Raw genomic sequence first — 71,746 nt, 5'->3', positions numbered from 1 at the left:
TTTTTTGTACTCTTCCATACAGTGTTATGACAAAGCAATGTGCAGTTTTCACGTAGAAAACTGTCTTCAGAAGTCATTTTCCAGTCATTCAAGGAAGTGACTGCTAATCAGTACAGATTAAAACCTGAACAATACATTGTAAACTATCTACACAACTATACCGGGACTGTTCATAAATCTTACAGCCATAACCACTATCTGCATCGGAGTTTCTGTTCTACAATATACAGGGAAACAGAGGGCTGGACAAAGCCTGGAAATATCCTAAACGACCTCATACAGAGTACATGCAGGATATTTACTGCCCATTTCTATGAGTGATTTACAGTCCTGTATAGATACCAGGACAATAAGCTATGATTGATCAGACTACATATACATAGAGAAATGTGATGCAATTCCATTGAAACCATTCAGGCTTTATCCCATCAAACTGTAGCCTACTGTACATTCAGCCCACAACACTCAATTAAATCATACACATTCATGAACAAACACATACACACTCTCCTGCCTCTCCTCTACCCCTCGGCTCTTTCTCTCCCCTCCTCTCCTCTGTATCTCTCTCTATCTTTCTCACAGATTTTTGAACACCCCTGTTCCAACATGAACATGAAACAGCATTTAAGACCTTAATTTGACCTGTACTTGTTGCTTGATCGGTGGTTAGGCTATTAGCTGGTCAAAATGAGGCTACATGAAAAGTGGAATACTGTTAATATAACCGTGTGTTAGTACGGGTTTTCAGTAATTGTATGTAAATCCTCAGCAACAAAAAAGTGATCCAATCAAGTTCGTACATCTGAATGCACACAACAGCAGAGAATGAAATCAACCTGTAGGAATGACAAAAACAAAATCCCTTTTCAGATCTATGCAAATAGAGCACACATGGGGAAGTCTAAAACGAAACGGTGATCCTGTATTGTAGTGGCCAAACAGTGAGCTGTGTCTGGAATTACAGAGCCAAGGATACCCCTCCCTCTCCTGCATGCTCCATATAGGACCCACTGGTGTTCACGTGCTGGTACTCTCCCTTACCTCCTAACTCCGTCTGCAAATCCCAACGTTACCTGCAAACCTCACAGCCCTGACATCTGACACAGACCATGTGACACATACACTCGCCTACATATTTATTTGGACAGAGAAGGTAAAACTTTTAATCTGGCACTATACTCCAGTATTTTGGATTTGAGATCAAATGTTTTATGAGGCAACAGTACAGAAAGTAACCTTTTATTTGAGGATATTTTCATACATATGTTTTACCATTTAGAAATGAATGCACTTTATGTATCTAGTCCCCCTATTTGAAGGTGTCATAAGTATTTGGACAAATGCACTTATAGTGTATTACATTTTGTCAAAAGTTTAGTATTTGGTACAATATATTCCATGCACACAATGACTACATTAAGCTTGTGACTCTACAAACTTGCTGGATGTATTTGCAGTTTGTTTTGGTTGTGTTTCAGATTATGTTTTTGCCCAATATAAATGAATGGTAAAGAATGTATTGTGTCATTTTGGAGTCATTTGTATTGCGAATAATAATATAATATGTTTATTAACACTTCTACATTCATGTGGATAATCATGAATGAATCGCAAATAATGTTGAGTGAGAAAGTTATATATACACAAAGATCATGGGGGTATGATATTTATGCTTCTGTAACTTTTTCACTCATCTTTATTCATGAGTCATTCATGATTACCTGTAATTATGGTAACATCTACATTACATTTTACATTTACATTTTAGTCATTTAGCAGACGCTCTTATCCAGAGCGACTTACAGTAGTGAGTGTAGACATTTCATGCATTTTTTTTTAAATATTTTTTTTTTGTACTGGCCCCCCGTGGGAATTGAACCCACAACCCGGGCGTTGCACACACCATGCTCTACCAACTGAGCCACAGGAAAGCCAAATGAGACAATATTTGGTGTCACTTGAAAGTCTTACAGAGCCTGAAGACAAAATTCCTAACAACAACCACAGTGACAACATAGTATATAGCCTGGCCTACTACTACTACTACTACAACAACAACAACAACAACAACAATACAATAGTCAAGTGTGACATTTTAGTTGATTCTCCAAGCTATGTCTTGGGAGTGAAAATGGTGTGCTCATTGTTTTGTTATTATTAGTAGTAGCCTAGGCTAACACGGCTAATACAATTAGCCAGTTAGTCAAATACCGACCCACCCTCTCAGAATGTCTGGGTCGAGAAAACAACATAACTATGTATTGCTCAATTGTCACCGTGCGTGGATTAGGAAAACGTCGATTAATTTAGGCAGACTGGTGAATTTCGAGTGAAAATAAAAATAAAGAGTTTTGCTGTCCTGTGTAACCTTACCATTTCAAATTGTAAGTGAACCTTTTGCTAGGGATGGAGTTTGGTGACACACCGTAATCATTTTACAAACTGCGAGAGAAAGACGTAGGTAATATAATCAGCAGCTGCACCTCACCATGTGGAAAGTTGAGTTGAACGGCTGCTGCGCTGACAAACTGCGCGAGACTGCCCTCTGGCGGGATTTTGTAACATTGTATTTTAGTTCAGCTCCTAACTTCATTTTAAAAGGAATTCAGAAAGATGAATTTGCTGGTGCAAAAAAAACGGCACAATATTATATTCATTATATAGAACTATAAACATAAAACGAATTGCATGTATACACATCTGAGAAAGCAGGATGAGAGTAGCCTTCAGTAGCTTAATGCCTTTTGAATGGGTGTCAATTTGTGGATAATAATACACTAGGCCTGGATACTGGAAAGGAGACTGTACTTGAAAAAGGGAGGAACCCGCCGTCTGCTCTTGGGGAACTGGAAGTAAACTGTTTGCTATTCTAATGACACAGTGTGTTTATAATTTGTTTGAAGCTTACAGTAGCTCAAAAACATAAATGGGAGACTTACTTTCCTGTGTAGGACACACTCTAAAAAATGCCTCTGTTAAAAAACAGAAGACACACCTAACTTATATCCACTATTAATGGAATACTGTGGAGAAACATAGAGGCACATTTTGATTTAATGAATTTGTTATATTTCAATTCCAATCCTTAAACTTGAATAATATAGAGGCACATTTTGATTTAATGAATTTGTTATATTTCAATTCCAATCCTTAAACTTGAATAATATAGTGGCACATTTTGATTTAATGAATTTGTTATATTTCAATTCCAACCCTTAAACTTGAATAATACTGTTATAAGTTATTATTAGTCAGACAGTCCTTGAACAATAATGCGTAACGGAGGTATTTAGCTACCAAGCATAAAAGTATAGGCCACCTACCTACGCCATAGATGTCAAAGTGAGAAAAGAATAATGGCAGCTAGGGACTATCTGTTGTTGCAGATGTACCAGTGTGGGTAAGTCATGTTACTGGCGTTCTCAGCACTTGGTGTGAGTCTAGTTCCTTTATGTTTATCCTACGACAGTGTTTTTAATATCGCACCTGAACTGACACACACACACACAACAAAGGGGGCTGACCTGGGTCATGACACTCTGACCTCTCTCACTCTATTTAGATTGTATTTTCATGTTTTTTTTGTAGTTCTTTTTTAGGAAATCCTACCGGTGATACCAAAATAGGAAGAGCGGTGTGAATTTTATAGAACAAGGTTTCCTCTCGGATGGAGGATGTTCCCAGCCTATCTTTCATGGATAGAGCAAACAGGAGTCATTGGGACGAGGAAGTGTGGACAGGTGCTCTCGGAAATATTCAAAGATCCACAGAAATAAAACACAATGGTCCACGTTAATCATATTATCACTGCCACTAAACACTATATCAAATTCATTTACATTTACATTTAAGTCATTTAGCAGACGCTCTTATCCAGAGCGACTTACAAAATGGAGCATTCACCTTATGATATCCAGTGGAACAACCACTTTACAATAGTGCATCTAAATCTTTTAAGGGGGGGGGGTTAGAAGGATTACTTTATCCTATCCTAGGTATTCCTTAAAGAGGTGGGGTTTCAGGTGTCTCCGGAAGGTGGTGATTGACTCCGCTGTCCTGGCGTCGTGAGGGAGCTTGTTCCACCATTGGGGTGCCAGAGCAGCGAACAGTTTTGACTGGGCTGAGCGGGAACTGTGCTTCCTCAGAGGTAGGGGGGCCAGCAGGCCAGTGGTGGATGAACGCAGTGCCCTTGTTTGGGTGTAGGGCCTGATCAGAGCCTGAAGGTATGAAGGTATAAATTCCACCAAATACGTTTTCAATTGACATTTTCTTTGCTGGATTTTTTTTTAATGTTCTGGTTTTATTAGTAGGCCTATTATCAAAAGAAATAAATATTATAAAACCTTATTTAATATCGATTAATATATTTTAAATATCAGTCACTTTCATTATACCTAGCTTCAAATTATTATAAAATTAAAACATTTTACGTATGTAATTATTTATTTAGAAATAAATGAATACTTTCAGTCGTTTGCAACTTGTCCTTTATGGGTGGTTCTATTCAAAGCACAATTGTTCATGAAATGAAATCACTGTATTTTATTCCTGGTTATGGTGAACCAGTGGAGGCTTCTCAGAGGGGGAAGAGGAGGACCATCCTCCTCAGTGAATTTCCTTTAAAAAAAAAATTGAAACTTTAAAAAATGTATGAATTTCAGATAAAACTATACTAAATACATTCACGTCGCCAAACAATTGATTAAAATACACTGTTTTGCAATGGTCTACATTAGCCTCAGCAGCACTCTGTAGGGTAGCACCATAGCGTAGCTGGAGGCAGCTAGCTTCTACCTCCTCTGGGTACATTGACTTAAATATAAAACCTAGGAGGCTCATGGTTCGCACCCCCTTCCAAAGACTTTCTACCAGCATGTCACAAGTGCAACCAGAGGGGGAAAAAACTCTAGACCAACTTTACTCCACACACAGAGACGCGTACAAAGCTCTCTCTCACCCTCCATTTGGCAATTCTGACCATAATTCTGTCCAGATTTGGGAGGGGTTGAAAAATATTACGGACCACAAAGGGAAACCCAGACGCGAGCTACCCAGTGACGTGAGCCTACCAGACGAGCTAAATGCCTTTTATGCTAGCTTTGAGGCAAGCAACACTGAAGCATGCATGAGAGAACCATCTGTTCTGGATGACTGTGTGAACACGCTCTCCTCAGCCGATATGAGCAAGACCTTTAATAAACAGGTCAACATTCACAAAGCCACGGGGCCAGATGGATTACCAGGTTTTGTACTCAAAGCATGCGCAGACAAACTGGCAAGTGTCTTCACTGACATTTTCAATCTCTCCCTGACCGAGTCTGTAATACCTATATGTTTCAAACAGAGCACCATAGTCCCTGTGCTCAAGAAAGCAAAGGTAACCTGCCTAAATTATTACCACCACGTAGCACTCACGTCGCTATCCATGAAGTGCTTTGAAGGGCTGGTATTAGATCACATCAACACCATCATGCCGGAAATCCTAGCCTAGACCCACTCCAATTCGTATACCGCCCCAACAGATCCACAGATAACGCAATCTCAATCGCACTCCACACTGCCCTTTCCCACCTGGACAAAAGGAAGAATCCTGTTCATTGACTACAGCTCAGCATTCAACAACATAGTGCCCACAAAGCTCATCACTAAGCTAAAGTCCCTGGGACTAAACACCTCCGTCTGCAACTGGATCCTGGACTTCCTGACGGGCCGCCCTCAGGTGGTAAGGGTAGGCAACAACACATCTTCCACGCTGATCCTCAACACTGGGGCCCCTCAGGGGTGCGTGCTTAGTCCCTGCACGACTCGAACACAATCATTAAGTTTGCTGACGACACAACAGTGGTACAGTGAGGGAAAAAAGTATTTGATCCCCTGCTGATTTTGTATGTTTGCCCACTGACAAAGAAATGATCAGTCTATAATTTTGATGGTAGGTTTATTTGAACAGTGAGAGACAGAATAACAACAAAAAAATCCAGAAAAACGCATGTCAAAAATGTTATAAATTGATTTGCATTTTAATGAGGGAAATAAGTATTTGACCCCCTCTCAATCAGAAAGATTTCTGGCTCCCAGGTGTCTTTTATACAGGTAACGAGCTGAGATTAGGAGCAGACACTTAAAGGGAGTGCTCCTAATCTCAGCTTGTTACCTGTATAAAAGACACCTGTCCACAGAAGCAATCAATCAATCAGATTCCAAACTCTCCACCATGGCCAAGACCAAAGAGCTCTCCAAGAATGTCAGGGACAAGATTGTAGACCTACACAAGGCTGGAATGGGCTACAAGACCATCGCCAAGCAGCTTGGTGAGAAGGTGACAACGGTGCGATTATTCGCAAATGGAAGAAACATAAAAGAACTGTCAATCTCCCTCGGCCTGGGGCTCCATGCAAGATCTCACCTCGTGGAGTTGCAATGATCATGAGAACGGTGAGGAATCAGCCCAGAACTACACGGGAGGATCTTGTCAATGATCTCAAGGCAGCTAGGACCATAGTCACCAAGAAAACAATTGGTAACACACTACGCCGTGAAGGACTGAAATCCTGCGGTGCCCGCAAGGTCCCCCTGCTCAAGAAAGCACATATACATGCCCGTCTGAAGTTTGCCAATGAACATCTGAATGATTCAGAGGACAACTGGGTGAAACTAAGGTAAAACATTTTTTAATACAAAGTAACACAAGAAAATTACAATGTGTTTTTCTGCTAAGGGGACAGGACAACTTCACCACATCAAAGGGACGATGGACGGGGCCATGTAACGTCAAATCTTGGGTGAGAACCTCCTTCCCTCAGCCAGGGCATTGAAAATGGGTTGTGGATGGGTATTCCAGCATGACAATGACCCAAAACACACGGCCAAGGCAACAAAGGAGTGGCTCAGGAAGAAGCACATTAAGGTCCTGGATTGACCTAGCCAGTCTACAGACCGAACAGGTCCCCTTTAACACCGACGGGGCTGAAGTGAAGCGTGTCGAGAGTTTCAAGTTTCTTGGTGTCCACATCACCAACAAACTACCATGGCCCAAACACACCAAGAAAATTGTGAAGAGGGCACGACAACACCTTTTCCCCCTCAGGAGACTGAAAAGATTTGCCATGGGTCCCCAGATCCACAAAAGGTTCTGCAGCTGCACCATCGAGAGCATCCAGACTGGTTGCATCACCGCCTGTTATGGCATCCGACTATAAGGCGCTACAGAGGGTAGTGCGTATGGCCCAGTACGTCACTGGGGCCATGCTTCCTGGCATCCAGGACTTATATACTAGGCAGTGTCATAGGAAGGCCCAAAAAATTGTCAAAAACTCAGTCACCCAAGTCATAGACTGTTCTCTCTGACACTGCCTAGAATATAGGTCCTGTCCTGGATGTCAGGAAGCTTGGCCCCAGTGATGTACCAGAACGCCAAGCCTGTTAGACTAATGGTCGCACCCTAGATCAGCTAGATGCAGGCAAGAGTGTGCAATGCGGTATTGAATGTGTCACTGCCTGTCACCTTGATTACTCAAACTTCTCTCGACCTGTGCACCTACGTTGTAAACTTTCATTCATAGGCTAAGTTGTAGCAACCTCATAATGGGTACAGGGTAAATTCGAGTATCATGTAGTAGCCTAACCCTATCAATGTTACATTGAGCTGGGTGAATGGAATATAAATGACAGTCATCCAATATGCTGTAATAGAAATAAGGCCATGTTCATTAAAAAAGAATCACCCTCCCTCATCTAAAACGGCACCAACCGCCACTGTGCTGAACCCATCATATTACTGGTAAAAGTTAGTCACTGTTTGTCAATATAATGTCTGTTGACTGACATGCACAGAGGTACAAAATTGATCTCTGAAACTATTTCCTGAGGTTTTCCTTAAGTGTTTGAGGTCTTGACGTACAGTGGGTAGCTGTGAAGAAAAGATACTGGGCACAAACATCAACACTACCCCCAGTTATTTGTGGGCTCTACCACAGCCTCGCCTCCCCAGACCCCCACCTATCGACCCTCCATAGCAAAACACAACGGCGTGGAAACTGACTTCTGATGTTGTCATCTTCTAATCACTACACGACTGGACACAAGCTAAAAAAATGCCTGGAGATGCCATAAGGAAATTGGAACAAGAGTACAAAGAGCTGATCGGAACAGACCTCAAGTTTACTCACCTTTCTAACTCAATCTCTTTATTTTCCTATGGCAAATAAGCCAAGAGCTAAATGTTTAATGTACAGTATATACATTCACAGTGTGTGCTCTGCTGTTAACATTATATTCATTTTAGAGGTAGTATTTACTGGTTTGATCATGTTTACCTTTCCCCTTTTCCTTCAGGCAGAAATTAGTGCATTCATATAGCATAAATCTATAAAAGTTGTATAGAAAATATTGTATAAAAGTCAATTGGAAGGCTACTCTTAATGTCTCCGAAAATGGTGCTATAGAACCACTCAGAGAATCACTGATATAGTAACTGAGGTCATGTCAAAAGGAGAGGGACCCACATTATGTTTCTTCACCACCCTGTGAGAGCTATTTATAATCATATGAGACAAGGCAAGCGGCAGAATCAGAAGAAAAATAAACGATTGAATCACTGCATGGAACAGAGGTTGACTTGATGTGGACTATATTTAGGGGCAACACAACTGGACCCTGGTCGTTCTGACAGGCAGGGGCTATGAAACCGATCAGGCCCCGAGAAGGAGGGCATTTGCCTGGGATTATAGAACTACCCTCCACCCCAAACCCTGGTTTAGACAGGGAACAGACACACCCTCCTCTGTGTCTGCAGCTGTCTCACATTCTGTATACGCAATCCACTATTATTGACTTCATCGGCAGCCAGGGCTGCTTACTATCAGTTTTACTGTCCTTTCTATCTCTTACTTACCTTTTTTTTATGTGTTTTAATTGCACAACCTAAATATTCCAACTGTTCATTACCGAGAATAGTTTGCAAGGAACTGCTTTGATTTTGCTCTTGCATGTTCTCTGTCTTCCTGGGTGCCAGTTATGACTGAAGTGTGCAGGTTTTGCTTTGATTGTTGTTCTGATTAATAGATTGTATCTCATTAGTTTGTTTTGTGTGTTTGTGTTGTCATAGTAACCCTTAACAAATACTCAATTGTAGACTTAGGGTAAAGCCAGATTTTTAAGGCAAATGTTATTCATAAGACATAGCATGGGTCTCTTCTGTCTGTTATAATACAGAGACAGGGGGTTTTCAACAGTGTTAAGTTGTGTCAGATATTGGGGTATCTATTTCTTTATGTTCTGTACTGGTTAAAGCTGTTTGTGACTTTTTCTGGGAGTGGATGAAACTTGTTTTACCATGTTTGTGGTAAATAAAGCCATATTTCCCAAGTTTTTTTGTGTTTGAATAAAGCTGTAATTGTGAAAGGCAGCTAGCTACCTGAGGTAAGATTAGTGCGTTGCTGTGATTAAGTGCTCCTGTGTTAAAGTAGGGAGCCGCCCGGCCGAGCCTAGAGGTAATCTCCCTGACTACTCCCCTCCCTCCCCTCCCCTTCCCGGCCACTCGCTGCCAGACAGACAGGCCTCAGGAGACTTCACCACCTCTCCCAGTACACAGGAGCACCACATAAAGCCACTCTTTCTTAGACTGTAGGGTACGTCTATTAGTGTGTTCTCTCTCTGTCTGTCTTGCTCTCTCTCTCTTTCTCTCTCTCTCTCTCTCTCTCTCTCTCTCTCTGTTTTTTCTTATCCATTTTCCTGCCCTGTTCATGCCCATTTTCCTGCTCCCCCCCAAACCATCCCACTCCCAGTCTGTACAGGTGACCCCCCCCCACCCACTCTATTGATCTTGCTGTGGGGATAATGGTCTGAGCCGGTCGGTTATGCCATTAGCTATCCCAACAGCGCTAAACCCAGCTGCAGACTGAATTTACACAGATTCACACCAATTAGACTGGATTCTCCAGTCTAGCCCAAGGGGAAGTGTGTCACCTATTATAAAGGGGGGTGGGGTGCAAATGTTTCACGTGTAGGGCGGAACATTTGCCTATCTGTGTTTTGTGTGTGTGTGTTTGGGGTAGTACTTATGTATTACAGTATAAAGAGAAAATGTCAGTCATATGCAGCGCTGGATTAATGACCAATGCGTAACAAATTAAATGAATAAAATAGGACCGGGACAGAGCAAGTCACCCACACTGGGATATGGTTTATCCATATATTTAAAACGAGCCTTTTATTGTTCTTGAAGATTTAAAATCTCTAAAATGACAGCATCATGAGTGTGGGAAGTACAGGGAATAACCTTGAGCTACAACCTCTGCTTGTGTTACATGGGAGAGATTTCAAAACATTGGGCATGAACAAAGTGGAGGAATATACGGCTTTGGAACATGCTTCCTCTAGAGTACTGAAAATGTATTCTGGGGTCAGGGGGATTGACCCCTTTAGAGAAGAACCTCTTCCTTTCAAAAGGAACATCTTTATTTATAAAACGGTACCCAGTTGTTCAACTATAAATACATCTGAATTGTTGTCTTGATGCACTTCATAATGCCTTCCTCATCCTTTCAACATCAAATGTCCATATCCTTTATCTGTTTTCTGAATTAATCCATGCTATAGATATAATACCTGTTGAAAAACTTAAACATATACCTTTTATTTGGCTATCAAAATATATTTGTATAAAAATGTTTAGTAATGTATGACTGTCCATTGTCTAGCATGGGTGTAGTAAATATACTCAAATTTAATGGCCTCTGCCATTAATCAGAGGAGACTAAATCACTTAGAAACAGGATGTCCGGGACATAAACTCTATTCCCATACTGTGAAAACAAGGCGCCATGTGTAAGTCAGACCCTGAGATCACCTCTATTCTAAACGGGGCAGGAAGCCGGTCCAGAGCCTTCCACTGTGGATGAACTTAGTTGCCAGGTGATCTGTTCCACAACATTCCACAATGATACCATCAAGAAAAAAAAGATGTATATTTGTTAGATTTTTTTTTACATTGTTGTGAAATGAATCTAGGCTACCACTAATGTCTACACAGTATACAAATAAGTTACCTATCTTATGGCTAAAAAACTGTTTCAACAAATTTGATTATTACTAACTTTAAACACATGGTCCATAACCTCTACAGACGAAGTAAATGTTGCGATATATAAACAATGAAAATATTGCACTAATAACTAAATATAGCTACCTAGGTGCTTGAATATACTGTAAGAATCTATGTGGTACAGTATTTCAACAATGAAAAGACAAAGTAATGTAATTAAAAACCAAAAAACAGAGAAGGGAACATCTATTTTGGTTCAAAACTTTATTTTTTAAAAGTGCAAAAGTATAAAACAGCTATACATAAAACCTTCAAATAGTAACTGTACATTTATTACCACAAAATGTATTTATATTCCTGCTCAGGAGCTTTCCCCTTTGCACAGTGTGTGAACTATCATCATCCCAATTCAAATGTCCTATAGCTTCTCAGCTCATAAAGTGACACAAATTGAACGTCCTTCACACAATAAGAAAATAACATACTGCATTTAAAACCTCAAATTAAAGAGTTCCCACTGTTCCCACTTGCCTTTAATGGTAACAGAATGAAAGAGAAAGACAGAGCTAGACAGGGAGGGAGGGAGAGAGAGAGAGAGAGAGCGACAGAAAGAGACAGAGAGAGAGAGAAGATAGAAATAGAGAGAGGAAACAGAGAGAGACATTTGAGGTCAGGTTATGTACTGTAATAGCTGCAGTAGTAGAGACGTGATTGACAGACAGGGCGGACCAGGAGGTTAGGAGTTGTTGTAGTTACAGTAGTACACTGTGCTGGCGTCAGAGAGCACAGAGGATATCAGGCTCTCAGGTCCCTGCATGTTGGCCTCATGCACCCCATAAGACAGGCCTGTCATGTCTCCGGGTCTGGAGGAGCTCAGGTACTGCTCAAACTCACTGCGGTCCACCTCCCCTATCAGCTCTGAGGGGTGCATCTGCTCCACCTGGTCTGCTGGGTGGGGTTGGGAGTCTGGGGGAGGGGAGAGCTGTCCTGCCCCATGGCCTGGGTGTCGCTTGGGGTGGCTGGGGCTGCAGTGCTGGCTGTAGTACATGGCCAGTTGGTTGAAGGTGGGGCCAGCCTGGGAGGCTTGCTGCTGCTCTGTGGGGGAGGAGTGGTGTCTGTGGAGCATGGGGTTGGCGTGGTGGTTGGAGTGAGGGTCCTGAGGTGGGTACTCTGCCCCCTGGGAGTGGTAGGCATACACGGGCATCATGTGGCACTCCTCCTGAGAGTGGCTGTGGAAGAACATGGAGTCTGTCTCCACGGCGTCCAGCGGGGATGTGTCGGGGGTGGGCAGGCAGTAGGATTCGTAGGAAGCCCCTCCGAGGGCCTGGGCTTCGCGGTAGTGGCTGAGGGATTGAGGAGACACTTGGTAACCATGCTCATGGTGGTAACCCATGCTCTCCATACACACCCTACCGTCCCCACCCAGGGAGGTGCTCTGCTGGTCGGACATGCTGTGGACCAGGAACCCGGAGTCCAGGCGTTTAATCCTCTTCGCCTGCTTCCTCCTCCGGGGTCGGTACTTGTAGTTGGGGTGGTCCTGCATGTGCTGCACCCGAAGCCTCTCAGCCTCCTCTACAAACGGCCGCTTCTCCGATACAGGAAGGGCTTTCCACGACTTCCCTACAGATCAACAACAAAGTCCACGTCAGTTATAGCGGCATCAGGCATGCAGTCTGGTGACGCGCTCCAAAATAGCTCATCGTCAATTTAGTAACAGCAGAACTTTCATTTCGAAATAACATTAGTGTTTGATTCATTTGAGTTACATAGACTATATTTCAATGGCCAGAATAAGGGCAGGGCGTTAGCATCATGTGATTTTTCAAGAGAATTATGCTTTTTCAAGATAATTTGGCCCTATGCAAATAGCCTACTACAAACCAAAATCATCGAAGTATAGGGATAAAATAATATTTATAATATTGCTGCTCGAATAAATGCAGTATGCTTCCACGTGGTAACACACTGCTTAAAATTATACAAATTCCCTAGCATTTGATCACTTACGAAATATTATTGAAATACTTGCTAAGCAAGAAATTCCCATTGGTCTTTATACATATCACGTCAGTAACAGGCCTAATCAATCAATTGCTATTTAATTTCCTTACCCAACATTTTGCTCAACTCCGCATTGTGCAGGTCTGGATTTTGTTGTGCCAGCCGCTTGCGCTCATCCTTCGCCCACACCATGAACGCATTCATGGGTCTCCGGATCCGCGGCTCATTCTTCCCACGGTTCTGGTTCCCGGAGCTGGACTCGCTCTTCTCTTTGGTGTCCCCGAGAGGGCTCAGGGGGTCTGCCCACTGACAGTGTCCCATTCCAGGCATCATGATTGAGATCGCGCACCTAGCCTGGTTCTGATCGTCACTGGCGTAACCCGCATCGGGACTACTCATCGCTGTCCACCTTCGGGCTGTCGACACCAACCGGGCAGCAACTCGCGTAAAGAAAATGAGAAAATAAGTGTCACTTGCTGTGTAGGTATATAAAATGAAAGTTTTAATAACGCAAGTAAGAGTAACGATACAAAACTGAGTGGAAAATATCCGTCACTGTTAGATAATCGCTTAGAGCTGACTAAACTAGAACTGACTATCTTACTGTGAGGTTGGGGATACTATAAGCGCATAGGCAACCAATCACAATAGGGTGGGAGTGCCCAGTACCCCTGAGGTGTAACAAGTTTGAAGTAAGCTGCCTTCCAGTCTTGTTGGGAGCGGGATACCACACATTGTCCTCTATGTGTAATGTGAGGTGCCCACTGTTAGAGAATGGATTAAACATTTCATTTTCATTTAAATGTATATTCGTTGTTTGTTTTTTCATGTGATACAAGACTGTGGGCGTAGGCTTTGTGTTACTGTGCGTTTTGCAGTTATGAATCGAATAGAACGTATTGCATTCGTGACATAAACTCCACAAAATAAATTAGGATACATCAACCTATAGGGCTATAGGGGAAAAATAATGCCAAATTGAGCAAATATTAAATAATGAATAGTCTACAAAGTCATTTATTACAGAAACATTTGAATTAAATCCATGTGCTGCTGTTCTGCGAGACGTGTTCTCAATTGCTCATCTCATGCCATCCCTTTCAAATATTTTTTAAACGTTTTTTTGTCATGTTTATATAACTTATATCACTTTATACCACCTGTAAGTTTAAACTCTCCAAAAGTCGATACTATTCAGACATAGGTCTAATACACACGCACTCTCTTTCATCTGTGTATTGAGATGCAGGGTTTGGTAACTGGAAGTTCAGGTTTACGCAGGAAATAATGATATTTCTAAAGCGCAGATTTTCGCATCATTTTAGACAGTCGGCCAGGGTTCACAGCCATTGACTGAGGCTGGATGTAGATTATGTTGATACAAAGAAGCGTTAATTAGGGGTTAGAAATTCTTACAGGAGATGCTGGTGATTACACCACATTTGCAAACAGTCGAGATAGATTAAATAAACACCCATCTATCTCCCTTTGTTGTCTGTGAAGTGCAGGACTTGGGACCACAGTTAGGGGACACAAGGGCCATACTCAGTGGTGATTATTGGGCCGTATTCTTCAAGGCCGAACATGACATGGTTGTCTCTGACAACAAAGCTAGGGTAGGTCTCCAAGCCTAGGCAGTTGAGGTCTACAAATCGGTTTCTCTCACCCTAGCAGAAGTTCTTTTTTTAAATGTAACCTTTATTTAACTAGGCAAGTCAGTTAAGAACAACGTCTTATTTACAATGACGGCCTACGGGGAACAGTGGGTTAACTGTCTTGTTCAGGGGCATGACAACAGATTTTTTTACCTTGTCAGCTCGGGGATTCAACCCAGCAACCTTTCAGTTACTGGCACAACGCTCCAACCACTAGGCTACCTGTGTTATAGCCCTGTCGTTTTCATTTGAAACTGTCAAAACATGTCATTAAATTAGGTTTAGGTCCAAACTGTCATTCCTGGTTGTACAATACATCACTTACTGGCACAAGTACCATTGGGGGGGGGGGATGACTCACTAATATATCACTAAAGTATGTTGCAGGTGACCTTGGTCCTAAACCCTACACACACTACTCTCCTCCACACATTGGCAGGAGCTCACCGGAGCTGAGTACTGGCTTCTCAAATGTTCTACTTCTTGAGCTCCTGTTCCTCTTATAGAATACTAGCTCAAGAGTATTGTGGAGCTCCTGCACCTACACATAAACAATACCGGTATCCAAAATGAGCACTAGTACCTTTTTCAGTCAAAGTCAAGCACTGGTGGTGGATGAATGAGTGTGTAATTGTGTATACTTTGTAAAGTAATTCATCAGTGCTTAAAATTAGGAATAAAAGAAGTCCAGCAGCCTGAAAAAGCAATATATAGGAAGTATTTAAAACTTCAGAAAAATCACTTCTTCTTTTCATCTGCCACAGATATGACCACTGCTCACAGAAATGTTGTTATAAAACCATGGCTGATCCCTTGTCTATCACCTACAATCCTGTAGAAAGTCGCCAATCACCACGCAGCCTACATGAGACAGGAGAGAACGAGGTGAGGTGAGAGAGCTGCCGTTGATTGAATCAGCTGCAGCCAGAATATCAGTCCACCCACACACCTAACGCTATTTGAATGTTCTAATAAGCATGTCGAGAACCAAGCCGTGTCCATAGTGGTCAGGAATCAAAACAACAGTCAGAGACTGCAGGCGTCCTTATCAGTATCGGCAGGGCTTAACCTGCCGGCTCCTTCTTTTCTTCACCTGTCCTCGAGCCGTTCCCATCATGCCATGTAAATACAGTTAGATACAGCATGTCAGACTGGAGCCTTTCCTCTCTCAGGTCAAAGAGGGCTGACAGAAATATGAGAGATGCTTCTACAACCCCATCGTGCCCCATCTCGGTACTAGCAGGGCATCCAGAGTATACTGGCTGGGGGTGGTGTCTGGCGCTGGGACAGGATCTGGTGCTATAATATTGGCATCGTCTATTTTACCACTGATGACCTGATACGGTTTTCCCCCGTGGTCTCATGAGACTGCACTGAAACCTCACGAGTTTGAAAATGTGTGTGTGCATGTTTATATATGTCTATGTGGGTGTGTGCATGTGTGAGCGCGAGCAGCCATGATGCATGTGTGCGCGCGCGCGTGTGTGTGTGTGTGTGTGTGTGTGTGTGTGTGTGTGTGTGTGTGTGTGTGTGTGTGCATGCCTTGGCTGTCTCCTGGTGTGTGGGAGAGAAGAAAAATACTATCTTTTTGAAGGGAGAAGTCATAAAGCCACATTTCCTATACAAGGTGAGGTTCAGAGTCCCCCCAGAGGAGGGGAGTAGGGCAATAAGGGGAGGCGACATGCCCCGCGGCCATCCCCCGTCCTCCCGTGTCTCCCACCCCGTGCCTGGGGAGTCTGGGGCTGGGTGGGGGCCAGGGCTCTCGACGCCAGCCTCTGGGCTCCACGCTCAGGGAGAGGTCACTTGGCTTGCTTACACAATGGCATTATCTCAGTTCCAGCCTCGGCTACTGCAGCGGTGAGCACTTCCTGTCCCTCCGCGAGCACTTCCTGTCCTTGGCGTAGCAGCACAAACTGTCCGCCTTCCAAGTGAGTTCTGACACACTGTCGAGCTGCTGGTCGCCAGACTCGCTGTATAAATGTCTGTGGGCGGCTTTCTGGGGAATTGCACAATGCGATTGCCGAGTCCTTTGTGTTGAGTTGCGAGGCAGCCGTGTTTAGTTTAAATCACTGGTACGGAAGGCGTATATATGTTAGCACTCTACTCAGATCCCCAGACACTCTCAGGCTATAAGAGCCTGAGCTTGGTCAAAGCCATAGAAAGGCAAAGGTTTACCAATGGACCTACTACTCAAGTTCAAACGTTATGGTTCATTCATTGGAAGAAATAGTATCGTGGATATTCATTTATGCTATTTTGAAACATCAAATCTTCCAATTTCAAGGCCCTCCAAAAGTGACACACAAAAAAACACATGAAAACACAAATGAACAAACGAATGAATAAATGAAGGCTAAAACACACACAGTGCAATTACTGACCAATAGGGCCTATAGGAAGTGAATAGAATAAATGTGTGTGATAATCTGCGATTCTATGAGTGCTTAGACTAGCTCTGAAGATGACTACCTCTATCACCTGCCTGGGGGGGGGGGGGGGGGGGGGAGATGGAGGCGAGGTGTTTGCAGGAAGGGGAACGGGGAGGATTTAAGAGGAGGTTAAAGAGGGTCGAATGGAATGTAACAGGTGTTCTCAGTCATACACCATACTCCTCTCTCCCTCTTCCATCCCCAGTATGTAAATAGAAATCACACATTTCATCCCTAAGATGATTCAAGTCACTTCATAGTTGCTAATGAAATGCCATCAGACGCTCAGCCACCACTAAGGCTGAGTTGTGAAGCAACATGTAGTTAAGATGACATGCTGTATCTATTGTTTTGCGAAGCCCCATATACCGTAGAAACACAGCTCTCTGAAGCTGTAATAACCCGGCTATTCAGTATCACTACCTTCCATTGTGCAATCAATTCGGTGAATGTAGGTTTGACTATGATATTTAGACTTTTTATGTTTGTTTTTTTCATTTTTTTTAATTATCTCATTACTAATCTGCTCCATGAAACAGATATAAGATATGAAAGCTTGTGCTCAGGTCAGGTGACGTTCAGATGGCTGATGGGAAAGGTTGTGTGGTGGTTGAGTTTGGTCCTGTTCCTTTCTTACTTCCCTGTGTTAAAGCCTGTGACCTCGCTGTTTGTACTCCACAATCCCACCATACCTCAGTGTGAAGCAGTTCAGAAAATTGACAAGAGAAAGATCTTACTTTCTTTCTGTCCTCAACCTGCCAGTCGATGTTGTTATTGTAAAAGATCATGTGTTTTCAATGACTTGCCTTGTTAAATAAAGGGAAATAATAATGTCACTGAATACAGTGCATTCGAAAAGTATTCAGACCCCTTGACTTTTTCCACATTTTGTTATCTCACAGCCTTATTCTAAAATTGATCAAATATTTTTTTCCCTCATCAATCTACACACCATACCCCATAATGACAAAGTGTAAACAGGTTTTTAGAAATTGTTGCAAATTTACTAAAAATCAAAAGCAGAAAAACCTTATTTACATAAGCATTCAGACCCTTTGCTATGAGACTCAAAATTTAGCTCAGGTGCATCCTGTTTCCATTGATCATCCTTGAGATGTTTCTAAAACTTGATTGGAGTCCACCTGTGGAAAATTCAATTGATTGGACATGATTTGGAAAGGCACACAACTGTCTATATTAAGGTCCCAGAGTTGACAAGGCAGGGCAGAGCAAAAACCAAGCCAATTGTCCGTAGAGCTCCGAGACAGGATTGTGTCGAGGGCACAGATCTGGTGAAGGGTACCAAAACATTTCTGCAGCATTGAAGGTCCCCAAGAACACAGTGGCCTTAAATGGAAGAAGTTTGGAACCACCAAGACTCTTCCTAGAGCTGGCCACCTGGCCAAACTGAGCAATCAAGGGGAGAAGGGCCTTAGTCAGGGAGGTTACCAAGAACCCAATGGTCACTCTGACAGAGCTCCAAAGTTCCTCTGTGGAGATGGGAGAAACTTGCAGAAGGACAATCATCTCTGCAGCACTCCACCAATCAGGCCTTTATGGTAGAGTGGCCAGATGGAAGCCACGCCTCAGTAAAAGACACATGACAGTCTGCTTGGATTTTGGAAAAAGGCCCCTAAAGACTCTCAGACCATGAGAAACAAGATTTTGTGGTCTGATGAAACCAAGATTGAACTCTTTGGCCTGAATGCCAGGCTTAACGTCTGGAGGAAACCTGGCACTGTCCCTACGGGGAAGCATGGTGGTGACAGCATCATGCTGTGGGGATGTTTTTCAGTGGCAAGGACTGAGAGACTAGTCAGGATCGAGGGAAAGATGAACAGAGCAAAGTACAGAGAGATCCTTGATTAAAACCTACTCCAGAGCTCTCAGGACCTCAGACTGAGGTGAAGGTTCACCTTCCAATAGGACAATGAGAGAAAATAGCTGTGCAGCGATGCTCCCAATCCAACTTGACAGAGCTTGAGAGGATCTGCAGTGATGAATGGGAGAAACTCCCCAAATACAGGAGTGCCAAGCTTGTAGCGTCATACCCAAGAATACCCGAGGCTGTAGTCGCTGCGACAGGTGCTTCAACAAAGTACTGAGTAAAGGGATTGAATCCTTATGTAAATGTCATCATTCCGTTTTTTTTTATTTTTATACATTTGCAAAAAATTCTAAAAACGTTTTTTTGCAAATGTTATTATGGGTATTGTGTGTAGACTGATGAGGGAAATAAACGACAATCAATTTTAGAATTTGGCTGTATCGTAACAAAATGTGGATAAAGTCAAGGGTTTTGAATGCTTTCAGAAAGCACTGTACACCCCCCCCCTCTTAGCCAAAAGGGTGTGTGTGTGTGTGTGTGTGTGTGTGTGTGTGTGTGTGTGTGTGTGTGTGTGTGTGTGTGTGTGTGTGTGTGTGTGTGTGCGTGCGTGTGTGCGTGTGTGTGTGTGGGTGAGTGTTGTGGGCTATAGATCCCCCTCCTCAGGGGAATGCTGGGAACATGAGGTCATGAGGTAAGGGGTGCAGGGGTGGATGGGTGCGCCTCAGACAAGCACAACACAGAGTAAACCCTCTCCACTCTCTTTTCATTGTTCTGAAGGCGTTAATCTGTCAGGGATCTGCTGGGAATCAGGTGGCAATCTCCTTGGGCATATTGTCATCGTTACCGGTCTGGGCTCATTCTGGTACCCTCTAGTCTCTTTCTACCACCCCAACACACACACTCATGCATGCTCGCACACACACACACGCACGCACACACGCACACACACACCCATCGCTCTGGGCTGATGTAGTTGTGATTAAACCATTTCTTGTTTATCTCCACAGGTCAGTTTAGAGATGAGCATATCCGCCTCATCACCCGCCTCGCCTTCACTCTCTGTCTGTTTGATCAATCCCAGTCCTGGATCCAAGACACGTTTTCAAACCTCCTTTAGTCATGCTAACAGGAGGATGTTTGAAAACTTTCCACCTAAAGTTGTGGTAACCTCTGGTTTTGTGGACTTCCAGGGGGTCGAGCAACAATAAGACGGAAACGCAAAGTAAAATAATCAAAGTCACTTTCCTGAGTACATGACATCTATGGTGGGGTTTCTTCACTTATGTAGCGTATGGCTTCATAGGATATAAAACCATTCCTCTTCAGTTTACAGTAATGTACTGTTAAACCAAAGTTTCTTTGGAATTTATGGTAACATACTGCACATTTCTTTCACAGTAACTTACAGGTAACTGGCTGCCAGTAATTTACCGTAAAAAACACAGGATTGTTTTTACTGTGCATATACAGAAATAATAACGGCAAGGAACAAACACTTAAAATGTTGAAATGCCAAATCACCAGGTATATACGGACTAAAATTAAGATAAGATTATAGGATGAGTCCCTTTAGGTGCCTACTGCAGTCTGTAGAGTGATTGGGGACGTGTGTGTCTGAGTCCAAATGAATCCAGACTTAAATGAAGGTACAGTCTGATTAAAGTGACCCCTTCCTGTCTATTCCAGTAACTTTACCTGTGATTGATAAGTCATTGTGTCATCATCACCATTTTAGGATAAAAAGGATAAAAGTCTCACTCACTCATGAATCACATTTCAAAATAGAAGCACAAGGGTGACTATTAGTTAACCGGGGAAAGGGAAAACCCATGTTTCCTTACTCAAATGAACAGAGAGGTCAGTCCTTAAAGGGAGGACAATGGCTGCATCCCAAATGGCGCCCCATTCCCTATATAGTGTACTACTTTTGACCCAAGCCCTATGGGCCCGGGTCAAAAGTAGTGAACTATATAGAGAATAGGGCAGCATTTGGGACATAACCGATCTCTTTCATCTTGATCACTTTTACTGCCCTGACCTGCATAACTCTCCACCAATGACCACTGCATTGTCTTGGCCCACGTGCTAATTGTGTCTTGTGCTTATCATTTTTATGACTTTATCCGTGAAGACAGAGGTATGGCTGGCTTCCTGACACTCCAGGCTTCTTTTTAACCAATCACATTATTAGGGTCAACATTGGACACCCCGTCTTCAAACTGTATTGTTTTCGGCAGTGCAATAATGTTCCCTAACTGATAAGACCCTATCTATTTTGAGTTTTGCGCAGAGAGGGATTTGTCCCTGATACATGATTTCTGTGTTCCAGGGAAGAAGTTATTTTAAGAGTTAAGTTTCAGGGACAGCGTAAACTGTGTGATAAATGGGGGAATACAGTAAAATCTGAAAAATATCTCTAAGATCTGTGTTGTGATATGATCAGGATGACTCGTGGTGAGAAAAATGTGTAACCTTTATTTAACTAGGCAAGTCAGTTAAGAACAAATTCTTATTTACAATGATTGCCTACCGGGGAACAGTGGGTTAACTGCCTTGTTCAGGAGCAGAACAACAGATTTTTACCTTGTCGGCTCAGGGATTCGATCCAGCAACCTTTCGGTTACTGACCCAACACTCTAACCACTAGGCTGTAGATTGTCTTTAAAGGGGTCGTCAGCAGTTAAGACATCTATTTATGGACTTAAAAATTAATGCCATGTACCCATTGATTAGAATATAACTTAGAAATGCCTCATGAGCTTAGCTCAATTGTCGTACCCAATCGGAACTCAACATACTGTGTGTGCTTGTTTACCTCCAATGTTTGTATACAAAGTAAAAACTATCATTTTGATATACCATCTCTCAGATTTTTACCGCTTTGTTATTGTTTCTACTGTTGATTGCCCGTTTAAGCAGCGGTATTGTTTTTCTGACAACTAGCTACCACATAAATAGTACTCTCCACGTCTTGGCATGCATTTGAACCCTCCTCCCTGAAAAGAAGGCCCTCAATTCATCTCATCTGTCACACATACAGGCGACGCATAATAGCACCTTCCTATTTCCATTCCTACAGTTCAACACATGTAGATGCCTATGCATCCATGTTTGTGTGCCTTTTAACTTACTGGTGAGTGCTGAATATGAGTTAATTCCTAATCTGGGCACCATGGCCCATGACTTTGAATGGGATGAGAGGGACAGTGGGGCCTTTGTATGTGACAATCAGGGTGTGAATCGATTCCTCAGGCGGTCAAACACTCCTCACTCTTTCATGTGTGGCCTTTGCCTGGTTGAGGTGCTAAAGCGTCACCGCAGAACAAAACGCTGATACCCCCAAGGGTGCTAACTGAACACCATGTTGGCGCGAGGGGCGACCAAGGCGACCAATAGCGATCAATAGTGTGTGATCAGTGGTCTACCCCCCCCCCCCTCTCTCTCTCTCTATCCAGGCACAGACAGGGAATCTCTGGATCAATATGGCGAAGCACGAGAGCTGGAGAGGAGGAATTATCTCTTAGACTGAAGATAAGAGAGACACCATTGCATTTAGCCACAGCATAAACATCTGCATCACTGGTCTGGCTTGACTGGACTTCTACTTATTCAACACAGTGCCTTATGAAGAAACTCAATGCTACTGCATTGATATAAGTTTATGAGACGGTCATGTGTGGTTTGTTAATTAGTTGACTAATTGATCATTGTTTATTGCCGTGATTTAATGTCATACATTTGTCGTAAAGAGATTGCAATTACGATTTTTTTGGACACCATTGTTCATTTTCGGAACTTCCTCACAAACGTAGTGACTTCTCCTTTGATGGTTTGTGACGACACGCTCTTCACAACGTTCATATCCCCTTCATATAAGGAGATCACTGCACCGTCACAATGATGCTGACATAATACACATACAGTGTATTCGGAAAGTATTCAGACCCCTTGACTTTTTCCACATTTTGTTAAGTTACAGCCTCATTCTAAAATTGATCTTTGCACAATAGCCCATAATGACAAAGCAAAAGCTGGTTTTTAGAAATGTTTGCGAATTTATTAAAAATAAAAAACTGAAATGTCACATTTACATAAGTATTCAGGCCCTTTACTCAGTACTTTGTTGAAGCACCTTTGGCAGCGATTACAGCCTCGAGTCTTCTTGGGTATGATTGGCACACCTGTATTTGGGGAGTTTCTCCCATTCTTCTCTGCAGATCCTCTCAAGCTCTGTCAGGTTGGATGAGGAGGGTCGCTGCATAGCTATTTTCAGGTCTCTCCAGAGATGTTCGATCGGTTTCAAGTCCGGGCTCTGGCTGGTCCACTCAAGGACATTCAGAGACTTGTCCCGAAGCCACTCCTGCATTGTCTTGACTGTGTGCTTAGGGTCGTTGTCGTGTTGGAAAGTTAACCTTCGCCTCAATCGGAGGTCCTGAGAGCTCTGGAGCAGGTTTTCATCAAGGATCTCTCTGTACTTTGCTCCGTTCATCTTTCCCTCGATCCTGTCTAGTCTCCCAGTCCCTGCCGCTGAAAAACATCCCCACAGCATGATGCTGCCACCACCATGCTTCACTGTAGGAATGGTGCCAGGTTTCCTCCAGATGTGACACTTGGCATTCAGGCCAAAGAGTTCAATCTTGGTTTCATCAGACTACAGAATCTTGTTTCTCATGGTCTGAGAGTCTTTAGGCGCCTTTTAGAAAACTCTAAGCGGGCTGTCATGTGCCTTTTACTGAGGAGTGGCTTCCATCTGGCCACTCTACCATAAAGGCCTGATTGGTGGAGTGCTGCAGAGCTGGTTGTCCTTTTGGAAGGTTCTCCCATCTCCACAGAGGAACTCTGGAGCTCTGTCAGAGTGACCATCGGGTTCTTGGTAACCTCCCTGACTAAGGCCCTTCTCCCCCCCCGATTGCTCCGTTTGGCTGGGTGGCCAGCTCTAGGAAGAGTCTTGGTGGTTCCAAACTTCTTCCATTTAAGAATGATGGAGGCCACTGTGTTCTTGGGGACCTTCAATGCTCAACTGTGGGACCTTATATAGACAGGTGTGTGCCTTACCAAATCATGTCCAATCAATTGAATTTACCACAGTTGTAGAAACATCTCAAGGACGTTCAATGGAAACAGGATGCACCTGAGCTAAATTTCGAGTTTCATAACAAAGGGTCTGAATACTTATGTAAATAAGATAGTTCTGTTTTCTGTGGAAAAAGTCAAAGGGTCTGAATACTTTCCGAATGCACTGTATCAACCCTTACAAAAATGTCCATTCAATATAATCCACATAAGAATTCACATTTTCTGTTGCATTAGGATTATTTTTCTGCTGTAGCAAACTGGCTTAAACTAAGATCCTACAACTGTATAATGCCCATAAAGGAAACACGGGACATTACACACAAAATGGGCTTGTCCATAAAGGACCCACACAGCCATATCCATTAAAATATTCATAACAGTTCAAAATAATAAACTTGTAGTTGTGTTCATTAAATAACTTTCTCCAGCTATCCCATGTGCCTACATGTTTTACAATACAATATAAAAACACCTTCAATTATGGGTATTCTTTAATTTATTGTGTTTCATATGTAGGCCTAACTTTCCAAATACAGTCTAATCAACTTTCAGATTTGTTCCACTTAAAACAATGGCTACTGCACATGCAGCTTCTCTTCCTACTCCCATGCATCTAAGGTTGAAGTCGGAAGTTTACATATACTTAGGTTGGAGTCATTAAAACTTGTGTCACGTCCTGACCAGTATAAGGGGTATTTGTTATTGTAGTTTGGTCAGGACGTGGCAGAGGATATTTTGTTTATGTGGTTCGGGGTGGTGTTTTATGTAGTAGGGTGTTTGATTTATTATTTCCGGGTTTATGTTCTAGGTTTGTATTTCTATGTGGTCTCTAGTCTTTTGTATTTCTATGTCTAGTTTATTGGGGTTGGACTCTCAATTGGAGGCAGGTGTTTTCTCGTTGCCTCTGATTGAGAGTCCTATATATGGGTATGTGTTTGGTTTAGTGTTTGTGGGAGATTGTTTCTTGTTTTGCATGTGTGAGCGTGACAAGACTGTTTTGTTGTTTGTGCGTTCTTCGTTTTGTTGTTTTTGGTGTTCTCTTTATTTAAAATAAATTCAAGATGAGCATCCACATTCCTGCTGCGTTTCGGTCCTCCATTCCCGACGACAACCGTTACAACTTGTTTTTCAACCACTCCACAAATTTCTTGTTAACAAACTATAGTTTTGGCAAGTTCGTTAGGACATCTACTTTGTGCATGACAAGTAATTTTTCCAATAAATGTTTACAGACAGATTATTTCACTTATAATTCACGGTATCACAATTCCAGGGGCTCAGAAGCTTACATACACTAAGTTGACTGTGCCTTTAAACAGCTTGGAAAATTCCAGAAAATTATGTCATGGCTTTAGAAGCTTCTGATTAGGCTAACTGATATCATTTGAGTCAATTGGAGGTGTACCTGTGGATGTATTTCAAGGCCTACCTTCAAACACAGTGCCTCTTTGCTTGACATCGTGGGGAAATCAAAATAAATCAGTCAAGACCTTAGAAAATAATTGAAGATCTCCACAAGTCTGGTTCATCCTTGGGAGCAATTTCCAAACGCCTGAAGGTACCACGTTCATCTGTACAAACAATAGTACGCAAGTATAAACACCATGGGACCACCAGCCGTAATACCGCTAAGGGCCTTGTGAAGATGCTGGAGGAAACAGGTACAAAATTATCTATATCCACAGTAAAACGAGTCCTATATCGATATAACCTGAAAAGCCGCTCAGCAAGGAAGAAGCCATTGCTCCAAAACCGCCATAAAAAAGCCAGACTACGGTTTGCAACTGCACATGGGGACAAAGATCATTATTTTTGGAGAAATGTCCTCTGGTTTGATTAAACAAAAATAGAACTGTTTGGCCATAATGACCATCATTATGTTTGGAGGAAAAAGGGGGAGGCTTGCAAGCCAAAGAACACCATCCCAACCGTGAAGCACGGGGGTGGCAGCATCATGTTGTGGGGGTGCTTTGCTGCAGGAGGGACTGGTGCACTTCACAAAATAGATGGCATCATGAGGCAGGAAAATGATGTGGATATATTGAAGCAACATCTCAAGACATCAGTCGGGAAGTTAAAGCTTGGTCGCAAATGGGTCATCCAAATGGACAATGACCTCAAGCATACTTCCAAAGTTGTGGCAAAATGGCTTAAGGACAACAAAGTCAAGGTATTGGAGTGGCCATCACAAAGCCCTGACCTCAATCCTATAGAGAATTTGTGGGTAGAACTGAAAAAGTGTGTGCGAGCAAGGAGGCCTACAAACCTGACTCAGTTACACCAGCTCTGTCAGGAGGAATGGGCCAAAATTCACCCAATTTATTGTGGGATGCTTGTGGAAGGCTGCCTAAAACATTTGACCCAAGTGAAATAATTTAAAGGCAATGCTACCAAATACTAATTGAGTGTATGTAAACTTCTGAACCACTGGGAATGTGATGAAAGAAATAAAAGCTGAAATAAATCATTCTCTCTACTATTATTCTGACATTTCACATTCTTAAAATAAAGTGGTGATCCTAACTGACCTGAGACAGGGAAATTTTACTAGGACTAAATGTCAGGAATTGTGAAAAACAGAGTTTATATGTATTTGGCAAAGGTGTATGTAAACTTCCGGACTTCAACTGTACACGTAGGCCTACCCTGGCATTATATTGTCCTCTATGGTGCTTAAATAACAGAAAAGGTAGAGGAATGTGCAGTGTGTTGTTATCACACAGCTGTGGTTTTATGGAGGAAATGCACTGTGTGTGAGTGCTTCCTCCCTGAGCTCTTCCCTTTACACTAACGGTGTATAGAAACAGTACTATTGACAGGAAGATCCTACTTTAATGTTTATACCACATGTTAATTAGCCTCACATTTTAATTACACTCCCATGCATGTTCTCATCACTCACAATGTAAGGAGGCCGTACCATTCACTTAACGCTCACATGTAGCGTCCATGAAATTAATACTCGAAAATATGCCTGTCCGTGCAGTCATATATCAAGACAGATGGTTTGTGACACTAATAATGCTGAACAAATGACTTGGGAAAATTGTATTTATTTTCCTCATTTGATGACAGCTTTTTGTGGATATTATTTTACATTTCAGCGCAGGAATTTAATTGAATGCAGATAATTGATCTAAAAATATGACAGTCAAATGAAGGTATCCAGATGTCTACATTACATACATTTTCTAAACTTTACTCAGCGACATGCACACAGAGGAATCGTTTTATCAATACTTACGGTTGGATGTGTTTTCGACATCAAGGGGCCTTTTTTTTTGCTCCGGACAACCTCTCACTGTCTGAGTTCCTGATGTTAAAACCGAGATAATCTCCTGACAGGTCATTTACACACAATGGTGTGGAGCATCAGTATCAACTCAGTCACAACTCAGTACCCTCACCAAGTCAATGTGCTTTCAAAGTCGACCTCAATCTAAATATAAAGAACAACATTTTCCTCCATTGGAACCCTAAACTTATTTCCCAAAAGCCTTTCAAAGCTAACACAAACAGATAAATGAGTCATGTAATTAATAGTCTAATTCCATCGATTACGGAAGGTAGAATGTTTTACAAGGATCAATAGTGTAGTGTGTTGATTACTACGATGATCAGTGTGAGGACAGTGTCTGGATCTAAGCATTACACTTAGCCTCACACTTAACTTTTGACCTTTCAACCTAACCTCAATGACCAGTGTCAGCTGACCAACTTCCCCCTGTGATATTCTCACAAGATAAGAGGGGAAACTCTCAGACATACCCAGGGTCAGAGACTCTGAATACTATCCACTGCCATCAGTATACACAAATGCACAATACAACATTCATACACTTACATGGTCGGCATCCCAAATGGCACCCTATTCCCTAGTTAGTGCACTACTTTTGACCAGGGCCCATAGGACTCTGGTGAAAAGTAAGGCGTTGTATAGGGAATAAGACCCACAGGCATATATTGAGACCTAAGAGAAACTTGACCACGTCTGAATGTAAAACATATCTTTCTGACATTGTGGTCCGTGCACAGCAAGTGGACCTTGAACTTTGTAGTGATTGCTGCGTTTGCGCAGCAGGTTATAAGGCTTTCTGGCTCGATACCATCAAAAACATTTTCTTATTGCTGGGGGCTGTGGAGTATTTGGGACCTTATCAGATGGCCTTGTGGCTTTACAATAACACTGGCTCTATCAGGGCCGGGCAGACCCCTATCTGGCAGCACTGGCCTACAACAACTATAAATACAACATGCAAACTACGCACTCACACACACACACACTCAAGACGCTCCCAACCTGGGGTGTGTGTGCATTCACTAAAACATGGGATTTATAACGGACTGACCATGACACCGCTGGGCAGTAAGCGTATTATTCTAGCACCATACATGCCAAGCGTTTAGAGTAGGAGTGCTGATCTAGGATCAGTTTTGCCTTTTAGATCACAATGATTAACACTCCCATTCTGAGTCTCTTGGCCGATGATGAGAACAACCCTATTCCACCCGAGGAGGAACTTCATTTGAATTATGTAGAGACAACGTTTGACGTTGAATCGCTGAAAGCAAATGTCATGTTTCATAACCTGCTGCCACGTGTATGACCACTTTAATGTAATTCAAGGCCCTAGGCCTATTACAGTTTTGGAATCACCAGTGTGGTGCAATCAAATACATTTCCACAGAATTCTGATATCTGAGGCCACAATATTGTACGGCGATGCACAGTATGAATTTCCCTTTATAAGGTAGGAGGTCAAGCACAGATTTGATGGGCCGTTTCTTATGAGGTGCAGATCTACTCCCATTGTGTGATGAAGCACAGATTTGCTGAGAAAATCAAAGCTGCTGATTTCCTGCACTGAGGAAACCCCCTTTACGGAGAATGGCTTGATAATGCCCCAGAGCGCCCCAAGCATCCGTTAAGATAAATAAATGCATAAATAAAAACACGTCCGACTACTTTAAATGTATTGTTCCTCTTTCAGGCTATGAAGTAGGAACCATATTGTTTATAATAAATAAGTGTATTAGCAGTTTTGGGCCAGGTGGGTGACAGGGTCCGGGATATCCCCCTACGGCCCCCGCCGCTCGCACCCCTAGGCACCTACGTGCCCAGGGCAGAACGCTTCCATTTAAGGCGGTGGTGGCCTAGGAAATGGGGTGCTGGGTAGTGGCAGGCTGACTAGGCTGAGCCCCTGTCACGTTTTCTCTTGTGATAAGAGCAGGAGCAGGAAGCCATGTGAGGGCAGGAAGGAAGAGTGCTTAAAGCTGCCTGGAAGGAGTGAGAGAGGGAGAGAGAGGGGAGCAGTGGGGAGGGAGACTGAGGGTAGAGAGAGAAATACATCAACGTATATACGGGGAGTGAATGATAGTAGCAAGAGGAGAGCGGGAGTGAGAGGCGAAAAGAGAAAAGCAAGCTGTGTGGGTACTTCCCCAATGGCACTATGGGCCCTGGTCAAAAGTAGTGCACTACATAGGGAATATGGTGCGACTTGGGACGTTTCCTGTACTCCAGTCCAATGACCTTAGTGGAGTCTCTCTGTCTGTCTGATGAAACCACAGGCTTAGACAGGTGGGAAGGCTACAGCCCTCTGGCTACAGTGGACTGAGTTCTCTGTTGGGAAGCCCAGAGGGAAATAGGGAACCTGAAGTCCAGGGGGGAAGTGGGTGGACGACTACATTTGGTTGGAGAGGCCAGGAAACACTGCTACATGCATCCACAGCTCCAACAGACCACACAATAACTAAGAAATGATATGTATGGAAATTAGTAATCATAATGCCATATTGTGGTAGTAGTAGTAGAGATAAAATCTGCTAAAATGATAAATGTGAATGACATAAAACCCACAAAAAACATATACAGCTAATTATAAGTAAAATAATACATTCAACAACCCTATGTTAAAAGTGGAAATAAATATGCACTATGAATATAAAGACTGACACCCCTTGACACACCTGAACTATTTGGGTCGTCATAGTCACAGGTGAGAATGTCAGAATCTCAGCTCCACCACTCAACTCTCTGTTTTTCTCAATTCCCTCTTTTTAATCAGTCTGTTCATCTAAAAAGGATTTCTCTATTTTGAGATTTTAATCCAGGGTCTGTGTTAATCTCTGGAACTCAGAGATTGGAAGAGAGTATGGATGGGGCATCAAATTAATTTCATGGGGCTCAGTGTGAACTGGGTATGGCCATGAAGGTCAAATAGTCGCTGCCGCTTTTGTTTTTTTTCCAGTCATATGAAAACATGTTTGGAAACTTGAAGACAGGAATTCATGTTAGCCAAAGGGTGGAAATATAACTAAATTAAATGTTATGTGAACTAGGACTGACTATATAAAGAGCAGTCGTCGGAGCAATATAGTCTTGCAGGCCTATGGATGGGGAAAAATACAGGTCAAAGATGGCTGTGATTCGGATTGATTCCACAGCAAACGTAGGCGTTGCAGGCTAGAGTGAGCCCTCCCCTGGAGCTAACTGGGATTGCACCATTCTTCCAGGGAACTCAGAGTTTACTGCACTCCATGGATGCGTCCCAAATGGCACCCAATCTCCAATAGTGCACAAATTTTGTCCAAAGGGCTCTGGTCAAAAACAGTGCACTATATATATATATATATATATATATATATATATATATATATATATATATATATATATATATATACAGTTGAAGTCAGAAGTTTACATACACATTTGCCAAATAAATTTAAACTCAGTTTTTCACAATTCCTGACATCTAATTGAAGTAAATATTCCCTGTTTTAGGTCAGATAGGATCACCACTTTAATTTAAGACTGTGAAATGTCAGAATGATAGTAGAGAGAATTATTTATTTCAGCTTTTATTTCTTTCATTACATTCCCAGTGGGTCAGAAGTTTACATACACTCAATTAGTATTTGATAGCATTGCCGTTAAATAGTTTAACTTGGGTCAAATGTTTTGTGTAGCCTTCCACAAGATTCCCAGAATATGTTGGGTGAATTTTGGCCCATTCCTTTTGACAGTGCTGGTGTAACTGAGTCAGGTTTGTAGGCCTCCTTGCTCACACACGCTTTTTCAGTTCTGCCCACAAATGCTCCATAGGATTGAGGTCAGGGCTTTGTGATGGCCACTCCAATACCTTGACTTTGTTGTCCTTAAACCATTTTGCCACTATTTTGGAAGTTTGCTTGAGGTCATTGTCCATTTGGAAGACCCATTTGCGACCAAGCTTTAACTTCCTGACTGATGACTTGAGATGGTGCTTCAATATATCCACATAATTTTCCTGCCTCATGATGCCATCTATTTTGTGAAGTGCACCAGTCCCTCCTGCAGCAAAGCACCCCCACAACATGATGCTGCCACCCCTGTGCTTCACGGTTGGGATGGTGTTCTTCGGCTTGCAAGCCTCCCCCTTTATCCTCCAAACATAACTATGGTCATTATGGCAAAATAATTATATATTTTTTTCATCAGACCAGAGGACATTTCTCCAAAAAGAACGATCTTTGTCCCCATGTGCAGTTGCAAACCGTAGTCTGTCTTTTTTATGGCGGTTTTGGAACAGTGGCTTCTTCCTTGCTGAGCGGCCTTTCAGATTATGTCTATATAGGACTTGTTTTATTGTGGATATAGATACTTATGTACCTGTATCCTCCAGTATCTTCACAAGGTCCTTTGCTGTTATTCTGGGATTGATTTGCACTTTTCGCACCAAGGTACTTTCATCTCTAGGAGACAGAACGCGACTCCTTCCTGAGCGGTATGACGGCTGCGTGGTCCCATGGTGTTTATACTTCAGAAGCTTCTAAAGCCATTATATTGTTTTCTGTAATTTTCCAAGCTGTTTAAAGGCACAGTCAACTTAGTGTATGTAAACTTCTGACCCACTGGAATTGTGATACAGTGAATTATAAGTGAAATAATCTGTCTGTAAACAATTGTTGGAAAATGACTTGTGTCATGCACAAAGTAGATGTCCTAACCGACTTGCCAAAACTATAGTTTGTTAATTAACAAGAAATTTGTGGAGTGGTTGAAAAACGAGTTTTAATGACTCGTTTTTATATATATATATATAGATTGTACCAGTCAAAAGTTTGGACACACCTACTCATTCAAAGATTTTTATTTTTACTAGAATAATAGTGAAGACATCAAAACTATGAAATAACACATATGGAATCATGTAGTTACCAAAAAAGCGTTAAACAAATCAAAGTATTTTTTATTTGAGATTCTTCAATGTAGCCACCCTTTGCCATGATGACAGCTTTGCACACTCTTGGCATTCTCTCAACCAGCTTCATGAGTTAGTCACCTGGAGTGCATTAAAAAATAACAGGTGAGCCTTGTTTAAAGTTAATTTGTAGAATTTCTTTCCTTCCTAAATATTTGAGCCAATCAGTTGTGTTGTGACAAGGTAGGGTTGGTATACAGAAGATAGCCCTATTTGGTAAAAAACCATGTCCATATATATCATCCCATCTGGTTTGCGCTTAGTGGGACTATCATTTGTTTTTCAACAGGACAATGACCCAACACTCCGCCAGGCTATGTAAGGGCTATTTAGCCAAGAAGGAGAGTGATGGAGTGCTGCATCAGATGACCTGGCCTCCACAATCACCCGACCTCAACCCAATTGAGAGGGTTTGGGATGAGTTGGACCGCAGAGTGAAGGAAAAGCAGCCAACAAGTGCTCAGCATTTATGGAAACTCCTTCAAGACTGTTGCAAAAGCATTCCAGATGAAACTGGTTGAGAGAATGCCAAGAGTGTGCAAAGATATCATCAAGGCAAAGTGTGGCTACTTTGTATAATTTTTTTGAAGAACACTTTTTTGGTTACTACATTATTCCATATGTGTTATTTCATAGTTTTGATGTCTTCACTATTATTCTACAATGTAGAAAGTAGTACAAATTAATAAAAACCCTTGAATAAGTAGGTGCGTCCAAAATTTGCACTGGTACTGTATATATTTCTATTTTTCTTAAGTGTAGTTTTGTCATTCAATTAAAACAAGCAGACAACACAAAAAATTGCAGGTAACATTTTTGCAGTAAGACAATGGAGTAACCTAGGTAGCCACAGGTTGTTTTCCCCAAAGGCGGGCAGGGCTGCGATGTTCTATCTAATACCAACTGGGACTATAGGGTTCTATTTGAGACGCAGCCTAGTAATATGTTTTAATTGGGTGTAGTATCCTACTTAGTGGGGGTTTCTCCCTTGCTGTAAACTCTATCAGGTACAGGGGCCTCCCCGGCTGCCACTAAGCAGTAAATAAATATGAGACTATTGTTTTCCTGCAGCCTAACTGTCCTTGCTCTCCCGTGCTGAGTAAATGCACACATACAATGGGAGGCCGGGCCGCAGTGTCAGTCGTCATCCCCCTGGATCCCAGCTCCAGCTCTCCTCACCATGGGAAAGTGGCTGCAGAGGAAAGGAGAGGCTGACAATGAGGTAAGTTGCAACCGATGCTTTTCCCAAATGAGGTTTTATATGGAGTCAGCCTGCATACGTTCGACAAAACATCCAGCTCACAATTTTTATAGCTTCCACAGCGACATTACAGTAAATATGAACGGGTCTCAGATCCCAACAAATCAAATCTAATCAAGTTTTATTTGTTACAGGCGCCGAATACAACAGGTGTAGACCTCACAGTGAAATGCTTACTTACAAGCCCTTAACCAACAATGCTTTAAGTTTTAAGAAAAATAAGTGTTGAGTAAAAAATAGATAAGTAAAAAATAGAAAATAAAAGTAACACATAATTAAACTGCAGCAGTAAAAAAAACTATAGCGAGGCTATATACAGGGGGTACCGGTACAGAGTCAATGTGAGGGGGGGGGGGCACCGGTTAGTCGAGGTAATTGAAGTAATATGTACATGTAGGTAGAGTTAAAGTGACTATGCATAGATAATAAACAGAGAGTAGCAGCAGTGTAAAAGAGGGGTCTGGGTAGCCCTTTGATTAGCTGTTCAGGAGTCTTATGGCTTGGGGGTAGCAGCTGTTAAGAAGTATTTTGGACATAGACTTGGCGCTCTAGTACCGCTTGCCGTGCGGTAGCAGAGAGAACAGTCTATGACTTGGGTGGCTGAGTCTTTGACAATTTTTAGGGCCTTCCTATGACACCACCTGGTATAGAGGTCCTGGATGGCAGGAAGCTTGGCCCCAGTGATGCACTGGGCCATACGCACCACCCTCTGTAGTGCCTTGCGGTCGGAGGCCGAGCAGTTGCCATACTAGGCAGTGATGCAATCAGTCAGGATGCTCTCGATGGTGCAGCTGTAGAAACTTTTGAGAATCTGAGGACCCATGCCAAACCTTTTCAGTCTCCTGAGGGGGAATAGGCTTTGTCATGCCCTCTTCACGACTGTCTTAGTGTGTTTGGACCATGATAGTTTGTTGGTGATGTGGACACCAAGGAACTTGAAGCTCTCAACCTGCTCCACTACAGCCCTGTCAATGAGAATGGTGGCATGCTGTCTTCCTTTTCCTGTAGTCCACAATTGCCTCTATTACAACAGGGTTACATTATTGTTGATATCATTTTTTGTTATCTTATATGGCACTCTTTAGGTGACATTTTATTAACCTTCGAGAGGAGAAAACAACTGTAGCATTCGGCGTGTTGTTTTGTCCTTCCTGAAGGGTGTGCTACTGCTGGGAAGATAAACCCCATTAAAGACTGAAAGTTGTGAGGCTTAGTGGCCACCTCAGGGTGGGTGGCTTCCTCTGCTGTTTCTCCACAGGAAAAAGACGGACAGCCATAGTACTGTAGTCTCCGAGAATGCCTTCCTTGGAAGAATGAGCTAGGAGGCCTTGAGCTATAGGCTGTGGCGATTTTAGCATGTAATCTTGGTGGGGCAACCTCACCCCAATTTGTTTTTAAGCTTGCCAGCAAAGCCACTACAAAACACAACACTAAACAATTCATAAATTGGACTATAACGGTGATGAACAGTGCCCACAAACCAAACGATACCCACAAACCTTTAGAGCCTACATAAAGCTGTCCCAACAGCAGAGGCCCAACAGCAGTCCCAACACCTTACCACTGCTACACCTAGCTATCAGCGGAGCCTTGTCTGGCAGCAAAGCAGTTCATTCAGCCTAATTTACTGCCTTTTAAACAACATAGCTGATATGGGTGACTTGCTTAAACAAAAGTGGTTTCTACTGACAATTGGGATGTACAAACCATGGCATAAGGGGAGGACAAGCGGATAAGAGGCTGTAAGGTTCTGTATTTATTTTCTTAGTCAACCTTGTGTTCTGTTTCGTTGTGTTCTTGAACGTAGCCCTGTCTTTCCTTTTTGTTCATTGATTTCCCCTGTGTTAGTTACTTACCTGGTCTCCTCAGCTCCTTATTCAGTTCAGTTCATTCTGTTTATGCCTTTGTGGTATTGTTCGTTTTGACTCTACTAAGCCTTTTCCTAGCTCGTTTGTGAGAACCAGTTATAGCCTTCAGTCCTAGTTTGGATTCACCTGCCTGTTTGCCTACCTGTGTATGACCATTGCCTGTGACCAAGATTCCTGCCTTCTGCAAAGGCAAAATAAACACCTGCCGCGCTCTGCGTGTGACTCTACACCTTTTTCTCTGAGTATTCATTAGAGGCAATTCGTAATCCGTAAAGACATTAATGAGCACGCTAGGACGGAAGTAGTCAATACAACTATTTGTTCAGCACTTTTGAAATGTACAGCAACAGAATTCAGAACATGGGCCGTTCTTACAGCATTCTCCCTGTACACCAAGTCATAACTCTAGGATAAATAAAAGGGACATATAAGCATACAATGAAAGTTCTTGCAGTATTCAATGATGACATTACTCTAAAAATGGTTAATGGCTACATGGGCACCACCAAGTCAGAACAGTAGTCAAAGTTATGATGGGGAAAAGGGACCAAATTATTAGGGTGAGGCACATGGGCTACTAACAGCTTACCACACAACATACACTTAGTACTTTCTTAGCTACAATATACATATTTCCTTTGCATATTACAAGACCTTTTTAGACTCACCTTGCTGTGCTTACTTCAACTGGAGGTGGTGCGACGGTCCTTCGTGTGCAAATTTTGTCATCAGTCTGGCATTCTTTGGATTTATGGTGCTTTCAAGACAACGGGGAACTTGATCTTTAGGTCGGAGCGCTGAAAAGAGGCTTGAGTTCCCGACTTGGAATTCCGAGTTTAATCCCAGTCGGTGCTCATTTTTTTTTCCAGAGTTCCCAGTTGTCTTGAACTCACTGAAGTCTGAGATTTTCCAGTTCTGAGTTTCCAGTTTTGAAAGCAGCAGAAGTCATGCTGGATTGACAGCATTGCCAATACTGAATGTTTGTCCTTTTAAGCTTGGAAAAGAGACCCTTAAACCCAGAATTGGACCACACATCCACTACACTGAATAGCAGGCCAGTGATTGCTTTGCAATGCTTGCAGTGAGCCACTGATTCCTTTCTAAACACTCATTGTTAAATTTTCATTTTCCAACTTCTTGTGTAATGTTTATGGCCAACGAGCACCAATATGTTTTATCTATAATTTATCTTCATCATTTCTCTTCATATGACAAGGATTTGGCAGTGAATTGTCGACTTGATTCATGATGACTGCTAGCTAAGATTTTGAAAGTATGTTGATTTGATCAGTCCAATCAAAGCGTGTGTGTGTGTGTGTGTGTGTGTGTGTGTGTGTGTGTGTGTGTGTGTGTGTGTGTGTGTGTGTGTGTGTGTGTGTGTATCGTGATTTGACATCATTTTATCTGTGGCCAAGGACCTTGAGCCTTCTTGGATGGGCACTTCCAATGTAACTATGGCAGCACCCAAGGCAGGGGCGGAATTCCCGGGGGGGACGGGGGACACACGACCCCCCCATCCTGGGAAAAATATGATTTGTCCCCCCCAATATATCACTGAAACATAACTATGTAATTTAAATAATATTAATAATACGCAATGAAAGCAATTGTGCTGATTATAGACACTTAATAGCGCGTTTTTAAGTTTCAAAAGATTGCAACCCCCCCACCCTTTGCCTCACAATGGTTTGATCCACTGCCAGTTCCTTAGCTTGCTACGTAACTGACGTGAGGTTAATCCAGTCAATCGCGCACACACACTAGCTGAATATGCAGAGCTAGCGCGCAAATATTAACTATTAAGCTAGCTAGTACCTATTCCATTTATGTGGCGTCGTCAAAGATGGAATCAGCATGCAGATGATGTAAGTTAGTGCTTCAAAGTCCCTGTGATAAGGTTAGCGATAAACTGAAATCCAAACTGAACAGAACTACACTCTCTTCTACCATTGTCTTAAATATATTTAATGGTCTCGTTGCAAAAGCTAAATTGTCGCAAGTGAACTTTTATTTATTTATTTTATTTCACCTTTATTTAACCCGGGTAGCAAAGATTATAGCAAACACCACTGAAACTGAATTGGTGCTCGCTAGCTTTGCAAATTCAGCTATTGTTGGAAGCCAGCCAATATGAAACAAACTATTAAAATTACAAAAGGTTGCAGCATATGTTGTGTAAATGGTGAACTCATACAGCTGTCAACTCTTGTCATTTTAATCCGTTTCACATTTGCTAGCTACCTTTTAGATCGAAGCCCAAATAGAATGATTGAAGATGATAGAAGCCCATCTCCTACTGTAAATAACCTAGCTAGCCAGCCCGCCAGGTAGAAAAATGGCAGAAAAATAAAAGACAGACATCAGAGTATTTTTCAATACACCAAAACGCATAGTAAGAACCCTAGTAGCCTAATATCTCAAAGACTAGTTGATAAAATGTTCATAAGAAAGAAATGAAATTCTAATGGAAATGTTTCACAATGATGTCATTAGGCAGAGCAGGGAACAGATGGCACACAGACAGCAGAGTTGGGGACAGATATGCAGGGACAGACTGGCAGAGACAGGGAGTCTCAGGTCAGTTTGTTGAGTCTTTGTTTGGCAACATTATGAAAGGTTCTCCATTTTTTTTACTTGTAAAATAGGAACATAATTGGAAAATGCCATGGATACCCTCACTCTCAACTTAAACTGGTGACTGAACTAAGATTTGTTAAAGGCAATGGTATTGCTGTTGTTATTAGTTGTGTAGTTTTGGGTACCGGTAGTTAGGAGTACGGCAAACACCTTATTTCTTTGGTTACTCAATATACATTTACCATATTAAACGTAGGCTATGTGTTACAGCACTACTTTTGGTGTCCCCCTCAGGAATTGCTCTTGAGAAAATTTCATATAATTGTCCCCTCCAAAGTTGATATCAGATTTTCGCCAATGACCCAAGGGGCTAGAATTTTCGGGCTCTCCCAGTAGATTTTGCGATGATGTAGTGCCCCCATGAGTGAGCGAACACTGAGCCAACCACAGCACAACTAGAGAACATTACCAACCCCTACGCTCCATATTTTCCGCTGGCTGCCCAATGACCACAGAAAGCACTGAGCTAGGTTGAAACACCTGCATTTTGGAGCTGCCTCCCTCAAGAACGCAAAGAAGAGACCATGTTTGTATGCGGCTTTATTAACTCAAAGATTTTTTTATTTCTTTTTTACATTGTTTGCAAAATAACATGCAAAACATGCACAAAAAAGCATGACACCTTTTATTTTTGGGGGGCTAAACATGTGGGTCTCAGAACGGGTAGCTACTGGCTATAGGTACCCAGACCCAGAGAGGCACCAAGAGGAGGCACATAACTCAGGCTTGTCCCTACCCTAAGCGAGCTCAAGTTGCCCAGGCCTGCCTATGCCCGGCACAGGCGGCGGACACTGCAGCTCCGTCGCATAATCACCGATGACATACATGGAGTAGTTTTCCAGATTGGTTTTCCTGTTTCTCCAGCTGCGAGTCGGCAAACAGTACAGGAAGAATAACAGAGGTTGCAGCCAGGCTCCCAGAAAGTGGCATTTATAAACAGAGCACAAATAAAAGTTGAAAGGCGCACTGCTCTACTCCTGAGAGCCTAAGAGAGAGGGGGAAGTCAGGCCACGTCCTCCCTTTTAACACCCACTGCCTCAAAACAGCAGGCAGCCTAGCGCTTAAGCGCGTTTGCCCAGTGACCGAAAAGTTGCTGGTTTGAATCCCTGAGCTAACCAGGTGAAGAAAAACAATTCTGTCAATATGCCCTTGAGCAGGGCACTTGTTCAAAATTGCTCCTGTCAGTCTGGATAAGAGCGTCTGCTAAATGACACAAATGTGAAAACCCTGCTCACTTTGCTATACCACCTTCAAATGCTTCCAAAAACATTCTGCGACCACCCCCCCCCCCACCCCCCAATTTGCCTCCAGGTGACATTTTTATAATTACAGTAAAAGGCACGTCAATCCACACACCTTACAATAAGATACCACAAATCAACATATAGGCTATGTGAAATAACAACATCAATCTCATGGGTGTGTACTCAGGTGCCAGTGAGTTTTATGTGGTGGCCCTCTTTGCTCTGTCAGGTCAGGTGGCTATCCTGTAGGTAGAAGATATGGGCCATTGTCATACAGTGGTGCTCCGGTCAGCATTGTGACTGCAGCTGAGAACTAGCTACCCTGCTGAGAGGCTGGGGCTGTATCACTCGGGCTTACCCTGCTAAGCCAATTACTACAGGTGTTAAAGTCCTCATGTCAATACAAGCTAACAGGTGCCCACCATTGAGGGGAAACAGCAGGATGGAGAGCGTGTGAGGACGAAGGTGTGAGGGGACGGACAGATTGTGCCCCCCCATGAGACATGCTGTTGGAATTGCTACTGGAATTCTCATCGTACGGAGATGTCAGGCAGTGACACACACGGACGCACGTCGGACGCACGCACGCACGCACGCACACACACAGGTATTGTTCACGTCCCTGACCTACACACATTGCTAACAGATTCCTTTACCTTCGAGAATAGGTCGTCCAGAGAAGGCCCATTCCACAGACACATCAAAGAGCGTTGAAGAAGAACTGTGAACGACACATCTTAAATTGTATAGGAGCTTGTTATTGGGATTTAGAGTTTAAACTGTAGAGGAAGGCTGTGCTTTGTTTTAGGGTCCACTATTGACCTGATATTTATTCACATACAACATAATAACAGCGTCATTATTATTACCTAATCAATACCTCCTTTGGGATTCTATGCCACCTAGGGCGGCAGGTAGCCTAGTGGTTAAAGCGTTGGACTAACAACCGCAAGGTTGCAAGATCGATTCCCTGAGCTGACAAGGTAAAAATCTGTTGTTCTGCCCCTGAACAAGGCAGTTAACCCACTGTTCCTAGGCTGTCATTGAAAATAAGAATTTGTTCTTAACTGACTTGCCTAGTTAAATGAAGGGAAAAAAATAGGTAGCACTAAGCACATTTTAGTAAATATCAAATCATTACCAATTGTTAAATACATATGAATAACATTCATGAATCATTATAATGCATTACAGTTGTAATATATTGAAGTTATAACCTGATAGTGACGTAGAATTATTTTGCTTATGAAGGGATGTCCCAGGTGCATTGAGGTATGGAGAAAGCACAGGGAATCTTTTCCTGTGACGTGTGGACACGGCAACACGCCATCAGGAAGGCACATGGAATCAGTCTCATCAAATGATCAAAACACAACTGCACAAACAGTCAGACCCTCACATGCATACTCCTGCTCTGAGTCATAGTGCACTGTGAGACGTTCAGGAAACGCTCTGACGTCATTTCCAGAGGACGTAGTGCACTAGTGTGCGGTAGTGGGCTTGGTGCTAAATGAACAAACTCCAGAAGATCACTGTGAGGGTAGCTCCTGTGAGTTACTCATCATTAGTTACTCATCGACCTTACAGTGATCCAAGTGTCCAGGGCCCCAGTTTAAAAAAATGATCTATCCTGATTTTTAAACTGTCAGATTGGATTAAATAGAATAAATAGAACAGGAGTCCCCATTCAAGTCAAGGATTCGTCTGTTCTATTCAATCTATTGCTATGCATTTAATCCTAAGGCAAAATCCAAACAGATAACTTTTGAAAAACTAGGCCCAAGTGATCATTTTCAAAAGTATAACTCAAAAGATTATTTTGGGGTCAAGCACAAGCACACACGCACGTACGCTTGCACACACAGTACATACGACTACGCATACATTGAGGGTTGTGTGTGTAATCAGTTCCTTTGTGTGTTTGTTGACAGTCTCTGGGCTCAGGGGCCTCTAATAGAGTATTGTATCTTCCCAGCAGGTCACAGGGGCCACACCCAGATGCCCCATTCTATTCAGTCTATCTGTCAGACTAAAACCCTATTACTGTAATCAGCTGTCTGGTTCTGTGGTGGTGTCTCCCAGTTCCCAGGTCTCTGTCTGGGTCCCTGAGTCCAGAGGCACTTACTCCACTCCACAGAAGGACCCCCACTGTGTTCCCCCGTGGAGACCAAAGGTCCCCATCACCTCTTCCTTTTCCTCTCTCTCTTCTCCCACCTCTCTTCTCCTCTCTCCCTTCTCTTCTCCCACCTCTCCTCTCCTCTCTCCCTTCTCTTCTCCCACCTGCCTTCTCCTCTCTCCATTCTTCCCCTCTCATCTCTACCTTCTCCTCATCCCTCTCCATTGTCCCCAGAGACAGGGGCCAATGCCAGGTTCCTACCCAAACCAGTCAATTATAGCCTGTGTCTGTGTAAAGACCTGTGAGATTAACAGGTGAAATCCCTTTAAAACTGTGGGACTGAGACTGCCCTGATGAGGTTATTGTAATCTGATTGGCCCAATCAGAGCTTGATTGGGGTCGCCCCAGATAGACTCATAATTAACTGTTCTGCCATCAGATTTTTATCAGAGACAGATCTTTTAATTTTTATCAGAGACAGATCTTTGAATTTGAATTTGAATGAATTGGTTTTAAAAGGTGGTGGTTTTATAGGTTTTCATCTCAAGCACGCTGTACACCTACAGCGGATGGTGGCCATTTTAAGCTGGAGTCAGACACACATTCCCCTGCCTATTTATTTTGATTAATTATTGAATGCATTTAATAATTTTCCAGGCTCTTTATGTGGTCCATTCCAGTGGCACGTCTATCAAACAGACTTTCTATTACATTATATACAGAAACACAGTCAGTTTCTAGTTAAGAAGCCATTGAGTGTCTTACTTCATACTGTTTCCTGTTTGAGTTTCCTTCTCGTCCACAGACAGAGGAGACATTCCTGAAGGAGAATTCACGGATGAGCACTATCAGTAGAGAGCAGCCCTGGATTTACCCCAAATGCACCCTGTGCCTAGAACAGGAAATCATTGATGACCTTCATGTTTGAGTTTAAAGAAGAACATCTCCAATTATAGCTTTTAAAATCTGAAGAATGCCCTCTGTAAGCAAATACCAACCTATTTTTAGGTTGAATGTAAACCCAAGCTATTTATAAGATCAATATTCTACATACCAAATTCTAATATTTATAGATGTAATCTCTAACTACGAAACTGTTTTAGTCCTAGGAATGTTTCCTTAGGGCCTATAACATAGTTGACATATCAGTCTCCAGATTCCATAAATTCTTCCCAACAGATAACTGAATGGATTTCTAAGACATTCCACCTTGAAAGTATACACATTTCCTGAGTATAATGTAAATATGCAATATTATGCTAAACTAAATTTAGATCACTTCAATTTATATTTATCCCCTGTCTCGGCACAATAGTGCAAAAAGATGGATAATTCACGTACAATTTCTACTTCACAAGTAGATTCACTCATTATAAATCTAAGGAATTAAATTCATTGTTTCCACTTGCCTTACTGGTGTCCTCTGCTGTTTACTGTTGATCATAGGAATCCTTTCACTGCTATTGTTGACACTGTCTTTGTTTGTCCTTCAGGAAATCCCTGAAACTGAATATTAATTGTTGCTAAGAGACCGAATTACAACAGAAAACACACTTGAGGAAATTATTATGAGTTTAGAGAGAGAGAGAGAGAGAGAGAGAGAGAGAGAGAGCGAGAGAGAGAGAGAGAGAGAGAGAGAGAGAGAGAGCGAGAGAGAGCGAGAGAGAGAGAGAGAGCGAGAGAGAGAGAGAGAGAGAGAGAGAGAGAGAGAGAGAGAGAGAGAGAGAGAGAGAGAGAGAGATATAAGAGTAGTTGTTGTAAACTACATGACCAAAAGTATGTGGACACCTGCTCATTGAACATTTAATTCCAAAATGATGGGCATTAATATGGAGTTGGTCCCCCCTTTACTGCTATAACAGCCTAGCTCTTCTGGGAAGGCTTTCCACTAGATGTTGGAACATTGCTGCAGGGACTTCCCTTCATTGGAAGATTTCCCTTCACTGGAACTGAGGGGCCTAGGCCGAACAATGAAAAACAGCCCCAGACCGTTATTCCTCCTCCACCAAACTTTACAGTTGGCGCTATGCATTTGGGCAAGTAGCGTTCTCCTGGCATCAACCAAACCAAGATTTGTCCGTCGGACTGATAGATGGTAAAGCGTGATTCATCACTTCAGAGAACGTATTTTCACTGCTCCAGAGTCCAATGGTGGCAAGCTTTACACCACTCCAGCTGACACTTGGCATTGTGCATGGTGATCTTAGGCTTGTGTGCTGCTGCTCAGCCATGGAAACCCATTTCATGAAGCTCCCGATGAACAGTTCTTGAGCTGTCGTTGGAACTCGGTAGTGAGTTTTGAAATTGAGGACAGATTTTTTTCTTTCAGCACTTGGCGGTCCATGTGAGCTTGTGTGTCATACAACGTTGCGGCTGAGCCGTTGTTGCTCCTAGATGTTTCCACTTCACAATAACACCACTTGCCAAGGCCAAGACCAAGGCAGCTCTAGCTACTCCTACTGCTCTCTCCTCGTCTGCCCACGTGTTCTCGCATACCCCGAGAGCATCTGGCCAGCGGGGTGGTGGCACTGGAATCCTCATCTCCCCCAAGTGGACATTCTCTCTCTCTCCCCTGACCCATCTGTCTATCTCCTCATTTGAATTCCATGCTGTCACAGTTACCAGCCCTTTCAAGCTTAACATCCTTATCATTTATCGCCCTCCAGGTTCCCTTGGAGAGTTCATCAATGAGCTTGACGTCTTGATAAGTTCCTTTCCTGAGGATGGCTCACCTCTCACAGTTCTGGGTGACTTTAACCTCCCCACGTCTACCTTTGACTCATTCCTCTCTGCCTCCTTCTTTCCACTCCTCTCCTCTTTTGACCTCACCCTCTCACCTTCCCCCCCCTACTCACAAGGCAGGCAATACGCTTGACCTCATCTTTACTAGATGCTGTTCGTCCACTAATCTCATTGCAACTCCCCTCCAAGTCTCCGACCACTACCTTGTATCCTTTTCCCTCTCGCTCTCATCCAACACTTCTCACTCTGCCCCTACTCGGATGGTATTGCGCCGTCCCAACCTTCGCTCTCTCTCTCTCCTGCTACTCTCTCCTTTTCCATCCTATCATCTCTTCCCTCTGCTCAAACCTTCTCCAACCTATCCCCTGATTCTGCCTCCTCAACCCTCCTCTCCTCCCTTTCTGCATCCTTTGATTCTCTATGTCCCCTATCCTCCAGGCCGGCTCGGTCCTCCCCTCCTGCTCCGTGGCTCGACGACTCATTGCGAGCTCACAGAACAGGGCTCCGGGCAGCCGAGCGGAAATGGAGGAAAACTCGCCTCCCTGCGGACCTGGCATCCTTTCACTCCCTCCTCTCTACATTTTCCTCTTCTGTCTCTGCTGCTAAAGCCACTTTCTACCACTCTAAATTCCAAGCATCTGCCTCTAACCCTAGGAAGCTCTTTGACACCTTCTCCTCCCTCCTGAATCCTCCTCCCCCTCCCCCCCCTCCTCCCTCTCTGCGGATGACTTCGTCAACCATTTTGAAAAGAAGTTCGACGACATCCGATCCTCGTTTGCTAAGTCAAACGACACCGCTGGTCCTGCTCACACTGCCCTACCCTGTGCTTTGACCTCTTTCTCCCCTCTCTCCAGATGAAATCTCGCGTCTTGTGATGGCCGGCCGCCCAACAACCTGCCCGCTTGACCCTATCCCCTCCTCTCTTCTCCAGACCATTTCCGGAGACCTTCTCCCTTACCTCACCTCGCTCATCAACTCATCCTTGACCGCTGGCTACGTCCCTTCCGTCTTCAAGAGAGCGAGAGTTGCACCCCTTCTGAAAAAACCTACACTCGATCCCTCCGAAGTCAACAACTACAGACCAGTATCCCTTCTTTCTTTTCTCTCCAAAACTCTTGAGCGTGCCGTCCTTGGCCAGCTCTCCTGCTATCTCTCTCAGAATGACCTTCTTGATCCAAATCAGTCAGGTTTCAAGACTGGTCATTCAACTGAGACTGCTCTTCTCTGTATCACGGAGGCTCTCCGCACTGCTAAAGCTAACTCTCTCTCCTCTGCTCTCATCCTCCTAGACCTATCTGCTGCCTTTGATACGGTGAACCATCAGATCCTGCTCTCCACCCTCTCCGAGTTGGGCATCTCCGGTGCGGCCCACGCTTGGATTGCGTCCTACCTGACAGGTCGCTCCTACCAGGTGGCGTGGCGAGAATCTGTCTCCGCACCACGTGCTCTCACCACTGGTGTCCCCCAGGGCTCTGTTCTAGGCCCTCTCCTATTCTCGCTATACACCAAGTCACTTGGCTCTGTCATATCCTCACATGGTCTCTCCTATCATTGCTATGCAGACGACACACAATTAATCTTCTCCTTTCCCCCTTCTGATAACCAGGTGGCGAATCGCATCTCTGCATGTCTGGCAGACATATCAGTGTGGATGACGGATCACCACCTCAAGCTGAACCTCGGCAAGACAGAGCTGCTCTTCCTCCCGGGGAAGGACTGCCCGTTCCATGATCTCGCCATCACGGTTGACAACTCCATTGTGTCCTCCTCCCAGAGTGCTAAGAACCTTGGCGTGACCCTGGACAACACCCTGTCGTTCTCTACTAACATCAAGGCGGTGACCCGATCCTGTAGGTTCATGCTCCACAACATTCGCAGAGTATGACCCTGCCTCACACAGGAAGCGGCGCAGGTCCTAATCCAGGCACTTGTCATCTCCCGTCTGGATTACTGCAACTCGCTGTTGGCTGGGCTCCCTGCCTGTGCCATTAAACCCCTACAACTCATCCAGAACGCCGCAGCCCGTCTGGTGTTCAACCTTCCCAAGTTCTCTCACGTCACCCCGCTCCTCCGCTCTCTCCACTGGCTTCCTGTTGAAGCTCGCATCCGCTACAAGACCATGGTGCTTGCCTACGGAGCTGTGAGGGGAACGGCACCTCTGTACCTTCAGGCTCTGATCAGGCCCTACACCCAAACAAGGGCACTGCGTTCATCCACCTCTGGCCTGCTCGCCTCCCTACCTCTGAGGAAGCACAGTTCCCGCTCAGCCCAGTCAAAACTGTTCGCTGCTCTGGCACCCCAATGGTGGAACAAGCTCCCTCACGACGCCAGGACAGCGGAGTCAATCACCACCTTCCGGAGACACCTGAAACCCCACCTCTTTAAGGAATACCTAGGATAGGATAAAGTAATCCTTCTAACCCCCCCCTTAAAATATTTAGATGCACTATTGTAAAGTGGTTGTTCCACTGGATATCATAAGGTGAATCCACCAATTTGTAAGTCGCTCTGGATAAGAGCGTCTGCTAAATGACTTAAATGTAAATGTAGCAGGATAGAAATTTGACGAACTGACTTGTTCAAAAGGTGGCATCCTACAGTGTGACGGTGCCACGTTTGAAGTCACTGAGCTCTTCAGTAAGGCCATTCTACTGCCAATGTTTGTCTATGGAGATTGGATGACAGTGTGCTAGATTTTATACACCTGTCAGCAACGGGTGTGGCTGAAATAGCCGAATCCACTCATTTGTATATATTTGTATATTAGCGTATTTATGTGTGAGAGAGAGTCTCTCAGCCACACATAAACACAGTGTCTGAGCGGTTTTACATGGGTATCATGGGAATGGATCTGACGTCAAATGTCTTCCGTTCATTCAGGTGGCTGTCGGTTGGTGCCTGGAAGTGCTGAGGAGAGCAGCTCTTCGGGCCCCTAATCAGCCCTCTCTCCCTGGGCAGGTCTCTCCCTTGGTCTCCATCCTGCACTTCCCCCTTCCCCACAATAATAACCGTCCCTGTCATTATTCAACGTTTCCTCATGTGAACCCACTTAAAGGATGCTTTTGAAAATATGTGTTGGTGAATCTGAGCGGGGTTGGTGGGAAGTGGGGACTTGTGATGTGTTTTATTTGAGCATGGAGCTCTGCCTGTCTGGCCCTATGCCCTGCCACAATGCTTGACGAGTCAATAGTTTGCACTGGGTTAGCCCAGTCAGGTTGGGGCAGAGTGGGATAAACATTTTCATAAATGGATAAACATTTGGCAGCCAGAGGCATACAATTTGGGAGATGTGTAATATTTTTGGCATATTTTTAGAGCCTTTGTGAGATGTTTTAAAATGAAACAGGAAGTTTGGAAGTTTATGCCCCTGGCGCCATTTCCCTCCCAACGCCCGGGGACGAGAAATACACAGGGCTAGAGATAAAACAGTATGTCAACAGCCTGGCTTCTGCCAACGGCGGGACAAGCAATAACCCTGACAGCATCTCAGTCCACTCCAGTTTGTTGATATAACTAATAAATATTCCAGATCAATTGTAGCCAGTCATCCATCGTAATAGAAATTCAAAATAAACTTCGTTCTTTATAAATCAATCTGTTGAAATGTTGTATCATTTGGTGCACCACACACTGTTAAACGCAGCGTACACATTAGAGTATTTTCTGTTAATAACTACGACAACAACGAAAACGTAAAGGTTCTTTTCAATTTATTTATAAGACATATTTGGTTGGGAAACACTCTTTTATCAATAAGAGTACATTTTGACAAAAACAAAACAAACAATATAAATAATAATGCTAAACACGTCATGTTTAAAACGTGTAACGTAATTTCCATACATCTAAATAGTAACAATAGGTTAGGGGGAAAATATATAATTTCAATAAATACATTTGGGAGTTGACATGCTGTGCACGCTAACGACTCTCAAATGTTCAGGACCCCCATAGGCTAGCCCACTGGTGATCATTTTACTCCAGTGGCTCAGGCTGGCATGTGGACGGGCCAAAGTACTGTTCGAACTCACTGGGGTCCAGATCATAGAGCATGTCCAGCTGAACCTGCTCCAGATAGAACTCCAGAGAGGGGCCAGTGGGGGGGCACAGCTGGGGGCCTGAGGCCCTGAAGTCCCCCTGCTCCCTGTGAGACATAGCACAGGCTGGGTTGGGGGGCCCACACTGCTGCAGCCCATGCTGGGTAGAGTAGTACGGATGAGGCTCTGCTGGGTATGCCGCAGTGTTAGAGTACATTAGAGGCTTGTTAGAGAATGTTGCTTCTGGATTTGTGTAAATTAACCTGTCTGGGAAGGTCTCCCTGGGAAGATGGGAAAAGTATGCCTGGGAGGATGGGTAGGTGGTTGGATTTGGGTAGGCTTGCTGCTGATGGGACTGGTTCTGGATGAGGTAGTTGAGGTCATAAGGCATGGCAAAATCTTTACTGCAGCGGGTGGAGAGAGGGACAGTGGCCTCCACAGGCAGGGGCCCTTTGGGGCCCTTCTTCAGCTGCTTCTTCCTGCGAGGCCGGTACTTGTAGTTGGGATGGTCAATGGTGTGCTGTACTCTCAGGCGCTCAGCCTCCTGCATGTAGGGTCGCTTCTCTGCCAGAGACATGGCCTTCCAGGTCTTACCTGCAGCAAAACAATCATGTTAGTTATCCATATATAATTGTTGACATATGAATAGTCCCGTCATAGTTTTAATTCAAATGGGAATTATTTGAATGAAACTTACCGAGAATTTTGCTGAGGTCGGTATTCTCCAGGTCAGGGTTGAGTTGGGCCAAGCGTCTGCGCTCCTCCTTGGTCCAGATAATAAAGGCGTTCAGCGGCCTTCTGACCCGCGTCTCTGCGGATGGTTTCGGCTCAGGACTGGCGCAGCTGGAGTCAGAGTTGACCGAGATAGGACTGGTTGACCCAGAGCCCAGGGACTTCGCCTCGGACATCAGCTCACTCTGGGAAGACTCACCGCAGAACTTGTCGCTTTCAAACATGGCTTTCGTTGGGCACGGTTCGAAATGTGTGGAGATCGGATCAAAGTACATGGTTACTATCTTTTTAACCTTTGAGGTTGCTCTCCTACTCCAGTATTGATGGAGACGGGCTATATGCGCTCCTTCCACCAATGGTTGCCCAGGAGGAGTGGATTTAAGGTGTGAAATCCAGGTGTTTTCTCAAGTCATTGATAGTCCTTGATGCCTCAATCTATCATCAGTCATGAAACCGAAATTGACATTTAATGTTAAATCAAAAGAATACACGTAAGCCTATTATTTCCTTTTCGGGAAAAAATGAATTTATAATATCCCTTTTAAAATGTTTCGTGATAAATGCTGTCATGATTCGCTGCAATGACTGCTCGATTGCATCACGACAATCTTGGCAAAGTTGACATAGCCCTAGATGTCTTCACAGGCTAATAATAAGGTATTCATCACGGATTTACTTTTTAGGAAGCTGGCAAATTCCTATGCCTTAAATGAATCGGATGACTACTTTATTCTCCCTTTGAAATATCTTTCCGTTTTTTTTTTATTGAGGCATTACTTTTTCCTGTGTGTGATGAACAAAATGAGATAAATTGGCCATCACTCTAACATTAAAGTTACGTGGCAGTACTTTAGTAATTCATTAAAAGGCCACGGGTCACGTGCAAATGGCCCTCCCCTCTTATCAGGTCCACTGTCTCTATCAAAGCACATTTTACAGGACGGTAACAAACATGATCAAGGCAGCTTTATTATAAGATTACGGCGCACAAATATTTACCACCAACAAAAGAGATATATCAACTTTTGAAAAGGCCGCATTACAAGCTCACCTTTGTGTGTGACAGTGGTCTATTTCAAGTCGACTCATCAGTAGGTCTATAATAAAATAAATAGGCTATTGAGCTAATGCCATCTTGGACATGCTGTGGGTGTTCATGGGTTAACACAAAGACATATCCAGTATGTAAAAATACATCAGTAAGAAAAATATGCAGCCTATTTTAAACAGGCCTTTTTTGACAGCTTGGCGTGCGTGGTCGTGTTGCCTTTGCCCTGTCAGGTTTTTCGGAGTGATAAGATTTGCACAGGAAGTCCTAAAAGGTCAGGAAGGAAAATCTATTGGAGTTGTGTGGTACAAGGGACACTGTAACCCCCTAGAGAGCTAGGGCGAGCTATGTTTTCATATAAACATGTTTCATTTTTACAACTCCTGAGATTGTTCATGAACTCACAAACTTCGATGTCAAAATAACCTCAGCGAGTCAACGAACCCTGGCCGTGAAGCGTAGCCTTTGAAATCAGTCAGTGTATTCCTGTTGATTTTCAATTTGCATGACTAGTCTAAAAAAGTTTTAACATGATATAATTCCTCTCGGTTTCATCTGATAATCCCACTCTATTTTCTTTGATTACACATCTGATTATACATCCCATCAACTTCAACAACAAAGGCTAGGGTCATTACAGCAGTTTATGTCGATGTGGAATCAAGAATACATTGGGGAACGCCCGTCATCCATTCTGGCCTGTACCTGCAACGTTTTCTTTGTGGCTAGACGACTTGCTGTCATGTCTTCAGCCTCTGCTGTTAAGATGTCAAAAAGGAATATAATGGGTCTTATTGTGAGAATACACACGACAGTGTGCTTCATTAATTTCGGCCTCCACCTGCACTGTTTAGTATAGCGACAGACGAATTGCTGTCATGTAGTCTATGTCTTTAGGCCCCGTAAAAAAAAAGGTAATGGATGTTGACACCTTGATCAAACAGACGAGTCAGTTCTGATGTTGTTGCCTCGGTTAATTCAATAACAGGGGGGTCAAGGTTTCGTTTTCTTTTAGATACTCCTCTTTGAGACCGTTTAAAGTAGACTCTTCAAAGTAGAGGGATCAGTTGAGAGTCGGTACAGCGAAACTTCGGGCCCCGAGGTGTATGTTTGTGAATCGATACAATGCTATGCTTGCTTATTAGACAGTCTAATGCTAACATAACGAAGTAATCGAATTGAAATGAAGTACTCCAATTTAAGCATAGGCTAGCCACACTAAATGTGGCTGAGTAGGCTATAGCCCTATTTGTTTAAATTGCTCTAGGCCTAGTAAAATGTGTTAATGAGGTTTATATTTTCATGATCTCGCACGGGATCCGTTTAGTATGATTGCGCGCTTGACGTTGCATACGAAACTAATCACATTAAGTTATATAGCCCAATGGAAATTTCACAGGTTTTTTTTTCAAATTCATTTTCGTTATTATTTATTAGTTTACAAACGAATGAGTTACAGACATACATTTTGTAGGAATATAACTTAATGTCACATACTTATTAAGTCCACACGATCGAATTACACGACACAAGGAGTACCTATGTGATAGAAAGCATTATTAGCTTAATAAAGCCAATAAAAACATCAATTTTTTTTATACACACAAAATGTATTTCAGTGTTTTTCAGGGACTGTAAGAATTAGGATTAGAATCCACATCCGAGTGTTAGAAAGCACACAGGCAGCTGCCGCGAGAAAAGCACTAATGGATGTAATTAATTCGCTTGAACGACTCAGCATGAATACAATAATGTTAGTTTCGCTTGACGTTTCTGTAAATTGGGCAAATATTGGAGAATTTAGTCATATTTGACATTGAAAGTAGCTCATCTTATTTCCCCCTTAATTCTGTTATCTATTTACAGTTGAAGTCGGAAGTTTACATACACTTACGCTGGAGTCATAAAAACTCGTTTTTCAACCACTCCACAAATGTCTTGTTAACAAACTGTAGTTTTGGCAAGTCGGTTAGGACATCTACTTTGTCCATGACACAAGTCATTTTTCCAACAATTGTTTACAGACCGATTATTTCACTTATAATTCAATGTATCACAATTCCAGTGGGTCAGAAGTTTACATACAGTAAGTTGACTGTGCCCTTAAACAGCTTGGAAAACTCCTAAAAATGATGTCATGGCTTTAGAAGCTTCTGATAGGCTAATTGACATAATTTGAGTCCATTGGAGGTGTACCTGTGGATATATTTCAAGGCCTACCTTCAAACTCAGTGCCTCTTTGCTTGACATCATGGGAAAATCAAAAGAAATCTGCCAAAACATTGTAGACCACCACAAGTCTGGTTCATCCTTGGGATCAATTTCCAAATGCCTGAAGGTAACATGTTCATCTGTACAAACAATAGTACGCAAATATACACACCATGGGACCACGCAGCCGTCATACTGCTCAGGAAGGAGATGTGTTCTGTCTCCTAGAGATGAATGTACTTTAGTGCGAAAAGTGGCAATCAATCCCAGAACAACAGCAAAGGACCTTGTGAAGATGCTGGAGGATACAGGTACAAATGTATCTATATCCACAGTAAAACGAGTCCTATTTCGACATAACCTGAAAGGCCGCTCAGCAAGGAAGGAGCCACTGCTCCAAAACCGCCATAAAAAAGACAGACTACAGTTTGCAACTGCACATGGGGACAAAGATTGTACTTTTTGGATTAATGTCCTCTGGTCTGATGAAACAAAAATAGAACTGTTTAGCCATAATGACCATCGTTATGTCTGGAGAAAAAAGGGGGAGGCTTGCAAGTCGAAGAACACCATCCCAAACGTGAAGCACGGGGGTGGCACCATCATGTTGTGGGGGTGCTTTGCTGCAGGAGGGACTGGTGCACTTCACAAAATAGATGGCATCATGAGGATGAAAAGTTATGTGGATATATTGAAGCAACATCTCAAGACATCAGTCAGGAAGTTAAAGCTTGGTCGCAAATGGGTCTACCAAATGGACAATGAGCCCAAGCATAGTTCCAAAGTTGTGGCAAAATGGCTTAAGGACAACAAAGTCAAGGTATTGGAGTGGCCATCACAAAGCCCTGAACTCAATCCTATAGAAAATGTGTGGGCAGAACTGAAAAAGTGTGTGCGAGCAAGGAGGCCTACAAACCTGACTCAGTTACACCAGCTCTGTCAGGAGGAATGGGCCAAAATTCACCCAACTTATTGTGGGAAGCTTGTGGAAGGCTAACCGAAATGTTTGACCCAAGTTAAACCATTTAAAGGCAATGCTACCAAATACTAATTCAGTGTATGTAAACTTCTGACCCACTGGGAATGTGATGAAAGAAATAAAAGCTGAAATAAATCATTCTCTCTACTATTATTCTGACATTTCACATTCTTAAAATAAGTGGTGATCCTAACTGATCTAAGACTGGGAATTTGTACTAGGATTAAATGTCAGGAATTGTGAAAAACTGAGTTTAAATGTTTTTGGCTAAGGCGTATGTAAACTTCCGACTTCAACTGTACCTTTGGCATTTACTGGTCATAAAATAAGACATATTGATTTATTTTTTTAGAGTTGTCCTAGATTTTCATTATCTTCTTAACCATTCTGTTTTGTCATGAACTGCAGGTAGGTGAGTAATGTTTAATCTAACTGGTTTCCTAATCTCTGAATGGATGTCAGTATGCCCAGAGTAGGCATATCTTTGCATTGTTTGATGCATGCCATTGTGACTGTTGAAATCTAAGCAACTAGGGACAGTGCTGTTGCTGAATGGTCATTATAATGTTTGTATGGGGATTGTTCTCTGAAGATTCCCCATCACAATGTTCCATTGTATTAAGACAGAAGTCATATATGAGACACTCCTCTCTGTCTTCAGTCTGATTTGGAGTGAGCCAGGATGGCACAAGTGGAGAGATCAGCACTGGAAGTCTCCAGGGGTCTCCTCTCCCGTCTACCTGCCCGAGGAGCACCTTCTCTGCAACACTCTCACTGGATTACTGGGGCTGTGGGAAGATGCAGCCATAGACAGGTCAGAATAAAGATCCCTGCTAGGACAGTGGCTTGGATGTGGATGTACCTGCCTAGGACATGCTGGAGCAAATTCTGTCCCTCGATGGAACTAGGACATGCAGTAGAAAGAGGAAGCTCACTGGACGCAGTGACGTGAGGCTGATTAGCTGGATATACTCATCTTAATCACCAGTGGAACCATATTGCACTGTTTCAGTGTGGTGTGCCCGCAGGGGATTACATTTGTAGGCGGTGCAACTGAAGTTAAAATGTGCAGATCCTATCATCTCCCATCCTAGAATGATCTTCACCAACCATACTTTGAAACTCTGTGTGTTTGAAGTAACTACAAGGACAAATGTGCAACAACACAATGGAGACCGAAAAAAAAAGAGTATTTCCAACAAGAGGATGTAAAGCAAGGTCATGTGTCTTGGGGGCTTTGTTAACGAACCTCTGTATTCCAGTGGACTCGTATAAAACATGCCCATATGGAGATACTGGTGAGTTTCCATACAGTGGCTGTTCATAGCAAACTGTGATCTGAGGTTTGAGGTGTGAATTGCATTGTTTCACAAAACCGTGTGAGATGGCATTATGTGGAGTGGGTTTCTGCATGGTGACTGTTGGTTCAGACTCCTACTGTATTGTATGGACCCAGGAGGCTGGCATCGGTTGCACTGTCAGCCTCAGACACCATTCTATGCAGAAGCCTTCCCCCCTCTTCTCTCCTTCTGCCTGCATCCAGCCAGTGCTAATCAGGTTTTTGAGCACACACCATAGACTAAGGCCTCAGCCCTGGGTGCCAGCCCCAGCACTTGTAAACAGTGCCCTGCCCTGGTCTGTCCTATGTGGGGATAACTTAAGAGGATTAACCCCCCCCCCCTTAATGTGGCTTAATGGGGTCTCATTAGTTGAACACAATGATGTCCCCACCTCTCAGAGCAGATAACACACCATGCTTTTAGCCCCAAACAGAGCTTAAAACCCATCCTCAGACCATCAAACTCAGGCTGCATATGCAGTAGCAGGGGCCAGACACAGAATGGGTGTATAAGGCTACATCATTGTTTGCGGTAATTTCATCATGATTATGTATTCATTTAAGGGTGATTTGCGTTTTTATTTTTAAAGATACACTTGAAATATATATTGTAATACATCATTTTATTTCTGTTTTCTTTTCATATGTTTAAGTCCAATGCTTGGAATATTAAATAAAACAAGACAAACACGATCTAGGTACTGATATTACAATGTTGTAACACATTCAGTGGTTATGAAGGAGTCAAATATATAGCGCAATAAACAGCATGACAGCAAGAACACAACACTGTTGGTTTAGAAAAGACAAATATAAAAGAGGCATCTAGAGATCCAACAGGAACCAATGATGGCTGTCTATTGTGTCAGGCTTCTGTGACACGATGAGGAAAAAGCACTTCGTTGTTCTTATCCTATCATCGGATTAAAACTTTATTCCTGCCTATGATGATTTATTGGTGTAAATCCCTTATGGGTTACACATAAATGTCTTCCGTTGCTAAATGCATTGCTCCGCAGCTCTGAAATACGCTACTGAAGGGAAGATCATTTTCAGTCATGCCTAAAAACAATTCTATTCTTTGTAAATGAGCAATTGTATTCTGGACCTGGCCCTCTGATAAGACCCTTATCTATTAAATTGAGTGCTTCTTTTATTATCCGGGCTATTGAGCTTGGGCATTTGATGAAGTGGTGTTGTATTGCCACAGCAGGCTATTGCACTATACATCCAATCTTGACAGTCTCAGTCACTGAGCCTCTCTGCTGTTCTACAGCGCTGTCATGGACACTGCATCCCATCATGGTGCTGTGCACTATACCAGATTGTCATATTTTAGCCAAAGGTAAAGACTTGTCCCCAAGTGATGTACAGTATAGCCCTTTGACCTGTCCCACGGTACTGTCCCACTGCTCCTCCCTGTCCTGTCACTAGTCTTGTCTGTGTGTCTGTCTTGCCTGTGTGATCCCTCTGGCAGACAGACAGACAGACAGAGCTCTATCTGATTGTAATTGCCTCTAACTATTAACTGGTCTGGATAAGCAGGAGTGTAGAACCCTCACCAGACCTGCGAGACACCATGATATCTGCGTCTGTCCCAAACGACCTACTCAGCGATAGCCAATAGGCAATCACAATGATCTGGTCTACTTGGACAACGACAATGTTGAATGTTTAATTAGATAGTGTGAACTGGGCAGACTATCACACTCAAGACATTAGATTATTTGGAGCACAAGCCACGGTAAATGCTTTGTAAACTCCCAGCAAATATTTGAAATCGTAAATGTTGGAGAATGGCTTAGGGAACTCGATTGATGGCGTTTCTATAAAACGTTGTTTAGTCTGTCTAATTTAGTTGAGTCTAATAACACTTTAGTCTACTGTTATACAAAAGTGATGCTTTCTGTGTAGATACTTAAAATTCAACATGTACTCCAGCCTAGGGATTTGAGAACCATCCTGAAGATTTAAACCAGAACCAGATTCAAAAGGATTTCTGTTGCTTTGAAGATAAGGACTGTAGCTCTGCAATAAACAGTAATTGTTTAGTTGCTTTCCTGTGGTGTGATTTATTTAAAGTACTGTGCTGTAAGATTTCAGGCTTGTTTTCCTGGCAGGGCCTGACATGTGTGTACAGTGTCTACTAGGTGTATATGGAGGTTTATTATCGCCAACAAGATGCCAATCCTGAGATTCCCACCTCCATCACCCGCACCCCCATCCCCCCCCCATTCACACATGACCCCACCTAGAAAAACACTCATGATGACCTTCGAATGTGACCTTTACACAGTATACAGAAATAGCATAATGACACATCTAACTACCTAAGTAGTAACAATGGGATTAGGACATTTTTCATTTAAGAAATGAACAGTTGTGCACTGTAAAATTCCCCTAACATTGCAATTGTGAAAGTCTAAGCCAAACATGTTCACATCTATGCCACCTTTGGCAATTCCTATTACAACACACCAAAGCTATTTACAATACACACTGTAGATAATCCGGATAAAATAATACAAGTAAATTCAAACCAACATTGTTTAGTTCATATGAACCCAAGTAAAGTTTATTTTTATTGAAAATCCCTGCATCATCAGTACGAGTATAGAAAGAGCATGGCAGTGGGACTACTGGGCTGCTGGTCCCCTACACGCTCACACACACAAACATATGCTTCCCTAGATAAAGACTTTCATGCAGCAGAAAGACAATGTCAGCATAGAATACCAAGTTATTTATGGAGAGCACGTTTTGTCTTCAAAGAAAATAGGAGTGGGATGGGAAATACAGTATGAATATAAGGGCCTTTTCTGATTTGATTTATTCTTTTATCGATGTGGAATACCTCATCCTAGTATTGCCGGAAAGGGTTATCATTTAGATAACAATCAGGAAGTGATTTTGGAGCATTACATCAATACACAATCGTGGCATTTTCTAAATACTCTTTACATTTCAGTCAGCTTTAGATCATAACAGGGGTAGAACTACAAGTGTGTGTGCCTCAGATTGTGTTCCAAACAAGGGGGGGGGGGTTACAATCGTTTGAACATCCAGGCCAGGATACAGCTGCCTATGACTCATTTCAAACTCCCCCTTCTCCAGCCAAGGCAGCCCATTTTACATTTAACACACATCAGCAGGCATCTGCTTCCTGTTTTCATTCTTTGAGTTTATCTTATTTTTCTTATTTCCCCCTCACCTGTTGGTGGTCTATGTTCCTTCCATCATGTTGGACATTGGTGTTTCCAGCCAGGGGAACCAAAGCACCATCAGCGGAAGTGATCATTACAGCACTTTCATCCGAGACTGCAGTGGGGTTACCAATCAAAGTCAACACATTAGTCCAAGTGTCCGCTATCCCAAGAATATCCCTGATCAGTGCACGACCGTACCATGTATGTAACCTAATCAAAATGAACTCCTCCGTCCACTATAAGCATTGATCATAAAGCATGGTGCATTACATACAGAGCTGCACCGTAGAAATACATTGTCAGAATTTGGGTGAAACACCCCTAAGATGAACGACAGAACAATGGCACTAAACGATGAACATTTAATACAGCACACGCGGTAGACCAGTGGTGTGAAGAAAAGCTGAATCTATTGTCAAGTTGTGCTCAGAGACATTCCTTTAAAAAAAAATCACCCATCATGACATTTATGTACATCAACAGAGCATGTTTATTTGAATCCTTTATGAACTGTAATATTGGAGCAGTTTATCATCAGTCGGTTTCAGTATCTTCTTCTCGGCCATGTTGACTACCCAGCCTGGCGAGAGGCCAAAGAAGATCTGTCTGGGGTCCTTTATCATAGAGAGCATGTGGAACAATTTGTCTTTGGAAATGTCCGGTAAAACGTAGCCATACTTCTGGGCCAAGGCTATCCGTGCTTTTTGAATCTTCTCTGGATCTGCCAGGTAACCCCGGTTGGCAGCATCTGTGTAGTAGGGGACCATGTCTTCCCCAGGCAACATTCTCTTTGGAATGGGCTGTCCACTTATGAAGAATGGGACAGGCTTACAGAGGACCGCTAACAGACAGAGGAAAGCACAGGGTTACAAACACTCCAAAATGCATACAATTTAAGTGGCGTCATAGCAAGATCATTAAGTTTTGGCCTAATGTGTCACTACTACTCACCAAGACTTCTGGGGTCATAGAAACCTGTAGTGACCATCCCTCCGTTTCTCTCAATGGCAGCAATGGCCTCTTCAGACGCCATCTGAACTTCTATGTTGACTTTCGCTGCAAAGATACCAGCACCCTAGTAACACACACAATTGGATGCAACATTAAATAAAATAGACTTCCAATACAGAACAAACTAGCGGGACGGGAAAACAGTCTTTGGGTATCATAATGACAGCTACAATCTTAATTAGCTAAATACTGCCACCTACTGGCAACAGATAGGTGCACTAAATAACTACAGATCCAAATCAAATGTTATTTGTCACATGCGCCAAATACAACAGGTGTAGACCTTACCGTGAAATGCTTAATTACAAGACCTTAACCAACAATGCCGTTCAAGAAATAGCCATACTCCTTGCATTACATATGTAACAGGGTTGGTTATGTTTCCACTTGCCTCTAAAAGGTGTATTTAATGTTCAAGCATTCTTATTGGTTGGTTCAATTCAGATGGCAAGGCGTGCTGGTTTTTGCCCCGACTGAAGAACTTGGATTGCAACGCTTGGAGTCAGTTTTTGAGCGTCTCAAAGCCCATGATCTGAAATTAGCACCAAAGAAATGCCATTTCATGAAGAGGTCAGTGCGGTTCTTGGGGCATATCATCAGTGAAGGAGGTGTGACCACAAACCCAGAAAAAGTGAAGGCTATTGCAGGGATGACAGAGAAGGATCTCATGGAGGATAACACGGACGTGCCCTCCCAGGGGAAGATTCGGTTCTCTCTCGGAATGATAGTCTATTACCAGCAGTTCATTGAGGGGTGCTCCACCATCACTAAGCTGCTGTGTGGGCTGGCAACTGGGACGAAGGCACCACGCCACGGGAAAGGCAAGAGGAAACGAGGAATACATAGGAAACTCACAGCAGCAGACTGGACTGGTGAGTGCAAACAGGCCTTTAGTCAGTTGAAACAAGCTCTCCTCGATCAGGTCATGCTAGCCCACTGATTTTAGTAGACCTTTCTTGCTGTCTGTAGACACATCTAGTAATGGATTAGGTGCTGTCCTCTCCCAGGTGCCAGAGGATGGGTCTGCGGCCAGACCCGTAGCATTCGCTAGCAAATCACTTACTTATGCACAGTCAAAGTATCCTGCCCATAGGTTCGAGTTTTTTGCTTTACACTGGGCCGTCTGTGAGAAGTTGAGTCATTGGCTAAGGGGCAAGCCTTTTACTGTATGGACAGACAACAACCCATTAACGTACATCCAAGCCCAAGTTGGATGCCTGTGAACAGAGATGGGTTGCTAAACTGGCTCCATTCGAGTTTGACATCAAGTACATCCCCGGTCCCAAGAATGTCATTGCTGATGCACTCAGTAGACAGCCATTTGTGCAGCCGAGCGCTCTCCACCGCATCACAAGGGTTCCAAGGCCCTGCTGGAAGAAGCTGCGGGAGCACATGCTGAGAAGGTGCAAGATGTGTTCCGCTGGTCGAACCACCCATTCGACCTCGACAGCTGCTCACCGTCAATTGAGGCAGATGCCTGGGAAATTGTCACCGACGGCCAAACGACCTCCTATCCTTCTCCTGGTTCTCTGTCAAAGGAAGTGGTGTCAGCAGTCCTGAGGTCGCAAGGGGAGGCTGGTCTACAGAACTGTGCGCTGCTACTGCCTCAGCTCACTCAGTCAGTGGTGCCGTCTGAGACGTCAGATGTGAGAGTGCTATCCCGTGACGACCTGATATCAAAGCAGGGCCAGGATGACGCACTCGCCAGAGTTGTCTTCTACGTGGACAGGGGCCGGAGACCTTCCAGGAGGGAACGTGGCCATGAACCACTCGAGGCTCTGCAGATTCTGAAGACCTGGGAGAAGCTCACTCTGAAAATGGGTGTACTATATCGCGTTACCAAAAGTTTGCTGTCATAGAAGAAGACGTACCAGTATGTAGTACCCACCTCCACGAGGGCGACAGTATTGAAGGGTGTCCACGATGAAGGTTCTTATTGTCACTGAGTGTACTGAACATGTACGTTTTCCTACGGGGTCTTTAAATCCCCCTAATTCTCTTTAGAGAATCGTCTTTGCACTGCAATATTTAGTGACATATATATTGCAAGGTATTGCATACCTCGTTTTGTTTCTTTATAGTATGCAAGTGTAATTCAGCAGGGGAGAGTGTAACAGGGTTATGTTTCCACTTGCCTCTAAAGAAAGGTGTATTTAATGTTCAAGCATTCTTATTGGTTGGTTCAATTCCGATGACATGGTGTGTTGTTATTGGCCCGGCTTGCAGATAGGGTGAGATCATGAATGTCAGGTCTCCCCAGTACGAAAATGTGATGCAAGGGATTTTACCATCGACAGCCATCAACATCGTTAAGCCCTGCACAACTAACATGACGTTTCCTATTTAACAACAGATAATAAATAATGCTCAACTGGGACCAGTGGCTGGGGTGATTTATTTGGACAAAACACAACGCAAGGAGAGTACGATTAACATCTGTTACACATACACATAAGCACTCAACTGCCTTTGTGAGATTGTGCTTCATCTCCAATGTTTAATTGAAGCTTCTGTAACAATTAACTCCCCCAAATCAAGCGGAGACATCGGCTAGCTATGGCAGTTTACGCGTGAACGTAGCCAAGACAACCATCTTACCTCGCCAACAAGCTGAACACCATAGTCCCTCTTCTGTGGCTGGATGGTCACTCCCCTGCCATTAACCAGCTGAGTCAGGTCAATGGGCTGAGTGGGGTCAACCCGGCCCAGGTCAATCAGATACTGCAGCCTGTTCAGGGTCAGGGGCTGGTACTGAGCCCGCCGACTGGGAAGAAGAGCACAAATTTGTGAGTATAATCTCCTGTCTCTAGTTATGTATGTACAGAGATGCAGTATGAAAAGTTTCAAGGCCTTTTGTGCTTCTAGGCCACCAACTCTGTACAGTATGATCATTTGATGATAGAACATGGAGTGTTCAACAATGGACATCAATGTATTTACCTGTGTCCCTCATTGTAGCCGTATTTGGGGATGGCTAGATAGAAGGGAGTCTGACCCCCCTCGAACCCCAGGCGAGGTCGGTTGCCTCGCTGCCTCTCCCCTTTGTGACCCCGGCCACTTCTGTTTCCTCCATGTTGGCCTCTGCCTCGCTTCTTCTCCTGCAAAATAATAGACAAGATAAAAAAATACCAGCGTTAGAACAGCTGTACATATTCTTCACTATTAATGTTCAATAATATATCCATAGTAATTAATAGCTAATTGTTTGTCATTGGCATAATGAATTCATGCAACGAATGTCTGTTTGAGACGGCTTGACGAGACCAAAACTGTGTGACTAGAAATTATAACTACTATGCTATTTACTTGTGTTTGATAGAGCAGACAGTGATGATCACTGACCAACTGTGTTAAAATCAGATGTTGTGCTTACATTCTAGGAGTAAACAAGAGATTTAGCTATAGCTAGGTACTACTTGTACAAGCAAGCCATCTTTGGCTGGCTAAATTACAGTAGCTAGCTAACGTTAGCTGATGGCTACTACTAGCCATGCTAGTTAGCTTGCTAGCTATTCAGCAACTGATGGTCTGGTAAACGCATACTTACAGCCTTCTTGGTCCCCGGTTCAGGTCGTAAGTTTGCTAATGAAATACGAGGCAAATTCTGCAAAATATCTAATGCCTTCCCACCAGGTTTTCTCGTAAAAGACATCGTCCTCTCCAGATGTCAACGTTACCCAAGGACAAAATCGGCTACCATGGATATGGCTCACGTGACACACAATCTGGCATTTGCCGGAAGCGGAAGTGCCATTGTTTCACAGACTTTTAGACCATCTGTATTTTCTACGAATTGAAGAATTGAATGGATTAGTACATTGTCCTATCCACTGGGTTTACCAGTTAATGAATTCTTACTGCGCTCTCTCTCTGCGAAACTGATGCCCGCGAGTACGTAAACATACAGTTCCCGCAACTATCGTATGTAATAACAAGGGCGATACAAATTTAACGTTTTCGTTCCATCCAAGGATACATTGTAAATTCTCTTGGCGAATACCAGCTGCCTGTACGTTGTATGTGCGGTAATAGTATGTCAGTGCCCTTGCCTGCTATTATACCTGCCGCTCGGAAAGCCACTGCAGCGGTGAGTTAGATTATTTTTGACAGCGTGTTTTGAATGCATAGTTTATTGTTGCGGACAATAACTTGCCCTCACATTAAAACTACAGTCTCACTTACGTCTGTATTCCCAGTAAAGGCCCACTAGTGGGAAGCTAGAATCAAGTGTTTTAGTGTAGGGCTGTAACAAAATCCTGCACAGTAGCTCTCCAGGTGGAGGGTCGGCCACCCCTGACCTAGATCTACAAACCATAGACATTGAAGTGTTGTCAATAAAGCTAACCACATTGTACATTTACGTATCTGTTTTGCATTGCAGGTGATATTTCTTCACGGCCTAGGTGACACTGGGTATGTGCAGCTCATTAATTTCATCCCTCATCTTACTCCTTCCACTCCGCATTGATTTAAGGGTTATCTGTCGTTATTATTCCCATTCACTATAGTCTATAGCTCATAAAATGTCATTTGCTTTTGTTCATAGCCATGGCTGGGCAGAGGCCTTTGCTGGGATCCGGACACCGCATGTAAAATACATCTGTCCTCACGCGTGAGTACCTCTGTGGACAAGTACAGCTCCTGTGTTTGGATAATGTTGATGATAGTGATTATTGATGACATTGGGTTTAGTGTACACATTTATTACTGACATTGAAATATTTTTGTTATTTTGATTTTTCAGTCCAATCAAGCCTGTTACATTAAACATGGGCATGTCCATGCCCTCCTGGTAAGAAGTGAAGTCTCATTCATTTTATATAAAGCGGGCAATATCGAAGAACGGTACTGTTTGGGTTAATCAGTCCCCTCTATGTTTTAGGTTTGACATCATCGGATTGCAAACAGATGCAGAGGAAGACGAAGCTGGTATTAAACAGGCTTCAGAGAATAGTAAGTTAGAATAGTAGGTTTCAATGTAGCAGTGCTAGGACATTACAGTATGATGAAGTTTAAACACTTTATGAACTTGAGCTTGACATGATTCTATTTGAGCTTGATTTGATTGACTGCTTCCAATATCTCTCAGTTAAAGCACTGATAGATCAAGAAGTGAAGAATGGAATACCATCACACAGAATTGTTCTTGGTGGATTTTCTCAGGTAGACTAGTGTATGACAACAAAAAATCTGTAAAACAATACTAAAATGTACATCATTCCGTGGTAATACAGTGAGTATTCAGGTTTTTGTGTGCTTTGGCATAAATAGGGTGGAGCGTTGTCTCTGTACACAGCTCTCACAACCCAACAGAAGCTGGGGGGAGTGGTTGCTCTCAGCTGCTGGCTCCCTCTTCGGAACTCCTTCCCCCAGGTAATACACTGTATCCTGCATTAGAAGTGTTCCGTGGTGCACTTAGGTTTAGCATATGATCCATTCAATTGTTTTGGAATGCAAACAAGTCTTATCAGCTTGTTACATTACCAAATCACACAAATCAACAATGTTCAAAGTCCAAGACGGACCAAATCATTTAAGAGGCATTGCAAATCGTAGCTGATTTTAAATATAACCATGACGTCTTTTTTTCAGGCATCGAGAAACTCTGCCAACAATGAGATGCATGTCCTGCAGTGCCATGGTGAGGCGGACCCTCTGGTGCCTGTAATGTTTGGATGTCTCACTGTAGAGAAGCTAAAGACCCTCTGCAATCCATCCAACATTATCTTCAAGACCTATCCCAGAATGCCACACAGTGCCTGCCCTGAGGTTAGTATGGTTTGCACAGTGGCCGTGAGAAGAGACTAGAATGAAGATTGGCACTTTTTGAAGACCTTGGACATGCACTATTGAAATGATATGAAATGACTTTATATTTTGTGCAGTAATACTTGTCTTTCTTGCGTCCTACAGGAAATGATGGATATCAAGCAGTTTATTGAAAAGCAGCTTCCCCCAATCTAACGGTTAGACCCACACGCCCACCGCCATCAGAGCTCATCGAAGGTGACACCTGCGACGCTCCATAGACTGTCTGAACCACAGACCTCACTCAATAGAACCTGCTAACTCTGGCTGTCAGAGACAGAGTCAGAGACAGGCCCTAGGGCTAGAGACAAGCTGGGGCGAGGGACATCATAACTAAAACAATTGTATTTTCTGCTGGAGCCAGGTGGAATCCTCAGTATTTGAATCGTTAATGTTGTCAGTTGCCAGTAGAGTAGCTGTTTGCTATTGGGATGCCATCTTTTCCAGGGAATACATATGTTGGGAGTATCTTAGATTGTATGGTTTGAAAATATGAATCCTAGTATGTTGATTTGTAATAAATAACTTAATGAATGTATAAAACCCTGATATAATGCAACAGTAAAATAAGAATATGGCATAAAAGTATTCTGCTTTAATAGATTTGTAAGAATTGAAAGCAATGTTCTGTCAATTCAATACACAAATACCATATATGAATGGTCACATTGTATTTATTGATTTTCTTTTTGGACTGAATCAGCATCACAATATTTAAATCCACAGGCAAGATCTATTTCCAGGTATCAGCTAACACTGTATGTAAAAAGTTACTATTATTGTGATCAACTGTTGTACCATTTCTGTGATATTTTATTCAAACGATCTTGAAGGTGAATGATCGAATGCCAAGGCACTTCCCCGTGTCTTCTTAACAATAAGTCAAACCTAATTGTATGCTTTAAGGCTGACAATAGACCTACACACGAATGCAGTGCTCACTGATACAACATGCTTCTCCCTCAGAAAAGTGCAATGCCAAGCGCTAGGGAATATATAAAAATATAAATATATATATATATGAAATCGGGAACTGAATCTAGCGTATGTTCTTGCTTGCTCTGAGTATTTTGGAAAGTCAATATTCAAGGTAATATAAACAGTAGTTTACACCTTAATAAATACTGTTTGGTAAATACAGCTTATTGACCTGTTGATCAATCAACAGTTGAACTGTAACTGAAAGCTAAACCTAAAACCCCCTTTGGATAAGACAAGTGTCCTCTAAAAGCAGTGCAGAGTGATTGATGGTGAGTGAGAGTTTATGGCTCTGTGGCAGGTGGTTGTTCGGCCAGGTCCTGCAGTAGCTCTGCGTACGCTGTAGAGTTCATGTAGCGTGGGTATGAGTCTCTCTGCATCAGCGTGTAGATCTGCTGCTGGGCGTCTTCGAACGTGTGCGACGTGGGCTCCAACATGTTCTTGTTAATCACGTCTCGAACACGCGAGTCCAAACTCACCTGGAGAAGGAAATAACCATTTAAAGGGAATAAGAATGACTCTATAGAGAAGAAATTAGAGGCTTATTGCTTGAATGTATAGTGTAATTAGAGTCAACCACCTCAGTCTTATAAATGACTCGGGCGGTGTAGGCTCACCTCTTTAGGGGAGAGGATGGAGATGAAGTCCTTGTAGATCTGTCGTACTTTCTCCTCCACCACAGTTTTGTTGGTCTCCTTCTTGAGCTCCTCGCAGGCCAACCAGAACATCATGTTCTCTTCACTGAACTCTGTCCTCAGGAACTGGCGGAAGCAGCCCCGCCCTGCAGAGCTCTTCATCAGCCTCTCAAATGACATGGTCCATGTCATCGCATCCTCCAGAATAGGCTTGGGGCTACAAAAGAGGGACCATGCTCTTTATTTCATACAGTAGATATCGTCGAGACTGTTCAAATGTCAATGTTTCAGCTCTAGCTCCATACAATTACATATGGAACTCCGAACATATAATTACTCAGAACATTAAATTACATATAAGTCATTTAATAGGATCTCCATGTCTAGAGACCCCATTTCAAGTCGACATTAAACAGGCCAAACTATATCCCCTCTTCTTGTTTTTCTTATTGTATGTGGCTAGCTGTATAGGGGATATACTTCTGAAGAGCTGATTCTCATTATTATACCATAGTTATCACAATATTCTAATCAATGATATGCATAATCTTACAACCTATACGCTCACACAACCATAGTCATCTGATTGACTGAAATCTTGAACTAGTGAAGTGTTATATGATTTTGATGTTGATCGCTACTGGCGACCAGAGTATTCCAGAAGTTACCTGTCATCACAGTTTTCGATTTCCTCTGCTCTCCTCTCATAGGTGTTTTTTTTAATCCTCTCATCCTCCGCCCTAACAGTCAGACTGAAAAGCAGTGAAAAACAATAGAAATAGAAAATGTATCAATGTACAATGTGTGTTTCAGCTGTTGTCAATTGGGATGGTGGGTAGCGGATAGGGAGGTATGTTGTTAGTTCCAAGCGGTGAAAAAAAGTGGTGGGAGGTGCACATCCTGCTTCGTGAGCTCTGCGGGGGGGGGGCTTCTGTAAACACTACTGTCATCCAGTCCTTGGAGATGTGTTGCAACACCTGGTGTGGCAGTCACCTGTAGTCTAATTAAAGCCCTGTGAGAATCCACCACATCTGTGCTCCTCGGCCACACTCTGTAGCGCTGCGACAATTAGCATAACTGAATTGAGGTTGATGTGGAGACAGAGACTATTCCCACTCAATGGGGACTGAATTAGCATGCTCTTATTCTGCACACAACAGGAAGAGGCATAACTTGCTTACGTAGATGCCAATAACTCCATAACATAAATGTTCCTGTGTTTTTCCCCCCCAATGAGACTGTGTGTGTAACCGGCTGACGCTCAGTTTTCATGCTCTGCTGTTTGTGTCCTGTGCAGAGTATATATGTAGCGTAAGAGTTTGGAGTGTTGGTAGGAGCATGGTATGGAATCTCATTACAGTAAGGCCTCACTATGTCCCAAATGGCGCCCTATTCCCTATGTAGTACACTACTTTTGTCAAGAGCCCTATGCACCCTGGTCAAAAGAAGTGCACTATATATGCAATAGGGTGCTGTTAGGTAAGCAACCCCTTACAGTATAGTCACAGACAGAACAATGAGACAGATATTTCACTGGATGTATAAATATGAAGCATCAGCTTGGCTTTGCCACGCAGTGGGGGAAGAGAGAAGGATATGGATTTTGGCCTACATTCTGCCCATTTTCTCATCGATGAAACTTTTGATCTCAATACAGTTTTATGTTCCCAAAACTAGAAACTATAAAGTTTTGTTGACTTTAGCCTTTGCCAAAGTTTTTAAAAAGCTGGTTGTTTACAAGGAGTGCAAAGTAGGCGTTCCCTAACGGAAATATGCAGATATATGCTAGAACGGGCCAATAGGAAACCTCGCGCTTGGCTCTCCCCACCTCCCTGCTTCCCACTATGACTCATCTGTTCCTATTGGAAACGACAGGCTATGGTCTATGTTGGTTTAGTTATAAAACTATTTGGTATAGTGGTACCTACCAGGAGCAGCTGCAGCAACAACACCAGCAGAAGCAACAGGCATTGGAGGCGTTGGTGGGCGTGTTCCCCATCCCGTGCTGCGTTTGGAGAACACTGGCAGCAGCTTCCTGGTGCACCTGCATCTGTCTCTTGCGCATCTCCACCCGCTCGGACCCCATGGGCTGCAGACCAAGACACAACATCATGCTGAAGATGTAGGACAGACACACCCACAATACAGGAGAACACACACCCCGACAAAACAATACAGCACACTGCATTCGTTTTAGGCTATACCACCTGGACAATCAATTCGGTCCAGGACATGATGACATAGAAGGTATCAGTCATCCACCCCTAATCCATATCTTCATGTGGATGACAGAGGGAAAAGGTTGATGAGGGGGGGGAAATACGACATTTTAAAGACTGGTACAACATCATGAAACCAAGGTACTGTATAATCATCTCAGAGGAAAAATATTACTGAGGGAATCACCATGGCATGTCGTCACATAATTTCGAGTGCGCATGTCTTGCGGAATACTCTGACCACTTCAACAGAACAGAATGATCCCTGCGCGAACTTTTACACTGTCAAAGCTTTAAGTTATTATAGAGAGAAATGTAGTACCATTTGGCTATGCAAAATACTGTCACTGACAGTAATGCATGAATATATATAAGCTATTAAAACGCCTATTACCAAGCATTATAGCCTATCATTTGCAGGATCAAACTATTGTAACGCGCTCTGTGATGAGAAATGCACTGGATGAGAAAGACGGAGGCGTGGTGTTAGTTATACAGACAAGGCGTTACTGCCTCCATCCTAGCATCCTCAGATGTAACACAGATGGATCCTTGGGGGTTAGACCGCATTTTAAGCATGTACTAGGTTATAATAAAGACTAAGAATATGTTTAACGAAATACTATATGCTGACAGACTATAGGCCTAATACAATATTTCTTTAGTATTTTTCTTTCAAAATGGACAACATGGCATCTGGTGCAAGTTATGACTACAGCAATAAATACATGACTATTCAATTGGATAGCTACATCCCAAAGATAGAACGAGATTGTCAAGAAACTATGCTGGCAATAATTGTCTAGTCCCCAATCCTGTGTAAAAAATGATAATTATTGTAGATTATGCTGACTGAATTCTCATTTGCCATGTGGATTGTTGGTGTTGAATCTAATTCACAGTTTAGCATTCAGTTATATTTCAAAGAGGAAATTCCAATGTAACTGTACTCACTGTCACCATGAATGCCAGAATACAGGTGATTCTTGCCTCGATCACATCCGTCTGCGCTGGTCTGCAACGGACAAATTGCTTTGCTCGATGCGCATGCGTTCTGTTCGAGTGCAAAAATATGTTCTGTGGCTGAAGCTCCGAAGAAGGGCGGACCAGCTTTTACTGGAGGCTTCGCGCAATGGGTGATAATGCTCTCATATTATCATCTGTAGCATAGCCTACTTCACAGCAACTGAAGAAGCCGATACATCACCCACCGACCATGAGTGATGGAGATTGTATTCTAAGTTCATCATGATGATACAGGGTCCAGACTTCAAACCAATCATAATAAGCCTATGTAATCGCTTGGGTCATTGATATGGTATTAGAATTTGTGACCAACGTCTTCCCATGATACAAGGCCAAATATTTCAGCCAACTCATAGCTGGAAAGCCACCTTACCTTATTGGAGTGCATGGACATGGCCTATCTTTGAATATGAGAGCAGTAGGTGCCTACAGCCACCAGATAGCAGTAGCGGTCTAGCTATGTTGAAAGAAGGGCACGCTCCAGTTTTGATAGGACTGATGGATGCTGTATTGAATATGTTTTCGAAGCAGCGCCAAGTTAAATATCAGATATCTTTGCTGCTAATATGGGCGCGAAAACACAAACAGTGCCTTCAAAAAGTATCCATACGCCTTGACTTATTCCACATTTTGTTGTGTTACAGGCTGAATTCAAAATGGATTAAATTATACAGTTGAAGTCGGAAGTTTGTATACACCAAATACATTTAAACTCAGTTTTTCCACAATCCCTGACATGTAATCCTAGTAAAAATGCCCTGTTTTAGGCCAGTTAGGATCTCCACTTTATTTTCAGAATGTGAAATGTCAGAATAATGGTAGAGAGAATGATTTATTTCAGCTTTTATTTCTTTCATCACATTCCCAGTGGGTCAGAAGTTTACATACACTCAATTAGTATTTGGTAGCATTGCCTTTAAATTGTTTAACTTGGGTCAAACATTTTGGGGAGCCTTCCACAAGCTCCCCACAATAAGTTGGGTGAATTTTGGCCCATTCCTCCTGACAGAGCTGGTATAACTGAGTCAGGTTTGTAGGCCTCCTTGCTCGCACACGCTTTTTCCGTTCTGCCCACACATTTTCTATAGGATTGAGGTCAGGGCTTTGTGATGGCCACTCCAATACCTTGACTTTGTTGTCCTTAAGCCATTTTGCCACAACTTTGGAGGTATGCTTGGGGTCATTGTCCATTTGGAAGACCCATTTGCAACCAAGATTTAACTTCCTGACTGATGTCTTGAGATGTTGCTTCAATATATCAACATAATTTTCCGTCCTCATGATGCCATCTATTTTGTGAAGTGCACCAGTCCCTCCTGCAGCAAAGACCCCCACAACATGATGCTGCCACCCCCGTGCTTCACGGTTGGGATGGTGTTCTTCGGCTTGCAAGGCTCCCCTTTCTTCCTCCAAATATAACGATGGTCATTATGGCCAAACAGTTCTATTTTTGTTTCATCAGACCAGACATCAGATCAGACATTTCTCCAAAAAGTACGACCTTTGTCCTCATGTGCAGTTGCAAACCGTAGTCTGGCTTTTTTATGGCGGTTTTGGAGCAGTGTCTTCTTCCTTGCTAAGCGGCCTTTCAGGTTACAGTGGGGGGAAAAAGTATTTGATCCCCTGCTGATTTTGTATGTTTGCCCACTGACAAAGAAATGATCAGTCTATAATTTTAATGGTAGGTTTATTTGAACAGTGAGAGACAGAATAACAACAAAAATGATATAAATTTATTTGCATTTTAATGAGGGAAATAAGTATTTGACCCCCTCTCAATCAGAAAGATTTCTGGCTCCCAGGTGTCTTTTATACAGGTAACGAGCTGAGATTAGGAGCACACTCTTAAAGGGAGTGCTCCTAACCGCAGCTTGTTACCTGTATAAAAGACACCTGTCCACAGAAGCAATCAATCAATCAGATTCCAAACTCTCCACCATGGCCAAGACCAAAGAGCTCTCCAAGGATGTCAGTGACAAGATTGTAGACCTACACAAGGCTGGAATGGGCTACAAGACCATCGCCAAGCAGCTTGGTGAGAAGGTGACAACATTTGGTGCGATTATTCGCAAATGGAAGAAACACAAAAGAACTGTTAATATCCCTCGGCCTAGGGCTCCATGCAAGATCTCACCTCGTGGAGTTGCAATGATCATGAGAACGGTGAGGGTTCAGCCCAGAACTACACGGGAGGATCTTCTCAATGATCTCAAGGCAGCTGGGACCATAGTCACCAAGAAAACAATTGGTAACACACTACGCCGTGAAGGTCTGAAATCCTGCAGCGCCCGCAAGTTTGCCAATGAACATCTGAATGATTCGGAGGACAACAGGTGAAAGTGTTGTGGTCAGATGAGACCAAAATGGAGCTCTTTG

General features: G+C 43.1%; 5 protein-coding genes across 5 annotated transcripts; 1 reads left to right on the top strand and 4 right to left on the bottom strand.

Moving 5' to 3' along the window:
• Positions 1-11,255: 11,255 nt before the first annotated feature.
• Positions 11,256-13,664, bottom strand: LOC106590153 (transcription factor Sox-17-alpha-A). The gene is made up of 2 exons (XM_014180804.2): positions 13,156-13,664; positions 11,256-12,664 (listed from the first exon to the last, which is right to left on the bottom strand). Exons 1-2 carry the CDS (start codon positions 13,442-13,444, stop codon positions 11,781-11,783), a joined length of 1,173 nt encoding a protein of 390 aa, XP_014036279.2. The 5' UTR covers positions 13,445-13,664; the 3' UTR covers positions 11,256-11,780.
• Positions 13,665-47,876: 34,212 nt separating this feature from the next.
• LOC106590076 (transcription factor Sox-17-alpha-A) lies at positions 47,877-49,353 on the bottom strand. Its single transcript, XM_014180620.1, has 2 exons — positions 48,876-49,353; positions 47,877-48,772 (listed from the first exon to the last, which is right to left on the bottom strand). Exons 1-2 carry the CDS (start codon positions 49,183-49,185, stop codon positions 48,117-48,119), a joined length of 966 nt encoding a protein of 321 aa, XP_014036095.1. The 5' UTR covers positions 49,186-49,353; the 3' UTR covers positions 47,877-48,116.
• An 8,812-nt stretch (positions 49,354-58,165) lies between these two features.
• Positions 58,166-62,454, bottom strand: LOC106590151 (39S ribosomal protein L15, mitochondrial). The gene is made up of 5 exons (XM_014180802.2): positions 62,252-62,454; positions 61,645-61,802; positions 61,303-61,468; positions 58,645-58,768; positions 58,166-58,534 (listed from the first exon to the last, which is right to left on the bottom strand). The coding sequence occupies exons 1-5, from the start codon at positions 62,354-62,356 to the stop codon at positions 58,197-58,199; spliced, it is 891 nt and encodes a 296-aa protein (XP_014036277.1). The 5' UTR covers positions 62,357-62,454; the 3' UTR covers positions 58,166-58,196.
• Positions 62,455-62,584: 130 nt separating this feature from the next.
• Positions 62,585-65,166, top strand: lypa1 (Acyl-protein thioesterase 1). Its single transcript, NM_001141045.1, is given in 9 exon segments — positions 62,585-62,791; positions 63,086-63,117; positions 63,251-63,316; positions 63,449-63,496; positions 63,587-63,657; positions 63,794-63,867; positions 63,976-64,077; positions 64,297-64,473; positions 64,618-65,166. Coding segments are annotated over 9 exon segments (690 nt in total). The 5' UTR covers positions 62,585-62,722; the 3' UTR covers positions 64,669-65,166.
• A 357-nt stretch (positions 65,167-65,523) lies between these two features.
• Positions 65,524-69,377, bottom strand: LOC106590152 (regulator of G-protein signaling 20). Its single transcript, XM_014180803.2, has 5 exons — positions 69,299-69,377; positions 68,054-68,214; positions 66,794-66,877; positions 66,108-66,342; positions 65,524-65,969 (listed from the first exon to the last, which is right to left on the bottom strand). The coding sequence occupies exons 1-5, from the start codon at positions 69,305-69,307 to the stop codon at positions 65,775-65,777; spliced, it is 684 nt and encodes a 227-aa protein (XP_014036278.1). The 5' UTR covers positions 69,308-69,377; the 3' UTR covers positions 65,524-65,774.
• Between the last annotated feature and the right edge of the window lie 2,369 nt (positions 69,378-71,746).

The sequence above is a fragment of the Salmo salar genome, chromosome ssa29 (genome assembly GCF_905237065.1).
Source record: "Salmo salar chromosome ssa29, Ssal_v3.1, whole genome shotgun sequence".
Taxonomy (NCBI): Eukaryota; Metazoa; Chordata; class Actinopteri; order Salmoniformes; family Salmonidae; genus Salmo; species Salmo salar.
Note: the sequence above shows the minus strand (reverse complement) of the source record. Positions and strands in the feature narration are given on the sequence as shown.

Excerpts from the sequence above, each read along its gene's own strand:
- LOC106590153 (XM_014180804.2), bottom strand. The coding sequence starts at position 13,444 with ATGAGTAGTCCCGATGCGGGTTACGCCAGTGACGATCAGAACCAGGCT. Across the intron at positions 12,665-13,155 it reads GGAGTTGAGCAAAATGTTGG|GGAAGTCGTGGAAAGCCCTT; the intron begins GTAAGGAAATTA and ends GTTGATCTGTAG.
- LOC106590076 (XM_014180620.1), bottom strand. The coding sequence starts at position 49,185 with ATGTACTTTGATCCGATCTCCACACATTTCGAACCGTGCCCAACGAAA. Across the intron at positions 48,773-48,875 it reads CGACCTCAGCAAAATTCTCG|GTAAGACCTGGAAGGCCATG; the intron begins GTAAGTTTCATT and ends GTTTTGCTGCAG.
- LOC106590151 (XM_014180802.2), bottom strand. The coding sequence starts at position 62,356 with ATGTCTTTTACGAGAAAACCTGGTGGGAAGGCATTAGATATTTTGCAG. Across the intron at positions 61,803-62,251 it reads AACCGGGGACCAAGAAGGCT|GAGAAGAAGCGAGGCAGAGG; the intron begins GTAAGTATGCGT and ends ATTATTTTGCAG. Across the intron at positions 61,469-61,644 it reads GGCTACAATGAGGGACACAG|TCGGCGGGCTCAGTACCAGC; the intron begins GTAAATACATTG and ends TCTTCTTCCCAG.
- LOC106590152 (XM_014180803.2), bottom strand. Across the intron at positions 66,343-66,793 it reads ATCGAAAACTGTGATGACAG|CCCCAAGCCTATTCTGGAGG; the intron begins GTAACTTCTGGA and ends CCTCTTTTGTAG. Across the intron at positions 65,970-66,107 it reads CCATCCTCTCCCCTAAAGAG|GTGAGTTTGGACTCGCGTGT; the intron begins GTGAGCCTACAC and ends TTCCTTCTCCAG.